This window comes from Pyrus communis, chromosome 17 (assembly GCF_041283825.1).
Source record: "Pyrus communis isolate YQ-2024b chromosome 17, ASM4128382v1, whole genome shotgun sequence".
Taxonomy (NCBI): domain Eukaryota; kingdom Viridiplantae; phylum Streptophyta; class Magnoliopsida; order Rosales; family Rosaceae; genus Pyrus; species Pyrus communis.
Window position 1 is genome coordinate 19077276 of NC_142581.1, and position 72089 is coordinate 19149364.

The following is a 72089-nucleotide window of genomic DNA, read 5'->3' on the forward strand; positions in this document are numbered from 1 at the left end:
TACGTATGCCGATACCACTTGTTTGATGTGTGCGCTGTTGGGTTTGCAGTCCAACATCTTCGCACGGGAGAGAGGTTTGTGATGTATTTAGCCTATTAAACGTAAAGCCCAACTGCTGTTCATGTAATTTGAAGTCCTAGGAAATAATTCAGCTATTCAAGATCTTTTAGATCGAAAGTCGTGCTGCGATGGGTGATGAAATGCTGCAAGGTAGGTTAGTGATTACCTGGTAGGACGATATCGTCCACGTATAACAATATGATGATAATATGAGAGCGATGCCTATAAATAAAAAAGGAACTGTCTGCATAACTTTGAATAAATCCATAACTTATGATAAAGAAATTGAACCGATGGAACCATGCACGAGGTGCTTGCTTGATTCAGAACACCCATTTGCAGGCCACTTTATTTTAGTGTGCAGATGGAGGAACTAAGGGCTGGTTTGTTATTGCTGTGCTTTGAAAAAAAAGCTGTTGTGAGAATAAGCAGCTGTGCTGTGAGAATAAGCGGCTGTGAAATAAAACAGCAAAGTGTTTGGTAAACTTTTTTGTAAAAGTGCTTTTGGAAAAAAAAAAAAAAAACAGTATGATAGTATTTGGTAAACTTTTATGCAAAACAGCTGTGACTGTGTGAAATGACCAAAAAAGGTATAATACTAGATGTGCTATTAATTCATTTTTAGAAGAAAAATATTTATAAACTTTATTTTAAATATTAATTAGTATGACAAACTACTTCAGTTGAAATATTTTAGACGGAATAGCTAGGATTCATTATTACAATATTGTTAATGTACTTGAAAGTAGTCTAATTAGATGCATTCATCAAACTTGTTGCTATTCTATTTCTTAATGCCTCTATCTCATGTGATCCTTCAACTTGATAATTTTGATATTCATCATCATCATCATCATCATCACTACTATCCCTCTCTTCACAAAAGTCCCTGGGGTCATCAAAATGACGATCACGTTCAGAATACCTCCGTATGTAGTTTTGAAGAGCCATGATAACAATGACAATCTTCACTTGCTTATTGAATGGGTTATTAGGCATATCCCTTAAAATTGCCCATCTTTTCTTCCATACTCCAAAAGTTCGTTCAATGATGCTCGTAAGAGAAGAATGTCTGTGGTTGAATACCTCTTTATGACTTGTTGGTTCGACACCCCTACGAAAGTCTGGATAATGATATCTTTCACCTTTATATGGTCCCAAATAACCTCTCCTTTGTGGATACCCTGCATTTACCAAGTAATATTTTCTTGACAATTGAAAATTTTGTTTTGTATTGTAATAATTATACAAAGCAAGTATGTAAAATGTTATAATAAAAGTATGAAGATTACCATTTGGAGGATTAGAAAATATTAAATTTGGATTCCGTAGCATGGATAGAAAAACCCTTGTATCATATGCAGTGCCTTCCCATCCGGCACAAGCAAATGTGAATTGTATGTCAAAATTACATGCAACGATAACATTTTGAGTCGGTATTCCTTTCCTACCAATGTATGGAACTTGATCCAGAGGTGGTATTGAAGCCTCACCATGCACTCCATCTATGGCACCAATACAATCCTAAAAATAATAACATAGAAGAAAACCGTCAACCTACACTTATAGTTTGCAAATAAGTTAGAAGACGAGTCAAACTTTACCTTAAAATAAGGCATGTATCTTGTATCTCTCCTTATTTCTTGGGGAATGCCACGAAACTCTAAATCCATCGGTTTGATAATATCTATTGCCATCTTACATACGATACCCAACATAGCACCAAAATATCTACTAACAATCTCACCAGAATGTTGAAATCTCTCTTGAGCTAATATATTTTTCACACCATGTCCCAACATATGCAAGAACATTCCTAATATTTCAATTGCGTTCATTTTCCTTGAACCTTTCAATCCATAATTAGTTTGCAAGTCATTGGATAATTTATAAAAGACATCTGTGTTCATCCTAAACATTTTATAGCATCGCACATCATTTCCTTGTAGTACTTCCATCAACCAAATATTACCTGTATGGGAAGAATTCATACATGGAGTTTTGTGGACATATTTTAAATAATATATTTCAACAGCTCTCGCTACAGCGCGTATAATTAGACCATCCTCCAACTCCTCAACATCATCATCAGAGGTGTTCATATTGAATATACCTGTAACCTAACACATAATTCAAAATTCCACAAGTCATAATCCAACAATCACTAAGAAGTCATAATCCGACATTCAAGAACAAGTCAATCCAATGTTTAACAAGAAATCATAATCCAACATTCAATAAACACAAAATACGAGCAACATTCAACACATAGTCTTAATGCAAAGTACAAACCACACAAAGTCCTAATTCATAGTTATAGCTTCTTATTGTTCTTTGTTGAACATATATTTCAACCAAGTCAATTGGACTTCAGGATCTTGCATCATGGTAAACACCTATCGCTTCTTTGCAGAACAAAATAAACATGTAGTAAACAACCATAACTCGCTAGGTGGCTCACAACCAGGCAATTGTGCAACAGTCGCTAACACTTCCAGAATACTACTACATATATGTAGCGACCTCATCAATGAGTTTGCAAAACTCCTAGTTTCATAAGCTACAACAAGACGGTCAATTTGACCACAAAGTTTTGTAGCACCTCCAATTTTTTTCCCTTTCTTATTAACCTTCTTCTTTTGCAATTCTCCTTGGTTAGCTGCTCTGTTTTTTCCCTTCTTCTTGCTTGCCTTAGATCCTACATAATCTCAATTTCTTCCTCATCATATGAATCAATTTGTCCTACAAATTTCTCTCTTGACTCTGGTGGTAGTACTTCAGATGAAGGTGCCCATGCATGTTCACCGGTAGCAACTGTACTCGAGATCATCCTGTCTAACTTATCCTCCATCTCAGAACTAATGCCCTTTTTTTTTTCGCAATTTTCCATATTCTTTGTTTGTCTTCAAGTAAGAAAGAATATGGTTAATACATATTGCATGATGTCATAATACATATTAAAAGATAAATACACAAACCTGAATTTTATTATTCTACCACTCCTCAAAGGCATCAACGATACCCTTACTTGAATTCCACCCTAGGCCGGTTTCTTTACCAACTAGCTCTTTCCACAACTTCCACTCATTTTTAAGTGCATCCGACTTATTTTTTAGTTGATTTCTTTCATAATCATGCCATGTCTCTGCCTTGAAGTTAGCTCTAATATTTGCATATCCATCTTTGTCAAAGTGAGTGCCCGGACAATGTCCGGCCTCAACCTCCTTAATGCAAACATCACAAAATATAGATATATTGTGGGCATTCCATGTAGCTACAGGATTTGACGAAGATGCCCCCTTCTTTGCCATCGATACCAACTATTGATTTGTATATATACATACACACACACACACACACACACACACACACACATATATATTAAAACAAGAACAAACGATATTGTAATATAACCAAGAAATAACCAATAAATGATCCACATACAACTACAAAAGATTACATCACAATTTGGGTTCAAAAAGCCTGGCCTAGCCAGTCTCAAGATGGAATTCTACTGTCCACAATAGATCAGTTTCCAACCAAAGGTCGTTATTAGTTTAAAACAAGTAGACCTATATAGCATAAAGAGCAAGATTTTGTAGCATAATTCGTGAGAAATAGCAGGTCTGTATGAGAATGGGCAAGGACATTTTCTCCTTACTCAAAAAAAAAAAAACTGGATCAAGCTAAAGGAAATACAACACATTTTCTCCTACTAAACAAACAAAGAGATGATGATGATGATAAATGCTATGGTACATGATGAAATCGAAAATTACTAGTTAATGCTATTGAGAAATGACTTCATTTTATTGAATAATGATAAGTTACAACTACTATTTATATTTATAATTTAAAGAAGTCAAAATACAACTAAGGAAAGGTTCCATAGTATGAGAACGGTTCCATTTTCGAAAATGCATAGTTATTCTACAATCATTGCAAAACCCTGCAAGCAAATGGTACACCACATATGGTTCTGTTTAGGCATACATGTATTGCATTGCATTGTTTGAAAAGAAACCGAATGAAAACCACAAACGAAAACACAACCATGACTCAAAGATTTAAATAAAAATTAATCCCTAAATTCTATTTGTATGTGACATACTAATTTAAGATAAAACCGTTATCTAAGCTTATGTTTACTTCTAAAGTACATATTAGTTTTCCTTGCGTCTGCTGTCGAAGACATTTGGCTAGCTAAACAGTACACATCTCATTAACATGACTTTACACTGGAAACTATGGTGTGCATCCATTTTCCAGCTGGTACATTTATGTTTGTACCATAACTATATGCGTCTACATCGGTGTATCTGTAGTAGCTACAACAATGACATATACTTACTGGGTGCTGGAGTTGAGGAAAAAGATGCAATCTAAGCTTGGCCATCACCATTTAAGATAGAGCTCAACTGCGGGAGTAACGCTAGTTTTGTTTACGGTAAACCAACAACACACACATACCATAATAGACACATTTAGCAAAAGTGTAATGCTCACTATAATGGTGATCTATTAGACAACTACCAAACCAAGTTTGCAGGAGAATTCAGAAACTCTCCATAACCAAGTTTCATGTAATGGTGGAATGAAGTATTCAGAAGAAAAAAAGAAAAAAAAAAGACACATAGCATAAATGAAGAATTCAGAAAAAATAATAATATAAAACACGATAGCATACTGAGAGAGAGATAAGATACGAGCACTGACCTGAGGGGTGAGCTGAATCGCAAGAGACGCATGACAAATCAGAAGCATAGTTCACAAATCAGAAGCAGAGCAAAGCTTTATAAGAAATTATCCCTTACCTAAACTTAAATCAGAAGCAGACCTTCTAAAAAAATGAATAGAGAAGTAATCAAACTTCTCTCTCAATTTTTCTTGTTTCCTCCACAAACCTAATTTTTTTTTCCCTAATTAATTTTTTCCCAATCAATTTTTTTCCACAAACCATATCACCTTCCCCAATTAATTTTTTCCCCACCCTCCATCCCCAATTGTTTTTCTCGACATCCATACCCTCATCCCTTTGCTCTTCCCACCCTTCTTTCCCTCTCAATCTTTCATCCCCAAATTGAAAATCCAAACAAATAAATAACAAATTTTTACAAGAGAAGCTTACCAAAAGAACCTGGAGAAACCTGGAGAACGAGAGAGATCGCTGGTTTTTGGAACGAGAGAACGAGAGAACGAGAGAGTGGTTTTCCTGGTTCGGTCGGGTATGTGAGAGCGCTGAAGGCGAGAGCTGAAGGGGAGAAGGAAATGAGGGCAATTTTGGGTTATTGAAAAATTCATTAAACGCACCACTGTTCACTCGTGTTTTAAAAAATAAGCTGTTTTTGGAAGCTGCTATTTGTAGCTTCATGTTTTGGGCTTCTTTTCACCCCAAACTTTGAAATAAAGCTGTTTTTGAAAGTTTACCAAAAACCAGAAACCCTCCCAACTTTTTTTCATACCAGTTTTTTTTTTTTTAATCACCTCAATCCCAAACTGCACCTAAGACCCATGTTTGATTTTGTAATAATGCATTTATCTCTTCGGCCCTGGCATCGTGCCATTCCTATTTACAAACAGCCTGAGAAAAACATGTAGGCTCATCAATAGACAAAGAAATTTAAAAGGCATGAGGTAAGGGATACCTAGTAGTTCTACTGTCAAGTGCCATCACAAGTGAGAGTTACAATGAGGTAGGTAGATGAATAAGAAGGTGATCGACCAAATAACAGGGAATGGGGAGTATGGTGTATTGATGAGATAAACGGATGTGAGCGCTGCCTTTACCCATAGAAAGTGTAGGGTATGTGCTGCGATAAGCAAAACATGCACCATGTTAGCAATAAGACAATGTTTGTGCTAAACTAACCCATTTTATTGTGGCGTATGAGGGCACACAAACTTTGCTGAATATCAAGAAGATGACAAAAGTCAGACATTGAGTTGTTGACATACTAGTGCCACCATCACTTTGGAAAAATTTAATGTGTGAGTTGAATGTATTTTTAACCACAGCCACAAAAGTTTGACAATGATGGAAAACTTCGGATATCTTTTTCATTGGATAAATTCATGTGTAACGAGAATAATCATCTGTAAAAAACACATAACAACGAAATCTAGAAATGGAATCAACAGTAGACATCCAAACATCAGAACGTATTAAATAAATTGGAACAGATGCACGTTCTTTATTTAATGCAAATGGAATGAGTTGATTTACTCAAGGCACAACTTTTACAAAAATTAGAAGATGGAAACTTTTTTTTTTATTTTTTTTTGTTTTGTTTTTGTTTGAGAAAATAGAAGATGAAAACTTAGAACCTAGAGTAAAACCTAAATGACAGTTAACCAAGTTGCTAGTGCCAAATAGTGAAAAGGGCAGTAAGTGCTTTAGGAGACAGAAGTGACAATGGATATAAACCATCTCTACATGGGCCTTGAAAAAAAAAGAGTGAGATAGAGCGTAAATCATAGATACGATAAAATTGTGCAAAGAAACATAAAACAACGTTATTATCAGTAGTAAATTGAGCGACAAATAAAAGATTCTTGCAAAGAGAGAACAAGAAAAACATTTTTAAGAAGAAAAAAGTGAGAGTTGAGTGATATAAGAATAATACCAGTTGACATTATACTAAGATGGTCACCATATCCAATTGAACTGAGTTATTACCATTGTAATGTTGTGGGTGTTGGAGAGTGCTTGGATCACCAATCATATATGGGTTGCACCGTCCAGGTACCATGTTAGGTCACAGTACTTGACAACTTAAGAACCTGCAAAAGGAGGAAACGATTCTGGCCCACCATACCTATGAAGGCAGTTTTGGCCCAAGTGCTGTTGAATAGAACAAGTTGGGCATAATTGAGAATCGGGCCTGAGCCCAATAGCTCATTAGAGGGTGCGTTCCAGTTTGGAGAGGGTCATTCCAATTGCCGCTGCCACGGTTTGGGCCATTCCATTGAGGGGGCAGATTCCAATTTTGATGATTTTCACCCCACTGATTTCGACTATGGGTCGCTAGTTTCTGTCATTGTTGGAGTGATGCCTTAGGTTGCCGTCTTGGGGGCGATTCCCCTGCTAGTCACCGCAATTAGAATTGTTGGAGGGGTTGCCGCGACCCTGGGATGGAAGTGGCTGATGAGTGGCGAGGAGGGTCGTCTAGGAAGATGTAGGAAAATTCGAGGAATGCGGGTTTTGGAGATCAAAAGCCACAATCTTGGAATTCAGTTCAGTGAAGGACGATAATAAGGATGAATTGATAACAGCGATGAGCAACATCTGGTATTCAGGAACAAGTCCACAATGCACTATGAGGACTAAGTCATTGTTGGAAATAGATTGGCCGATGTGAGCTAGTTTGTCTGCCAAGTTTTTGGTGTGTTGAAGAAATTCTGGTACAGAGTGAGTGTTTTATAAAGGTCAAGCAACTGGAAACGCAAATTAACAGCGTTGGTAACAAATTTCTAAGAGATGTGCTGTTCCAAGCACTCCCAAAATGCCTTGCCAGAATCATAACACACGATCAAGGAAAGGACAGGTTCTGTAAGTGGGAGGTGATATAGCTCGCAACAAGTTGATCATATGATTTTTTAGCCAAAATCATCCCTGAGATTTGCATAACACATCACTTTGGTCCCTGAGATTGAAAATCAATAGAAATGGTCCATGAGATTGTCCTCTATCCATTATTTTGGTCATTCCGTTAAGTGTTTCAGAGCTCTTGGCCAAAAGTTTAGGCAATTTTCAAAGCTTCGTAACTCAATCATTTCTTAACCAAATTCGACCCATAATATTTGGAAGCCCAATGGTTGCTGGAGATGGCCGGAAAATACCCTAAAAGGTGATTGGTTCGCTGAAAAACTGGAAAACTAGCCGAAAACTGGGTAAATTTTAAACGTTCATAACTTCTTCAATACTCAGCGAAATAGAGTGATTAAAAAAACGAAAATCATACTTCTCGATGAGACAAAGAGCATGGTACCACGAGATAAAGAGTGTGGTACCTTTCTTGATGGCTAAATCGCCGTGGTTTGGTTGGAAAATGACTCAAAAGTGGTTGTCTTGGTCTCGAGTTACTCACGTTTGAGCCATTTTCCGGCCAACCCACGACGAATTTGCCGTCTAGAAAGGTACTATTCTCTTCGTCTCGTTGAGAAGTAGATTTTCATTTTTGAATCACTCGATTTTGTTGAGTATCGAAGAAGTTAAGAACGTTTAAAATTTACTCAGTTTTCGGCGAGTTGTCCAGTTTTCCCGCTGACCAATCACCTTTCAAGCTATTTCTGGCCATCGCTGACAACCATTAGGCTTCTAAATGGGTATAATCTTGTTCTACACTTTCCTATCTTCATTTTGATATATTATGGGTTGAATTTGGTTAAGAAACGATTGAGTTATGAAGTTTTGAAAATTGCCCAAACTTTCGGCCAAGAGCTCCGGGACACTTAACAGACTTTTTAACGGAAGGACCAAAATAATGGATGGTGGACAATCTCAGAGACCATTTCTATTGATTTTCAATCTCAGGGACCAAAATGATGTGTTATGCAAATCTCATGGACCATTTTGACTAAAAAGCCTTGATCTTATTGATACCGCTTGGTGTGTGCAAGGTTAGGGACCATAGAGGAGAGAGCAATGGGGGTGGAGCCAAAGGAGACATCAGAGTCAGAAGTAGAACTGGGAGGAGCAGTGTTGGTAGTTGCAATAGTAGGAGACGGTGGAGGTGGTGAGCCATAAATGAATTTCCACAACTCTTGATTGATGAGGAAATGCTTGATTTGACGAAGCCAATTCAGTTAGTTAGCCCCTGTAAGTTCTAAAAAATGTGCAAGGTTGTGGCCAGAAAGGGTAGAAAAATACGTGGTAGGGAATAAGGATCAGTTAAGAAGTGTTGAAGCCCGAGAAAGATGATACCATGTAGAAACTAAAGAACCAGTGAAGGGAAATGTGTAGACTAGAGAGAGATTGTTTGAATGTGTTATACATCATTAATCAACACGTTACAATTTATACAAATAATATCAACAAGAGTCCTACATATATAAAGATTACATTGAGGAATATCCAATCGGTATACTAACCTATAACAACCTTTGCATTTTACATAGCCTTGGGTTTTTGGTTAACACCACTAGACTGTAGAACTAAATCATTTCGTTGTTACTAGACAAAAGAATAAGAATGATACTCATTCCTTACAAATTTGTTTCTCTTTACATGCCCTAACATGCTTATAATAAAAAATGCTAGTACCAACTAGTGTGTTAGAGAACTCCCTCAACAAGGCTAAAAAAAATTAGTTAAAAATTTTGAAAACTAGAAAGACTTTTCTTTAAGGGAGCTTTATATACAAAGACAAACTTTTACTATATTTCAAGAAACTCCACTAGTTTTTAAACATGTCAAGAAGAGACAAAAACATAAAAACAACTAAAGCCCAACCCAAAAATATAGAAACAATGTTTTAAAATACTAGCCATACCCTTAAGGCTTTAGGGCTGTTAATAAAACTCAGCCCTCACAACTTCGACAAAATTAACATGCCATAAGCTTAATCCATCCTCGATTATTTTTACAGAATCAGTTTTGAAACTATATGCAGAATCAGTTTGTATTCTTTATTACTAGAATCACTTCAACCCATCCTTGACCATTTTTGCAGAATCAATTCAACTTGTCCTCGACCATTTTTGCAGAATCAGTTCAACCCGTCGTCGACTATTTTTGCAGAATCAATTTAATCAGTCCTCGACTGTTTTTGCAGAATTAGTTCAACCTGTCCTTGACCATTTTTGTAGAACCAGTTCAACTTGTCCTCCCGCAATTCAACTATCCTTGACTATTTTTACAGAATCAGTTCAACCTGTCCTTAACCATTGTTGCAGAATCAGTTCAACCCGTCCTCAGCCATTTTTGTAGAATTAGTTCAACCTGTCCTCAATCGTTTTTGCATAATCAGGTCAATGCAGTTCAACCCATCCTTGACCATTTTTGCTAAATTAGTTCAACCCGTCCTTGACTATTTTTGCAAAATGAGTTCAACATTTTTGCATAATCAGTTCATCCTGCCATCGACCGTTTTTGCAAAATCAGTTTAACCCGTCATCGATTATTTTTGCTGAAGCAGTTCAACGTTTCTGCAGAATCAATCCAACATGTCCTCAACCGTTTTTATAGAATCAATTCAACCCATCGTCGATTATTTTTTTAGAATCAGTACCCATCTTCGACCATTTTTGCAGCAGTTCAACCCGTCCTCGATCATTTTTGCAGAATCAATCAAACCGGTCTTCAATAAATGACAATGTTTACAAAATTTCACTGAATCATCTTTTGGTTTATTAAGTCGTAGGTGTGTTCGATAGATTTCATTTGCAAAATCCAGTTCTTATATTATTTTTTTCATTTTACAAATTCAAATTTTTGATAGAATTTTTTTTCGTTAATAGAGGTTGAAATAAAGCAGTAGAATTTTGGGGGAGAGAAGCAAGGCAAAGGTCTTCTAATTCATAATTTGTTTGATTTGAAACTTATCTTAATTTGGTCAATGGAAGGTTAGTTGTGATAAATCGTGTTTGATTTGAATATCATATACTATAAAGCAGCAAGAACATCTTTAAATCCAATTTCAAGGCACATTTAACTTGAAAAGGGAAAAAAGAAGGAAATTATACCCGTCTAACAAATAATTAAAACTAGATGGGAACTTTAATTGTCCAACTAGGAATGGGAATGGGATGGTAAACTGGGTAGAGGTCGTAGATCCATAAGTTTATTCATTCATTTGAATAATTAAATTGAATAATTAAATGGAGGGTTTTTATCACAAATGGTCCATGAAATTGACCCTCACCATCAAGATGGTCACTAAAATTAAAAATCAATCAATGCAGTCCCTAAAAATAGGTGTCGCAAATCAATGTGATCATTTCGTCACAATTCTGTTAAGTGCTGATGTGGCACATAAATAGACCCCACAAGATTTATGGATTTTTATCCCAAATGGTCCCTGAAATTTATCCACACCATCAAGATGGTCCCTGAAATTGGCCCACACAATCAATATGGTCCCTGAAATTGAAAATTAATTAATGTAGTCCTTGAAAATAGGTGTCACAAATCAATATGATTCTTTCGCCACAATTCTGTAAAAAATTTTGTTATGTGCTGACGTGGGTTTAATAATTAATTTAAAAAGTTGTCTAAGTACCATTTTGCACAATGGAATTTTTTTTTTTCTCTTATAGTAGTGCCTACTCCAAAGAGAGATCCCTTCCATAAATCCTCAAAGGCACAAAGCTTAAAAGGGGGTGTGGAAATAGTTTTGAACCAACAATGGACACACCTCAGTTATAACCTCATTATCTCAAGGTAGACCTCGTCGTTCTTTGCATCACCAGACCACTAAGGAAACGCCAAACAAGCTCTCCAAGATTAAGGTTGTGAGGATATTGATTGCCTAAATGTTAATGGTGATGTCCTAGTAGTCGTTGCCAATGGGCCAAGCATTCACCAAAGGTGATCTCGATCTAGGTTCAATTCGGTGAAGAGTGTCAAAGTGTGTAAAGAAGGGTGTATTGAGATTTTTTTTTAGAGAAAAGAGAGTGAAAGAGGTAGAGAAATGTAAACTAGGATTGGATGTGATTGTGGGACTAGGTTTTTGGGTTTGACAATTTTTTTATTAACTATTAAATTGTTAAGCCTATTTGTAATTTTTTTTAATTTAATTAGACTTGTGTGACCCATTTATGTGTCACATCAGCATATAACATAATTTTTGACAGAATTGTGACGGAACGAATACAATGATTTGAGACACTTACTTGCGGGACTACATTGATCAATTTTCTATTTCAGGGACCATTTTGATGTCACGGGTCAATTTCAGGGACCATTTTGATGTCATGGGTCAATTTCAAGGACCATTTGTGAGAAAAAAGGACTTATGGGGCCCATTTATTTGCCACATTAGAACTTAACAGAAGTTTTAACATAATTGTCACGAAAGCACCACATTGAGTTGTGACACCTATTTCTAGGGACTACATTGATTAATTTTCAATTTCAGGGACATCTTGATGATGAGGGTCAATTTCAGGGACCATTTGTGTTAAAAACTCTTAAATGGAACCAATATTTCTTGAAGAGAGGAAGATAGAGAAATGAGCAATGGTTAAAGAGATGTAAATGTGAAAAAGACTTTTCCACTATAAAGGGTAATTTTGTAACTTACACTCTAGAGAAAAAAAAACAAGGCAATGGTATCATTTTTCACATGTATTAACTTTTGTCTCTCCTTGAAATGTTTAAAAAGTGTTGTCTCAATATACAATTAAGTATTAAAAGTATACTCTATGTGTAATTTTTCCTTTCTTTGGTAATATCAACTGATAGTTATATGATGCTTCCCTTCTTCCCATACTTTTGTTAGGAAAAAAAAAAAACAATTATTCTAGTGATACTTTATTTTCTCTAGCCGCAAACATTTTTTGAACAAACGATATTATCTACACTAAAACCAAACCCAACCCTGGGTTATTTGCTAAATTTCCCCACTTATTTGTCATGTACATAATATTATTTTGCAACTAATTGTTTTTATGTATTTTTTTGCATAGGGTGACAAAGCAATGGAAATTTACAAGACAAGAGTAACACCAAAAAATCAACTTTTTAAGTTGCAGCATGCTTGGGACGTCCCTAAGGATTGTTCAAGGTGGGCAACCGATGTGGACCAACAATGGGGAAGATTATTTCAACGTGAAGTCGCACTGATAAATGATAGAGATGAAGGTGTCAATGAAGGGGTCAATGAAGGTGTCGATGAAATGACCCCAACTCCTTCTTTTGCAAGGCCTCTAGGAAGAGATAAGCAAAAGGAAGCAAAGAGAAAAGGGAAGTCCCAAGATCCGATGAGTGGACACATTGCTACTAGATTTGCAAGATTGAGTGAAACCCATAGCGCTCGCCAAGAAGAAGCATCCCGAATGCGCTTGCAAATGAAGGAAGAAGGGGATAGGGAGCAAGATAGGTTCGAAATTAATTTCATGATGGAGGACATCAACAAATACACTCCAAAGAGGAATAAGTTCTTACGTGGTAAGCAAAAGGAAATTTTGCGAAAGCATGCCACAAGGAGTATATTTCAAGATGATGAATCATCTCAACCCTATATCCCAAGTCCATCACCAAGTCCATCACGAAGTCAAGATGGTGGATATCATTATTAAGTTTATGTAGTTTATGAATTATCGATTGTATTAAGTTTATGTGATTTATGTGGTTTATGAATTAATATTTGTATTAAGTTTATGTACTTTATTAATTGTCGTGTGCATTAAATTTATGGCTTATTAATTACTGTACTTATTATTGCACACTTTGATGTACAATAGATGCCTTTAATAATTCAAATGACATTCAACATCTCTGACAATGTACTAGACAAAATAAGACACTTCAATAATTTTGCACAAGAAGCCACTTCAATAATTTTGCACATTCAGATGCCTTCAATAATTTTGCACAAGAAGACACTTCAATTTATTACTAGAAAATATCAACATAGTACACCTGAAATTATTACATAACACAAGAACACATTAATACACCAACATTATCAACGTTCACCTTCTCAGCGCCATATATGCTCAACCAAATCCTTGTGGAGTGTGTCATGACCTTGAGGAGCTTGAATTCTATTTAAACATCTCATATACTTATTTAATGTGACCCTATCCTATCGGGTCTCATTTGTGGTTGTAGCGAGATATTCAACATCTTTTGCCATAGCTCTCGCATGTGTTGGTTGGTCATCATCCACATCTTCGTTTGAATCTTCTTCAATTTTGATATACTCATCTTCTAGAGCCGTTGCCAAGGATTAGCAAATTGCTAATCCCTTTTTGTTTCTGTTCGTGTCTTTTAGTTTTGGTTTCTGATTTTTGTTTTGTTTTGTTTTGTTGATTTTAGGTACTAGTTTATGACTCGAAGTTCTCAACCTGTTTGTACACATATCTTGGAGTTTGACGACGATTTTGAGCGAACCTTGAGAAGAAAGAGGAAGGGGCCAAAACCTAATCTACCTAGTTCTTGCTCTAAATCTGAGTTTGAAGAAGAAGAAGAAGAAGAAGAAGAAGAAGAAGAAGAGGAAGAACAACTTATGGATGTGGATAATCGAACAATCAAGGAACTTTCAGCCTCGGGATTGGACAATGTCGTACCCCTATTCATTCAATATCCTAGGGCATCTCAAGGCAAGACCGAGGAGTTCGAATTGAAGTCTAGTTTGCTGCATCATATTCCCAAATACCATGGGCTGTCCATGGAAGATCCAAACAAGCACTTAAAGGAATTCGAGGTGGTATGTTCAAGTATGACCCCAATCACCGTAGATGGGAACATTTTGAAGATGAAAGCTTTTGCATTCTCTCTTTTGGAAAAGGCTAAAGATTGCTTGTACGAATTGGCACCTGGAACCGTCACCTTTTGGGAAAGCATGAAGAGAGCATTCTTAGAGAAATTTTTCCCAACTTCGAGAGTTATTCTTTTGAGGAAGAAGATTAGTGGAATTCAACAAAACCAAAGAGAATCATTTCCAGCATATTATGAGCGTTTCAAGACTCTAGTTGCATCATGCCCTTAACATCAAATGAAAGAAGAGCTTCTAATTCAATATTTCTACAAAGGACTTCTTCCAATTGAGAGACAAATGCTAGATGCTTCGGCAGGAGGTGCTTTGGTTGACAAAACACCAATTGATGCCAAGACCTTAATTGCAAATCGAGTCTTGAATGCGCCACAATACGAGGGAGTTGGACAAAGAGACACCCCACAGCAACAACAACAAGTGAATGAGGTAAGTGCAATTTCTAAAATTCAATCTCAATTGGCTAATCTCACTGTTCTTGTGTTACAGGTTGTTGATGGATTCAAAGTACAAAGAGAAAGTGTTTGTGGTGTGTGCACTATGCAAGGACACTCTAATGATCAATGTCCTCAATTGATAGAGAATGGGGGATGGGAAAGTGCCAATGTCGTGGGCTTTCAAGGCCAAAATCAACCAAGGAATGATCCATACGCCAACACTTACACTTCGGAATGGAGAGATCACCCAAACATGAAGTGGAGGGAACCTTAACAAACTCAACAACAAGGAGGAGTTCGACAACCACCCCATGGGATATTTCAAATGCCATTCACACTAATGCAACCTCAACCATCTCCAGTCCAACCAAATTCAGGTATGTCTTTGGATAATGATAGGGTTATTCAATTACTCACCTCTTTGATGCAAGGAGTACAAAATCAAACCAAAGAGATGTAAATTCATGCTAAAGAGGTGGAAGAATTGAAGAGGCAAATTGGGCAAGTAATGGAGTTCATGGGACAGTTTAGAGAACAAGGCAAACTGCCTAGTTCAACCATTGTGAATCCAATGGGAGGATTTGAAACCGCCAATGCCATCACTTTGAGAAATGGCAAGGAAGTTGGAACCGACCCACAACCATCCAAATCAAGCCAAAAGGAGGACGAAAAACTGATGCAAGAGGAGGAGGAAAAAGGCAAGGCCACGACAAGGGTAGAACAACCCTTGCCGTAGCCCCCTAAGCACCTTAAGCCATCCAACACATGTAAAGTAGGTTCAAATTCCATTGTTTCTAACCCTATTCCACCAAATGTGCCTTTTCCTAGCAGGTTTATGCAATCTAGGAACGAAGAGAATGAAAAAGACATTATAGAGACATTTAGGAAAGTGCAAATCAATATCCTGCTCCTTGATGCAATAAAGCAAATTCCGAAGTATGCTAAGTTTTTGAAGAAGCTTTGTACAACAAAGAAACGAATTTAGGAGAAAGAGTCGGTACATGTAAGTGAAAATGTCTCTGCAATGTTGCAAAGGAAGCTGCCACCTAAATGTAAAGGTCCAGGTAGTTTCACTATCCCTTGTGTAATTGGTAATACAAGGTTTGAACATGCTATGCTAGATTTAGGTGCTTCCATTAATGTCATGCCTTACTCTATTTATGCATCTATGAACTTAGGAGAGCTTAAAAATGATGGAGTTATTATTCAATTAGCCGATTGTTCTAATGCATATCCAAAATGAGTTTTGGAAGATGTTTTGGTGCACGTTAATCATTTAATCTTTCTAGCTAATTTCTATGTGCTTGAAATGGAAGATTCGGCTCATTCTCCACCATTGCCGATTCTACTTGGAAGACCATTCATGAAAACAGCTTAAACCAAGATTGATGTGGCCAAATGAGCGTTAAGAATGGAGTTTGGTGGTGATAGTATTAAATTCAATGTTTATGAATCTGTTAAGCATCCTAATGATGTTTGTCCTTGTTTTTCCATTGATGTGAATAAAAATATAGGGCAGGAACGTTCAACACATATCAAAAAAGATGTATTTTGAACCACCATCAAAGAGGGAATTGGAGTGGAGCACAAGGAACATGCCACTGCCCTCAAAATACCTAATCTGTGCTGCTACTTTGGAGCCTTCGTCGCAGTATATTGGTGAGCCACCTATTCCAATTCCAATTCCCATTTCAACTATTAGGTTGTTACCTTCTTTGGTGCAGGTACCCCATCGAACCCAAGGTGCTGAGAACGATTACCTTGACTTTAGAAAGCTCAACGCCACAATCTGGAAGGATCACTATCCCCTTCCATTCATTGAGCCTTATTATGAGTATTTTGAGGAGCATGTCATGGAGGATGTACCCCTCCATGCCGTAGACACTAATGAAGCTTATTGTCCGGCTGGAAGACGTTAAAGCAAGCGCTTCTTGGGAGGCAACCCATGCATTCAAATAAAGAAAACCTAGGAATCTCTGACTCCACAACCAGATTTGCTTTTACTTTGCCATACATGTCATATTTCTTAGTTGTGTTGTTTGATTGTTTTTGTGTGAGTCTATGTTTGAAACATTGAGGACAATGTTTGATTTAAGTGGGGGGGGGGTGGGGTAAACAAAGTGTTTTTCATGATTTTCGTCGGATTTTATCACCTATCACTTCTAAAGTTGTTACTCACTGTTTTTAAGTGTTTTTATTGTGTTCTGAAGTGTTTTAATGTGCTTTGAAAGGGAAATCTGAAAATTTTGAAGAAAAAATCGAAAAAGTTCTAAAAAAAACCCAAAAAGAGTCGTTTTAGAGTTGTTTTTTATGTTTGTTTGTGCCTTAGGGTACCTTCCAACACAATGATGAGGATTTGGTTTTTAATTGCATAACTGTTAAAGAAAGTTGCAAACATGGATGGAAGTTTGATTTGCTCTTTGGTTTATGCTTAGTTGTAGTTGTCATTTACGAACTCACATGTAATCACAAAGGAAAAAAATTAGTTTTTGTAGCATGCTTGAAGGAAGGAACTCAAACTAACGCTACAATCCTGAGAGACTTAAGCCTAAACTTTGTTTGGAGAGTTATTAATCTGTGATTTCTTGTTTTGTAGAGTCGTTGCATCATCTCATTATTTCTTTGCTTGGTTGCTACTTAAAATGTGTTTTCATCATTATAGATCCAAATACTAGAACTCATGCCCATTTCATTCAAAGCATGATATTGAGTGCATAACATACAATAAGATGAAATTGTTTAGTTAAACCAGAGCCAAAAAGCCTTACCCTTTGCATATATATTGTAGGTTTTAACCCCTTTGAGCCTTATTTAGCCTATTTTCTTTGTTAGCCTAGAATAGGACTATCCATACCCTTGTTCTTAAAGAATAGTGGAGCATGACTTAGAGGGAATTCCTTTCAATCAACATTAGGCAGAAAAACAAGTGTGGGGGAAGGTTTTCGTTGGAAATCTGAAATCTTAATAAAAATAAAAATAAAAATAAAACGTGAAAAAGAAAGAAAAAGAAAGGAAAAGAGTTGAGAAATAAGTGAGAATGAACTCACAAGTATTGGTTGTTGAAGAAAGGGTCCAATAGTTTGAATCTGGCCCTAAGTGTTGTGTGAATCTCCCATGGGTGTTTAAAGTTGATTTCTGCATTCAAAAGTGAATTCTAAGTGTTTATTTCATTACTTTGCAAACTATCGCTTTAAGAACTTTTGTTTATCCCTAACCCTTCTTTGTTAGCCAATACCTTAGCCCAGTTACAACCCTTAGACTTCTATCTTGATTGTTATGTGTTTCAATATGTGGAGTTTGAAATTGGTATGAGCATATGGAATCCTTGGTTCTCACTTCTAAGTAGTGGCATTCCATTCATGAGATCATATACATGTTCATATTAATAATTCCAAAAAGTGCTTTATTTGTTATAACATATGTGAGTGTTAGTCTACATGTTTACATCAATCTTCTCACATATACTTAGTGTAGGGAGTGTAGTCAGAAAATCTGTGTGAAAATAGAGAGTATATTTGGTGAGGAATTGAGGGAATTCTCTAAGATATGTTACTACATTCAAAATGTTGTTTTAATTGATTAAATGCGAGCTAGTGAGTGGTGACTGCGGTTAAGTGTTTACTCAAGAGTAAAGAGAGCTAAAATCTATGGGAGTAGTGATTTTTAACATGTCATGTTGCATTGAAAATCCCTGAGGCAAATGTTGGAAGGACTAGATTGTGTTTTGTTTGTTTTGTTTTGCTCGAGGACTAGCAAAAGTTAAGTGTAGGGGAATTTGATAGGAGCATATTTATGCGACTTTGTTAGCCTATTTCCTTGCATTTACTTAGTGAGTTTCTATTTATTATAGTGATTTAAGCTATTTTCGTGTGTTTGTAGGTTCAATTGGCTAAAGTGGCAAGAAAGTGCATTTTGGAGTAGTTTTTGGCGTGGAATGGTTAGCACATGCTTGGAGCAAGATGGATGGACGAATTTGAAGTTCAAGAAGGGCTAGGAATGTGCTAAAGAGTTGAAGAAATTAATTCAAGACTTGGAAGACAACGAATCGGGTACAAAGAAGGAAACATTATCCAAGTTACCTATTTTGTCTTAGCTTTCATAATCTTTTCCTACTTAAGTTCCAGCTGCTAGGGGATCCTTAATTAATTTAGGACACCTAAATATATGTTTCTAGAAGGCCTAATCCTATTCCTAAAGGGGTGCCGCACCTTTCCTTCTAGAATACCCAATTCCTTGCCGCAATCCCCTTTCCTTTTCTCTCTAGGATCTTGCCGCATATCCCTTTCCCTTTTTCCTCTTGGATTCTGACATTTATTTACCCTTTTTCCTTACGGATTTGGAGAGCAAATCTTTCCTAAAAGAATTAATTAATGCCATGCTTTCCTTTCCTAAAATATATACAATCTGCCGCAAAAAAAAGGATATACCATTCATCCCTCTACCACCAGAATTCGCACCACCCCATCCACAACACACCATAACCCAATTTCATACACAAAGACCCTTGTGCCATAACTTTGCAAGGAAGGAGAGGATAACTTAGAGTCCTACCTACCATTCAAGACTTTTTGGATTGTTGGAGCGTTTCTAGGTGTATTCAATCTTTTGTTTTCAATGTTTAAATTTAATTGTTCTTGTTTGATTGCGAACATGAGGAGCTAAACTCATTTTGGCTAGAGGAGAATTCAAAGCCATGAATATATATATGTGATATGAATTGATTTCATCCAATTATTGTTTCGTAAAACATGAATGTGATTTGCTTTGATAACTTATTCTTGTACGTTGATTAAGGAGGCCTACTTAGTTTGCATGCATGAATTTGATGCTAGAATATAAGGGATTTTCACCTAATCGTTATGAACTTATATTTGCAAGTAGTGGAGGTCACTAGTCACGATCGTGTTAAATAATTCTTGGCAAGAGTATCATGCTTTTCATAGTTACGAATGCCGTGTCAATGCTTATGATTTCCATAAAACTTAATGATCTTTGATATATATCTTTATCATGCTGTTCATATAGGGAACTTGAGAAGAATAATTTGATTGCGTCGCTGAGTCCAATTCAATGAGATTAAGGAAATATGATGGTTAATTTGTGCAGTTCACGATTAACTTGGAGCATTGTCATTCATGGTTTATTGGAATAATAATTGGAGATCGATTTGTATGCATATGTGTCATGTGCAGCTCACTTAACCACACATTTTTCTTATTTGTTTCACAAGTCTTAATTAAGAAATATGAACCTACCCTATAAATTAAGATAAAAAAATCATTTAAGTTGCTCGTAATTACCACCAAATATTATAGGTTGAGTTCACAGTTTTAATTATCTTGGAAACAAATATTTATTTTTGAAAAAATTTGTCCAGACATTTTCCCAAACACATTTCCATTTTGTTTTCATGCTACATCCAATTGAACTTAAGAAAAAAAAATAATTATGGGCAAGGGCTTAAACAATCATATAGTACTCATGCATATAATAGGCCTTTCATTGGGATTAAATTTGAGTTTTAGACAATGGGCTCGACAAGTGGGCTTCCATAAGTGTGGCCAGGTCAAATCTAGGAGGGGTGGCAGCGCTAAGCTTTTAAAAACCAACGCTCTTTGACACCCAAAGTGTCTCCTTAAAGATTTTTCCGAAACGCCACATCAAGTAAGAGGTGACCATTAGTGAACCCCAATCAATGTTTAATGAACATCCTAAATCTGGATCATTTTCCTATGTGCTCATAATAAGCCCAACAACAATATTCAATTATTTCATAATTAAATAATGAAGAATAAACAATCATATATAAATTAATCAGAAGATAATCATTTAGATAATCAATTTAAAATAATTAATAATGAGATAATCTCTTAGATAATCAATCGGTAGAGAATACCTAGGAGCTAGACAACTCTCTAAGGAACTCGGCAAAATAACCCCATAACTTCGGGAGAAGGGGTGCCCCCTTTCTTACATTAATTCAAGAGATTATAGGAGATAATCACGTAGTAATTCTAATTCTAATTTGATAACCAGGATTATATGAAAATCAAATCACCTAATTAGAATTAATCTCATGAAATAATATTCAACAAAAGAATATTTTTCTCCATTTAAATACTAAAGTCTCAAAAATGAGCAATTAAAAAGGAAAACTAATTAAAAGGGCTTGAAAACTTTGAGTTTTAACGATAGGGACAAAATAAAGCGTAAAATGAATAGTACCAAGATTGACTTTTTAATGTAAAAATGTGGTTTTTCGTTAAAGTGAACAGTACCGGGAGCTTTTCGTTAAAGTTTCCCAATTAAAATGATATAATATCCAGTTTAAAATACTCAATTGAGACGAGTAATTTAAACTGACGCAATATCTCAAAATATTAGAGATTATCTTCCTCCAAGAAATCTGAAAATCCCAGATTTTTAATTTTGTAAGGTCAATTTCCCAAGACCGTATCTCACTTGATATGCATCCGTTTGATGCGTATTTTATAGCACTGGAAAGCCCATATTACGAGCTACAGCTTCTATTTCAGGAACAAATTCCAAAAACTGACTCTAATAGCACGAAAAAGAGATCCCAAATCTGAACATAAAATCACGTTTTTATTTTCTCCAATTTTTCTGCAGAAATCCCAGATTTCACAGATTCGCTAAAGCATGTTTGCGAAGCCATATCTTCTTCAATACTCGTCCAAATGACGTGTATTTTATATTTTTTTGAAGCTTATGTGGCTGACTACAAACCCCAAGCAAAAAATACAGAATAATCAGCTCCATGTACCCTAAATTCAGCCTACAAAACAACTGAAAACACTGAAATTTTCAAGAAATCACAAAACAAGGTTTGTGATTTCTCTCAAACCGTGGCACATATTTGCATGAAGTTTTGAGGGAATGATTCTCACACATAAAATAACATATTTCTCAAAAGAAATCCTCAAAAAAAACGCAATGAATCAAGACGTGATTTTTTTGGATTTATGCAACCATGGTGGATATAGTGGTTCTTCCAATTTACATCGAATTGTAAGGCGAGGAACGAGCCCTATGGCTTTGATACCACTGTTGGGATTTTATACTAATAATATAAAGAATTCAATATAGGATATGCCTTGCGTAATTAACGAATTTTGGATCGCCATCTCGTTCTTGCAAACCGTTGCATGAACCACGAAGGAAAACGTCATCCAAGGGAGGATTCGGTTGCATCTAACCTCGTTAGATTACCTACGTACCTTGTGCCAATGCACATGGATCAAACCACCATAGTGCTTAGTAGCCTCTAATCCTAGGGCCAAGGTGATACCCTAGAGGCTAAACTAAGAGAGAAGAAAGATTACTGAGAGTGGAGAGCATTATATTTCCCCTCTAGAGCTAAGAGAATTGTTTTTGTTGGTGTATTTTCTCCTTTCCCAAAGCCCTCTTTATATAGTGGCTAGGAGGGAAGAGAGAAAGGGAAATGGTCGATGTGGGACAAGTACCACATATCTATAACACAACCTATATTGGGTGTATAAATCCTATAGATAGTTTACAAGCATCTCTAGTGATTGCATTGAGACATTCAACAATATTTGTTGCCATGATGTTGTTCCATCAAAGTAGGCACGCGTCCACTTTTCATATCCAACTGAATGGAGATAATTACCCACCTCAGAATCAACTTTATATATTTCAGCCATAAGACGAATAAATTCAGGAAAATGATACGCCTTAGCAGTTGTAAAATACAATTTGTGTGCTTTTTGATTCTTAAAATAGTGCCTAAGGTTTTGACTTATATGGAATATGCATGCACCATGATGGGCATTGGGAAAAAAAGTTGAGGGAGCCTTTCGAATGCTTTCATGTCTATCAGAAACGAACACTAAGTCATCAAGTTCCCTAATTGCTCCTCGTAATTTTGTCAAAAACCAATTCCATGGTGCATCATTCTCTGAATCTCCAACTCTGAATGCTAGAGGGTATATTTGTTTATTGTCGCCCATGCATGTGGCAACAAACATAGTTCCAAGATATTTACCCTTTAAAAATGTCCCATAATCCGCAATTACAGGCCTAATAGCACTTTGAAATCCTCTTATGCAAGGTCCAAGTGACATGAAACTGTACAAAAAACGATTATTCTCATCAGTTTCAATATATGTTATCGTACCTGAATTTTTGGCTTCTAACACAGCAAAACAAGATGGAAATAACGCATAAGATTCTTTCGGTGATCCCCCAACCAAATCCAATGCATGTTCCCTAGATCTTCAAGCCTTCACATAACTTATACTCACACCCATGTCCTTCCATATATCATATATGATGTCATGTGGTATATGTACTCGTGATACACCCTTATACTTTATGCATTGACCAATAAGAGAGCTACTTGCTTGTCGATGATGGCGATTAATAATGTCCAATGAGCATGAGTGCATAACAACGCATTTTCTAACCTTGAAATATGAAGATTGTTGTAATTTAGAAGCACGTAATTTCCACTTGCATTCGTCACCAATACAACCAACTTCAAACCTTTCTTTGTTTGATCTCTTCACTTTGGACTCATAATTGTTCTTCATAGCATCAATACCCAGCCTTTTTTTTAAATCCTCCTTAGTCTCGTACAATTGACCAACAACTAAATCTTCATCTGAATTGAACAGGTCCACCATGTCTGATTCATGTGCAATATATTTACCCTTGTGACTATCTGATCGGTTAGAGCTGGGTTCGTCAAATTGCATATTATCTTGGAACACATTATCAAACTCCATATGTGGATTATTCTCAAATTCTTGATTTACTAAGTCGTTATCTAAATCATGTTGCACATTATCTTCAAAATCACCTTGAGTAACAAAGTTGAGATCCGTTTGCAATGGGTCTTGTTCGAAGTTAGCCGGAGCTTGTTGATTGATCCCACTTTCAAAAGAAAATACCTTTTGCTTTGATGTAACACATAATGGAATCTTTCAAGACCTCAAAAGGTTTTTAAAAATAAATGCCTTGACATCATCATCATCAACTATATTTGCAGGCCATGTAGTTTCCATTGTGTTATATATGACTTTCATAATTACCTCATATCTATTTGGGTCCACATTCACAATACCATGTACTTTCTTATGAAGTTTTGCAATTTTGGTACGTTGAATCAACCCACCTCCACCATAGTTAACTAAAATTGTCAAATTAGACATTTTCCTAAAAAATAAGCAAAATAATAAAAAAAATTAAAAAAAATGACATAAACAGATAGTTGAAATAAACAAAACAGTACGCAAAACAATAAGAAAAAGTAAAACTATATGCAAGCAAACATGTAATTGAATAAACAGATAGTTCCAATCACAAAGTACTAATAAAGTAGTGTTGCACAAATTGTTTTGTATAAAAGGTTCCTAATATGTGATGAACTACTCCAGACAATACTAAAATCAAACTATCATATTAAGCAAATAAAATGCAAGAAAAATATGCTTTAACCATGTAAATAATATCTAGAATACGATACTACTGCTTTAACCATGTAAAAAAAGGCAGTAGGTCCTTTTTGTAGGTTCTTAATAATACGATTTTGTTAACTATTGTACCAAAATTATGCTTTAAACATGTTTGCTAGATTATGTTTGCATTCAGAAGGAAGAAACTACAAGATCTAAGAGACAACGCAGACAAGGAAAAATGAAAGAAAATTAACCATCTACACTCACCGTCGTTTAGGGTTGCACAAGTCTCCACCATTTCCTACTAGCAGTCGATGCCTTCACTCTCTTATGCACAAGTCTCCACCATTTCCTATGTCTAGGGTTTTGCCGTCAGGTTTTCTAATTCCTCATCCAATAGGGTTTTGGTTTTGTAAGTTCTTTTGGTTTTTAAAATTGAGTAGTATTTGTGTCTATTTAAGTGAGATTTTGGATATATTTGAAAGTTTTTATAAAAATCGACATATTTGAAATTAAGGGCTAATTTTTTGCTATTTATGATAAATTCTCTGAAGATGAATACCACTAGACTGTAGTACTAAGTGGCATAGCTGGAAACATTTTTAAAATCGAATTTCTCGTATCAACATTAAACTTTTTAGGGTAAATATCAGTTTACTACCCTCATGTTTCGTGGTTTTCAACATTTAGTACATCAAGTTTTTTTCGTCCCAGAGTCATACCTAAAGTGTAAATTTTGGGACAGTCTCATACATCCGTTTGTCAAACTGTTAAGTCTCTCGTTAAGTGATGACATGGCGCCCATGTGGACAATGACTAGGGTGCCACGTGTCATTAAAGGGTCCACGTGGATTTTTTTTTTTTTTTTTTTTGTTCTTGTTCTTCTTCTTCTTCTTACTCTTTTCTTCTCTTCAGATGAGGGGTTCACCTTTACCCCTCCCGATCCCCTCCCTTCTTCTCTCTTCATTCTTTTCCCTGCACCCATCCTCCCCATACACCCACCCATTCCCTTCATCTGCACTCACCCTCCCGCACACTTCTTCTAAGAAGGTGATGTCAATAGTAGATTCAACAACTGGATGAGCTCAAAATTGATGAGAAAGAATAATAGAAGCAGATAGAGGGAGAAATTGGAAATAGGGTTTGAGACAAAACCCATTTGCTCTTTTCAATTTTTGGATCAAATCATGTCAATTCTTGGAGTTCCTGAGATGGATTTTTGAAAACTTTGAGAAAAACCTACCTGGGTAGTGTAAAGATTGAAGCTTTTTTGCTTGAAACTGATTCTTCTGCAAAAAAAAAATTGGGGTTTTATTTTTGTGGGGTTTGGTATTTGGGTTTCTGGGTTTTGCTTCTCTGACACAGACAACTCATATCCCCAAAACCTATCCCAAATGCCCATGCCAAATTCCGACCCAACACTTGTCCTTTTCCTTTCCGCAACAGCCAAATCATTCTCTTCCTTCACCAGCTCCGAGAGATTTCCCACCGATTCAGGAACATTTCTGGAAAAATAATTGTAACCCAGATCAAGAACCTTCAGCTTCGAGAAGCTCAGGGGGATTTCGTAGAAGAAGTCGCATACGACGCCGTGAAGAGCGGAAAGGCAGAGATCGTCGGGGAAGAGGGAGCGCCAGGGGATGTCGGGGTTGACGGAGCTCATAACTGTGTAGACGGTGTCTTGCTCGGCGAGGGTGAAAAGGGGTTGGGGTTGTGAAATGACGGCTGTGGACATGAGGGTTGTGAGGAGGAGGAGGAGGGTTGTGAGTGCAGATGAGAGAAGGGAAGGAGAATGAAGGGAATGGGTGGGTGTGCAGGGAGGTTGGGTGCAGGGAAGAGAAGGGAGGGAGAAGGAGGGAGGGGGTCGAGAGGGGTGAAGGTGAATGCCCAATTTTTTTTTTTTTTTTTTAAATTTTAAATTAATTTTTTTTTAATTTTTTTAATATTCACGTGGACCCTTTAATGACACATGGCGCCCAATTATTGTCCACATGGGCGCCACGTCACTCCTCAGGAGACTTAATAGTTTGACTAACGGATGTATGAGACTGTTCCAAAATTTACACTTTAGGTATGACTCTGGGACAAAAAAAAATTGATGTACTAAATGTTGAAAACCACAAAACATGAAGGTAGTAAACTGATATTTACCCAACTTTTTAATATGCTTATAATAAAGTGCTGCCAAACATTGCGTCAATGAACTCTTCCAAAAAAAGGCTATAAAACATTAATCTAGTGGTACTTCTTACATGTTTACTTATAGAGAATAGAAATCAAAATCATGCCAATTCTTCATTTCCATGCGTTTACCAAAACATGAGTTTTGGAATAATTTCATTTTCTAACTTCCATGTTTTTAGTAACAGACATGACATTTAAAAAGTATGAATTTTACCTTGATATGATGTACTTGAAAAATTAAGTATCAAATTAACTTAGAGAGTTTTGGTAAACATTTCATAGTTGCATATCACTTATATTTCCTTTCTCTATTTTGCTGTTAGACTCAATCTAATGGAAAAAATTTCTTCATATTTGTAAGGAGTTTCAAATTTGAAATCCCCCTAACAAACTTTTGCCATGGAAAGTAAAAAAATTAAAATCTGCTTCCAACTTGTTATTAGACCATCTCCAACCCTTGGGTTAAATTTTTTAACCTAGAAAACTTAGGTTTTAACCTAGAAACTGTTTTTTTTTTTATCTAACCCTTCTAGGTTAAATTTTTAGCCCTAGATTATTAGACAAACCTTGAAGTAAGTCTTGGGCCACAAATTTTTAGTACTAAAATTTACCTTCTATTCCCCCTCCATTTCCTTCCAACCCTTGGGCCAATTTGCGGTTATGGGTTAGAAGCTAAAATTGGGCCAAATACCAGTTAGAAAATTGAGCTGGGTTAGTGGAGGGACTCCCAAATACGCGTGGAAGAGACAGAGTTGGACGACTATCATCCAAAATCAGTTGCGCCAATTGCTGAACGCGCTGGGCTGTTTTCAAGCCATCGTCATGTCTGCAAATAGTAGCCCCATTCATGTGGGTCTGTTTGCTGCTTGTCGGCTAAACAATCTGAGCCTAATGGCTCTTTTATTTGATCAACAACTTACATTTAAATGAGCCATTGGTTATCCAACGGTCCAAATTTAATCTAATTAATGTTTTGTTTTATATTTTTAAATTTATTGAATCCAATGGCTGAGATAGTGCTATGATAAAATCTAACGATAAAAAACAGATCTAATGGCCTAAATTTAAATTCAATAGCTAAAATAATTTATTTAAATTAAAATTCATCCAAAAACTATATACTTTGTTTTATGGGGTCGGTTTAGTGAATTTTTAAATTTCTCGGAATCAAAATATTTTTAAATTAAAATGTTCACAAAATTAATTTTGTGACAGCCCGTCCCGGATTTTTCGTACCGTAGGGGTGAAATGACGATTTTGCCCCTAATATTTTTGTTTCGTTGTGTGGTCGTTTTTGGGAAGTTGGTTGGCTGCTTTTGGACCAGACCCACACACCCACACTCATTCCTCTGCTTTCCCTGTCCCGTATCTCTCTCTCTCTCTCTCTCTCTCTCTCTTTCCCTTCTTCTTCATATGCACGGACAAGGACTCAATCACTCGAAAATGTGGTAGATCGAGGAAACAAACTACATATTTGTGCTCGTGAGGTTCTTAGGAGTTCAACCATACCCATTTCAGGTAAGAGAACCCTTGTTTTCATGTCGAACCCGAGAGGTTTAAATCGGGGTACTGTTCATGCACACGTTAATTCTTGTGTTTTTGGGAATTTCAAGTTTGTAAGAAGCTTGGTGAGGTTCTTAGGAGGCTCGGGGTGGTTCGTTTGAAGGTTTTGGATGTCGGGATCGTGAGTTGCAGGTTTGGCCGGATTTGGTGGAGTTTTCCTAGCGAGATTCCATTGGTTTTAGTGCTTGAAAGTGTATGGATTTGTTCTTCTAGTTGTAAGCTTCATTTTGGTACCAATTTCGTGAAATTTGGATGAAAAACGAGTGAGATACAAAGTTTGGAAGTTTTCCCGGTTTTCCGACGACGGCGACGGCGCCGGAGTTTGGCCGGAGAAGACGATGGAATATTCCGTCAGTTTGGACGAAATATTCCTAACGGCGATAACTGACGCCGTCAGTGTGCCAGGCACGTGCCTGCGCGTGGGCGGCGCGTGTGGCCGTGCCTTGGCCGACGTGTGAGGGCGCGTACGATGTCAGAAAATTATTTTAAAAATATGGGGATGTTCATGAGGTTGAGTAGATCACGTTGGTGTATTCATACACCCCAATTGAGCATTGTATGAGAAGTTATTTCGTAATGTTGGTTATGTGCTTTAAAATTAACGTTTTTATAGTTGTTTCGCATATAGGTGAGACCTATCCCGAGGACGAGCGCAGTCACTCGAGGCAAGGGGGTTACGACCCTTCTACATACCAGTGAGTGGGCTTTTGGTTTTCCGTATATACCTATATACTTATGTTTTTCCTAGAAATTGAAATGAAACGTTTATATGTTTTAAATGCCATGAACTGCAATTGCATATTTAGCTATGCATTAGTAGTTGCATATATATATATATATATATATATATATATATATATATATATATATATATATGTGTTTGGTGCTGCGAACGCACAGGTAAATGTCAGGTAAGTTATGGTTTATGTTTGTGTTTAGTAGTGAATTGAGATGCATAGAGAGCTCATAACCTGCACCCCCGGTGTTAGTGCTCCCGCCCAGAGTAGGGCACAGTCCTTCACGTGATGTTCACCTCCCGCACCACACGCTCATCTTGGATCCAAGTTAGGTGCACAGTCCTGTCGTACAGACCACTTTAGGTGGTTCCGACTCATAGATAACCCGCGATTATTCGCCCAGTCTTCACGTGATCGTAGCACTTGAACGTACTTATTTACACCCAGTCTTGTCGTACAGACCACTTTAGGTGGTTCCGACTCGTGTGCAGGTGTAGTTAGTGAGTTGGAGATTTGAGCTCTAGATTCAGCCGTACAGGTCACGTTAGGTGACTCCGGCTGACAAATTACATGGCTTTGATTAACATTACCTAGGTACTTGCATTCTATTTAAAGGCATACGACATGGCATATTTTCTGAGCATGTTTTCTATATTATGTGTATATTCTATTTTTCTGGGAAGTATACAGGTTCAGCGAAGGGCTAGTACTTTTGTTATTGAAATGATTTTGAAAAGCTTTGTTTTTGCCCACTCACGCTTTCTGTTTTGCGCCCCTCCAGGTTCTAGTTTGGATAGCACTTTTGGTGGCTCCCCAGAGGATTTCTCGGCATATCTGACAGATTATCACCAGTGTAGGACCACCTTTGGGTGTGTTTATTTAGTGTTGTTTCTCCCGGACTGCACTAGGTTTTCCGTGCTTTGAACATTGTTTTTCACACTCACGCTTGCACATGTATGTTATTTACGCAGTGTATAGCTTGGTTTTTATTTGTTCATACTTTTATTATTATTTCTTAGCTTCCGCACTGTGCACATGATTACGTCACTTCTACGTGACGCCCAACATGCCCTCATCTCAGTTGGGGTGTGTCAAATTTAGTATGATCTACATAATTTTTTTCTTTAAAAAAAGTATTTAAAAAAATTAGCCTAAATTCACTCTTTAATAATCTGTGGCTAAAAATTTAACCTAGAATAGTTTGAGCAGAAAAACTGTTTTTGGGTTAAAATCTAAATTTTATGGGCTAAAAATTTTAGGTTTTAACCCAAGGGTTAGAGATGGTCTTAAAGAATGAATTTAGGCTCATTTTTTTCAATGTAACTTTAAAAAAAAATTATGCAAACTATTGTAATTTAATTTTATAAAGAATTTAACCTACAAATATTTAGATTCTGATAAATATTGAAAAATCACTAAACCAACATCATGAAACTCATTAAACACTACAGAACAATATGAAACATATGATAGAGATATATAAAACTTTGAGATAAATATTTTTTTTATTATTATTTTAGCTGTTAGATTTAAATTTAGACTATTAGATTTTTTTATTTTTATTTTTTTTAACTGTTGGATTTGATTATATTAGATCTCAGCCATTGAATTTAATGAATTTATAAATATAAAACAAAAAAAAAATGGTGTGGACTGTTAGATCAACCAATGTCCATTTAATTTAGACTGTAGATGACAAAAAGAGACGTTGGGCTCAACCACAAGGTTAATAAGGGTGAAATTGTAAATAGATGAGTTTGTTAAAAAGGTTGTTATAACAACCCTTGTGATTAGCTAATGATTAGTTAGTCAATGATGTAATTAGTTGGTAGCACAAGTGTGTGTGTGTGTGTTATCAGTATTTATACCCCAAGGATGTAATCTTATCTGTTAAGAAATGAAATATAACATTTCTATCAAAGGCCGACAACACCCACATGGGTGGGAACCTTGCCTTCTTTAAACCTTCGCACGTTGAGACGTAAGACACGTTAAGCGCGGAGCAGCCCTCCCTTTGCTAGTGCGTCCACGCACAGACGTGGGCCAGCCCAGTAACCCAAACTCAAATCTTGAACATAATTTATCCTAATTTTGAGTTTTAACCCATAATTTCATTTTGGTCCAAGAGTTTGAGTGTTTTGGGGTTATAGAAGCTAAATTTTGAGACTTACTCTAAGTTGGAGCGGTTCTTACAAAATGAAAAAGGAAAAAAATCATATGGGTTTGAGCACCCCCCACGTCGCCACGTGTAATGAGTCAGAAGGATCCGTTAAAAGTTACAAAAGTTTCCTTGTAGTTGACGTTACTACTGTGCAGTGTACAAAACCGGAATGCCGATGGAAGAGCGCACCAGGTTTCCCTTTTTCTTAATTAACGGCGCGCACCGCGTAACCACCGTAACGCCGTTAAAAAGTAAAAAAAATATCAAAACACAAAAAAACAACCGGCCGCCAGGCACTCACTCTCTATCTTGTCTCATTGACTCCTCCATCTATCTTCTCCGACGCGTTTTAGGGTTTGTTTTCCTTGTTCGGTTTTGTATCTGAATTTTCAGAAATTTCCCAATTCATTTCGGTTTTGGAATTCTTATCTCTTTAGGAAAGTTCTCTGCTTTTCGATTTCCTTCCGTTATTAGGGTTTCGGCTATGTCTTTACTGTAAAAACCCTTCCTCTTGCCCTCTTTTCGTAGATTCTAGGGTTTGGGTTCAAGATCCTGCGATCTTTCCAGTGGAATTCTAGGGTTTTCTGATTTTGTGCGAAAGGATTTTTTTTTTTTTTTTTTTTTTTTTTTTCAATTTCGTTTTGGGGATGCTGAGATGGTGAATTCCGAGGGATTGAGTGCTCCGCTATCGCCTCCTCAGGTGGCGGCGAGGCAGTACGGAGTGACAAAGCCAATATCGACTGCCGGGCCGACGGAAGTCGATATTCAGAGGACATTAGAGTTGGAGAAGGTTTGTGCTATCGAATTTTGATTTGGAAATATTGATTATTTTTTGGTTCTTAATGTTCTGGTTGTGAAAGTTTTTGTTTCGGGGTGTTTGAAGTTTTTGGTTGAAGCTGGCCTTTATGAAACCAAAGAAGGAGTTGCCAAGAGAGAGGAGGTTCTTCGGCGTATCGAGCAGGTGATTATTCTTTGTTTTTAAATTTCCATAAGAGAGAGTTTTTGGTTGTGTGTGCGCTAATGAACACTTAATGCAGTTTTAGCATTGTAGACTTGTTGAGTCGCTAAAATCCAAAGATAGAGTGATCAGGAAGTTATGGTTTAGGACAGTAATTATTTACTATTAATTTGATAACTGTTTTGATGCCTACCCATCTTCCAAAACTTTCAGTCAGAATCTATCATGCAGAATATAAATCTCTCTTGGTTGATTGCCTTCTTTTGTTTGTGCTAATTGTAGGTGTTATTGATTTTGCTATTAACAAACTTGTGTTTTCTTATTTATTCCATGTTGCCTAATTTTGGGGTTTAATTGCTGGGTAATGCTAGGGAGACCAACTATTTAGACCAAATTTTGTAAATATATGACTTGGTTGTTGATGATTGGATTGTTACTTAAGTGTTGATTAATGTACTTATTTCCTTTTGGTGACACATCACATGGTTTACAAATTTGGTCTAAAAAATTGTTCTTCCTATCATTACTCTTAATTGCCACTTGTAATTACAATTATGCGCTGGTAGGGTGTTTATATCTCATGGGTTTGGATGTGTAATTATATTTTGTGTCATACTGGAACATTGAATAGGTTTTCTGAGGTTTAGAATAAGAACATCTAGAAGACTGAAAAGGGTGAAAATATTCTACACTTCACTAATGGCAATGATCCTGTATTAGTGTATGATGTCAAAGACTCAGAGTAAAAAGTTGCAGACATATGGTTATAGAGGTAAAGTTAGAGTACGTGTCTTGTATAAATTATAGTATCCCCTTAAAACTATATGACTAATAAAGTAGCAAAAGCTAACTTGTGATGCATGACCAGGATGATAGCCTGTACAAGCAACTATTTTTGATACAGAAAACATTTTGATGCTGTCCGTTGGAATAAAATTCATGGTTTTGGGTTTAATGTGTTTCTGATTAAAAGCCATGCTTTTGATATATCAGCCTTATGAGATCTGTGATTAATGTATATGTTAATCGGCATTGATATTTTGTTTTTGTTCATTTTATAATAATCTATTTAGTTTCAGTGATTTGTCATTTTCAACTTTCCCATCCCATCTTCTGATTGTTAGATTGTCAAAGATTGGGTGAAGCAACTTACTCGCTTGAGAGGATACACAGATCAAATGGTTGAGGACGCTAATGCTCGTATTTTTACATTTGGGTCCTATAGGCTCAGGGTAAGTGTGGTCACTCTTGATTTTGTTTTCAGATTTCGATTTGTGGTCTGAATTGGTTTGTGAGAGAGGGAAACAAGACTTTGAAATACAAAATGTCTTTAGTTGTTGCTCCATCAACTTTTTACTAATTTGTTATTTTTCTTAGCCAATGATATTGGTTTTGCTTGTTTGGATTTTACTTGTATACTGTTACTTTTTATGTAGGTGCATGGTCCTGGGGCTGACATAGACACGTTATGTGTTGGGCCATCCTATGTCAATCGAGAGGTAAGTATTGATGTGAAGCAGTTTTTCCTTGGAGTTCTGAGTCTTGTCATTGTTCACTCTATAACTGTATGTTTATTTAGTACTGTTATGTCATATTCAGGAAGACTTCTTCTTTGTATTGCACAACATTCTTGCTGAGATGGAAGAGGTGACCGAGCTGCAACCAGTTCCAGATGCTCATGTCCCTGTAATGAAATTTAAGTTTGACGGAATATCGATCGACCTCCTTTATGCTAGTATTTCTCTCTTGGTTGTACCAGAAGTAAGTGCTGAACACTTGTTGATGAACTTACTTGAAAAAACCCAAGTATTATGGAAATGGAAGTGCAACACTTTATTTTTTCTGAAGTTGACGTGCTATTTTGTGTATGACATGGTTTAGGGGTTCTCTCTCCTCTCTCTATGTTGTCTTTCTGTTATTTTTTTGATGTGCTATACACGTTGGCCACAGGCTTTGACTGCGTAGCTGTCAAGGATAGATTAATTTGTTTTCGTGCTCACCATCTATATGTTCGCTGTTTCTATTTAAGAGGACTCTGCTGTTTATAGAACAATATAATAAAACATTCTTTACGTGTAATTCAAGAGAAATATAAGTGTTCAGTTAGCTATCTGAACAAATAAGCTTAGCGTATAAAATTCCCTTACGGTGATCATAGGAAAACAGGTTTTGTACATTACCAGGTTTTGCTTAGCTAATTTTCAATTTATCGAGATGTATTACATTTTAGAATGTTTTTAATTTATCATGTTAATTGCATTTTTTTGTAACCTTGGCATTTGTCCTCTTCATCATTTTGCGTAATCGATCTAGGGGTCTTTTTTATTAAACAGGACCTGGACATATCTGATGTATCTTTGTTGTACAATATCGATGAGCCTACTGTTCGAAGTCTTAATGGCTGCAGGGTCGCTGATCAAATTTTAAAGCTTGTTCCAAATGTTGAGGTGAAATGCTTCCTATGATTGGGTTTAATTTGTCTGCCGATTGCCATTTTTTATTTTATGAAAACATATATGTACTGATTTATATTGAACCTCTCATGTGGTATTTTTTGGTTGTAGCATTTTTGCACAACACTCAGATGCTTGAAATTTTGGGCGAAAAGACGCGGTGTTTATTCCAATGTGAGTACCTCCTCACTTTAGAAGTTATTCTGTTTTTTATTTTTGATTTTTCGACATTTAAGCCAACTGCGTGCTGTATGAAAACATTTATTTTCAGGTTACTGGATTTCTTGGCGGAGTAAACTGGGCTCTTCTTGTTGCCCGGGTTTGCCAACTTTATCCCAATGCAGTTCCCAGCATGCTGGTTTCTCGGTTCTTTAGGGTATATACGCAGTGGCGGTGGCCAAATCCTGTCATGTTGTGTCCCATTGAAGAGGATGAACTTGGCTTTTCTGTTTGGGACCCTCGCAGAAATCCTCGTGACCGGACTCATCATATGCCAATTATAACTCCTGCGTACCCTTGTATGAATTCTAGCTATAATGTTTCACAAAGTACTCTGCGTGTTATGGTCGAGCAGTTCCGTTACGGAAACAAGACCTGTGAGGTTTGTACTTGTTCTGTTCTCTTGCCCGCCTGTTTCATTTAGTTTTGTGGTATGTGTTATTTAGCTTGCTTTGCCTGGCTGACTATTTTATCCTTTCTTCTTTTCATTTTTTAAATCCAGGAAGTGGAATTGAATAGAGCTCAATGGTGTGCATTGTTTGAGCCGTACATGTTCTTTGAAAGCTACAAAAACTATCTCCAGGTTGACATAATTGCTGCTGATGTTGATGACTTGCGTGCTTGGAAAGGCTGGGTGGAATCTCGACTGAGGCAACTAACTCTAATGGTAATAACCATATCTTCATTTTTTTTCTTCTCTTAAAAATAGAAATGTTAGTATATTGTTACCTCATGTTTTGGTGTGTTTTTTATATTTGCAGATTGAAAGGGATACTTTAGGGATGTTACAGTGCCATCCTTGTCCACATGAGTATGTTGATACGAATAAAGAATGTGCACATTGTGCATTTTTTATGGGTTTGCAGAGGAAACAGGGTGAAAAGGTTCAGGGTCAGCAGTTTGATATACGAGGGACTGTTGATGGGTTCAGGCATTCCATTAATATGTACATGTTTTGGAAACCAGGGATGGAAATTCATGTATCTCATGTTCGTAGAAGGCAACTTCCTCCTTATGTGTATCTTGATGGTTGTAAACGACCTCGACAATCCAGAGTTATGGCCCAGCAGCAGGCTGATGATGGTGAAGTTTGTGGGAGTGGTTCTAGTGAGAGACACCTGAAGAGGAAGGATCTTGATGGGGTGGAGGTGAATCAAGATACTCCACCGCAGAAACGGCAATCTACTAGCCCTCTGCCCCATGGTTCAGTTTCTCCTGTAATTATCAATTACAAGGCAAGCAGTGCATCTCCAGAGCCTTCGGATAAAGGTTTTAGCATGGAAGTAGTAGAGTCAAATAAAAGAACACTGTCTGGTGAAATGGAGCCTGGATATGCCTCCAATTCCAGTACTATTACAAATGTTTCAAGCAAGGGCAGTTGTGATGATGCTGGATTTGGATCAGTGGCTGGTAGCTGTGAGGGGAACACTAGGAGCGTCGAGGGAAGCAGTGTTGGGAGTAACAACCCAGGATATTTGCTGGGTGATGTGTGTGAGGCAGACTCCGAAGCTCTTTCGGATAGTGGATGCGTAAACGGAAACATACGGTAAAATGAATCCCATGAAGCATTAGAGGTTTTGGATATAAGTTCCTTTACTTTGACTAAGTTTTCTGGTGAATCATTTTAATTATCTGGTTGCTTTCTTCTACAACGTATTATTATGCTAGTTGGATGTCGTCTTAATTTTGTTCGGTTTAACTCAGAGATTCTATGACCAAATGCACCAATGTCATAAAAGTGGCAACATCTGAGGTATCTTCAAACACTAGTGCAAGTCCTGCCAGGATCTGCGTTGGTCCTCATTTATGTTGTGCATGTTTAAACATTGGACATTTGGGAATACCCTGCACCATAACTAGCTTGTTTTCATTTTGCTTAAGATCCTCTTATCTCGGAGCTTTAGTTTGCGCTGACCAATCTATCTAATTTCTTTTCATCTTTTTTTATTTTGTTTTTTTGTTTTGCGTTTAGTAAAAAGGTGAATGCTGCATTTGGGATGGTTGGTACTCAATTCCAACGAGGGATAACTCAGAACAAATAACAGGGTTGGGGCATGTGTATTGAACTTCTACATATAATTTTCTTGATTATTTTGAAGTATTGTTTATCTTTATGCTTCGCCTTTTGCTGTGGTGATAACAGGTTGAGCCTAACATCGATGGCCTGAGCATGTTGGATCTTTGTGGATTTTTCTGAAATTAAGGGGCTTCAATTAATGAGAGAGGACGGAAGCCAGCAGCTCGGGTAAGTGTTCTTTTTATTGCTGGCTTTCATTTCATTCTTTTCCAGGCCTGCTCGTCTATACAACCTTGCGGACAAAGCCAAGAGATTCGAACGGGAAGTTTGTCTTTTTGTACAATTTACTTCTTTAGCATTTGTGAATTATGCTCATCTGCTCAACTTTTGAGCTTTGAAGAGTCTTAAGAGAATTTATTCAGGTGCTCGCTGAACTTCTGCAGATAGGCATTAGTTTTTTACTTTTAGTCGTCTGGGCGGGTGTGGCCAAGGGTTTTTACACTTCGTAGGTACTCTGGATCTAGGAAAAAAAAAACCAAAAAAATTGAAAAAGGAAAAAAAGTTCGTAGTGTTCTTTTCGCAACCGTGGTGGGGATTGCTTTGGCTATGTAAGGTGTTCAATGTGCAATGGTCGTTGAGGTTTGTCTGATCTTCAATATTTGTACATTCGATACTATGTAATGAATATTGAAAATGTCTCCGTCTCCATGGCTCGTTATATTGTGTTTATTCGTACGACTGTTTTATTAATCCTTCCAAAATGAGAAAACAGTACAGTTTACGCCGTTGTAATGCGTTGAAGTAAAGACGCCGTACATATTTCACTGAGAAAATTGTGAACTCATTCATAGCAGTCTTACGACCTGATCAATTAAAGCTACGATTTAACCATCGTAGATTCATAACCAACGAGGAGGTCGACTAGATTTGTGGAATTTGAGTTTTTTAATTGGGATTGTGCAAATGTTTGGTGGAATTTCCCATTTGACATAGAGGTGTTGACAAGAAGGTTGGATTTTGGTTAATTTATCTTCCAACAAATGCCGAACTTGGAAGGCTGTATTGTTTGGTCATTCATCGCAATAAAATGGGTCCAACTCCGTTCAAGTAGTTCATGAGGATCCTTGAAAAAGTTTAAGTTGTCACCAGTAAGTTTGGAGTGATTTTTGAAATGGACTAAAGTTGTAGCTTATCACGAAGTATTGCAATCATATCCATTGATGTCTGATTGCCGGTTTGATCATTTTATTGATTTGATACGTTGAACGTGAGACCCTGTATAGATCAGCGAGTCATATTAATTGGGTCATTTTGACATAAAAATCTCATCAATTCAATGGGGAGTAGACGTTCAAAGAAGGAAAATATATAAATTGATATAATTTCAAAACCTAAGAGTGCAACCACTTAGTATTACGGTCTAGTGATATTTCTTTTCACTTGTAAGTGAGAGGTCTTAAGTTCGATTCCCGTCAAAGGCGAATTTGAACCACATTATTGCTAGTTCATTGTGGCTAAATCCACCTCTTCTCCCTTTAATGTAGATAATATCGATTGTTCAAAAAAAAAAAAAAAAAAAAAAAAACAAACCTAAGGGTGAAATATGAAAAATTAGATCATGTCCCAAACGTCATCAGAAAACATGTAGTAAAGTATATAGACTTCTAATAGAAAAGTTCAAGGGGAAAATCGAAAGCTAGATAAAAATTCAAGGGATAAATCAACAGTTTACTAAAAAAATAATAAAAATTTAAATACGCCCCAAATTACTTTTAACGTGTATAACCCAAGTTCTATCTTTCTTCTTCACGTCTTAAAACCATACTCACCCTTCTAGAACAAAACTCTAACTAATGAAACTACAAACACGTTAATTGAAAAAAATATTATTCTTACGAATGGAACATGGTTTTATTTTATTTTATTGTTTTAGTGATTTCAATGACACAGACATGCCTATAGCTACGTTATGAACGATATCCATTAAAAAAAGTATGACTGATGATGAGAATCACACACCTAATAAACCTTAGTCATATCTGATCAAAGGATCCCTAGATCAGATATCATGTCTGCTATATTTTTTCTGCATTATAATTTATTTAATTTTAGAAGCAGCGTAATTGCCTAATCTCTTCCTCTAATTCAATGATTTAACAACTCAATACATTCCCTTGATTCGACCATATGAAAAGAAGAGGATTCATCATCATCCAATGTCACTGCTGCTACTATATATCAAGCTCTACATTCCTATGGCTGCCATATTTGTTTCGATTTTTTTGTTTTTTTAGCTTCCTCATCTTCCTCATCCACTACTGCGAAAATCATTTTTCTCATCTACTGACGTTGAATACCCACAACCTTCCACCTATTTCCATGGAGCAAATAGGATCACAAAATTGAAAGGATAGAGAAATATGAAGGGATAAACACATGCAAATAGAATCAAATATTTGTTCTCAACACATCGTTCAAATATCGATGGATGTAGGATGATAGTATTTAGAATCATATGAAGGCATAGAGAATAGAAGAGATTCGGATTCACTGCCTTTGGAAACTATCAGACTAAAAGTGTATTCGAATCACTTTAATAGAGAAATTGGAAAATTTCCAAAATCACACCAGCTTCAGCATCACACCGAAGGTGTCTAGGATGACCTTATTTATTTGCACCTCAGATTTGAAGAGCATGGGATTATGTAGAAAATGTAAGGTGTATGGTGTGAGTGTGGGGTATGAGAGCATTATGAGAAAGTATTTGGTATGTATTAAGATAAACATTAATTAAAAAAGCAAATATGGGGTCTATGTATGTGGGGTGTATTGAATAATATGTGGGTTTTAATATAACAAACCTAGATTTTTCTTTCTATTATTTATAAAATTGGGTTTTTCAGAGTCAGACCCTTGTAACCATTGCTTCTTAAACATAAACATCTAAATAAAACCCATGATTCAAGCTTGTTGACATGTGGGAAAATAAGTAACCCATTATTATAATTATTTACAACTTATGCCACCATACGTTGATTATGTTAATGAATCTTTTATTATCTACAATAATGATGAATTTTGTTGAGTATTAATAGGTATGATTTCAAGTTTTTCTTTCTCCCCGTGAAATCCTTTTTATTATTATTATTATTATTATTATTATTATTTATCTATCTAGCTTTTTTATTTGGCGGTTACCTACATGTATCTATTCTATAACTACGAAATAAATTTTGTGGATAATAGCTGACACACCCCAATCGAGATCAGGGCATGCTAGCCGTCACGTGGAAGTGACGTAATCATGTGCACAGTGCGGAAGCTAATAAAATAATACTAAATTAGTACAAATAAAATAAAATCCAACTTCACAAAAAGTAATAACATACATGTGCAAGCGTAAGTGTGAAACAAAGTTCAGAGCACGAAGACCTAATGCAGTCCGAGAGAAAACGACACTACAAAAGCACACCCGAAGGTGGTCCTACATTGGAATTAATATGTCAGATATGCTAGGGAAATCCTCAGAGAAGCCACCAAAAGTGCTAGCCAACTAGAACCTGGAGGAGCGCAAAACAAAAAGTGTGAGTGGATGAAAACAAAGCTTTTCAAAAACCATTTCATAAACAAGATTCTAACCCCTCGCCGTAAAACCTGTATACTTCCCAGAAAAATAGAATATACATATATATAAATCATGCTCCGAAATATGCCATGTCAAATGTCTCTAAATAGAATGCAAGTGCTCAGGAACATCAAATCAATGCCATGTAATCTGTCGGTCGGAGTCACCTAACGTGACTTGTACGGCTGAATCTAGAGCTCAAATCTCCATCTCACTAACTATACCTGCACACGAGTCGGAACCACCTAAAGTGGTCTGTACGACAAGCCTGAGTGTAATATAAGTACGCTCAAGTGCTACGATCATGTGAAGGCTAGGCGAATAATCGCGGGTCACCTATGAGTCGGAACCACCTAAAGTGGTCTGTACGACAAGACTGTGCACCTAACTTGGATCCAAGATGAGCGTGTGGTGCGAGAGGTGAACATCACGTAAAGGACTGTGCCCAACTCTGGGCGGGAGCACTAACACTGGGGGTGCAAGTTATGAGCTCTCTATGCATCTCAAATCACTACTGAACGTAAACATAAATCATAACTCACCTGGCACTTACATGTGCGTCCGCAGCACCAAACATATATAAACATATGCGACTTATAATGCGTAAATAAATGGCAAACTATAGGCATGGCATACAAACATATAATGTTTCAAATAAATTTCTGGGAAAAACGTAAGTATATAGGTATATACGGAAAACCAAAAGCCCACTCACTGTTATGTAGAAGGGTCGTAACCCCCTTGCCTCGAGTGACCGCGCTCGTCCTCGGGATAGGTCTCACCTATATGCGAAACAACTATAAAAAAGTTAATTTTAAAACACATAACCAACCTTAAGAAATAACTTCTCATACAATGCTCAAATGGGGTGTATGAATACACCAACGTGATCTACTCAACCTCAGGAACATCCCCATATTTTTAGAAAAAATTTCACCTTCGCACGTGCCCCCACGTGCCAGCGAAGGCATGGCCACATACTTCGGCCACTCGCAGGCACGTGCCTGGCACACTGACGGCGTCAGTTAACGCCGTCAGGAATATTCCGTTAACGCCGTTAGGAATATTCCGTCTTCTTCTCCGGCGAGGCTCCGGCTCCGGCGCCGTCGCCGGCGCCGAAAAATCGTGAAAATTTCAAAACTTTGTACCTTCTTCGTTTTTCAACCAAATTTCATAAAATTGGTACCAAAATGAAGCTTACAACGAGAGGAAAAAATCCATACCACTTTCAAGTGCTAAAACACACGGAATCTCGCTGGGAAAACACCACCAACTCCGGCCAACCTTGTAACTCACGATCCCGACGTCCAAATCTTCAAACGAACCACCCAGAGCCTCTTAAGGACCTCACCAAGCTTCCCACAAGCTTGAAATTCCCAAAAACACAAGAATTAACGTGTGCATGAACAGTTACAAAATCGGGTATCCCGAGTTCGACGTAAAAACGAAGGTATCTTTACCTGAAATGGGTATGGTTGAATTTCTACGGACCTCACGAGCATGAATATATACTTTGTTTCCTCGATCTGTGAAGATTTGGAGGGTTTTGGGGTGTGTCCGTACAAATGGGATAGGAAATGGGGGAGAGAGGGAACTCGGGACAAGGGTACAGGGCAAGGAAAAAGTGAGGAGGTGTGGGAGAGTGTGTGTGGTCCACAACCTGCCAACAATAATCCAAAAACAACCACACAACGAAAAATCACACTAGGGGCAAAATAGTCCATTCACCCTTACAGTTCGAAAATTCCAGAACGGGCTGTCACAACCTACACACCTTATTAGAATTTCGTCCCGAAATTCAAAACAACCATACAACAACCCCTAGTGATCAAAGAACAACCGAGGATACAAATCTCTCATCCAATCTTCAATTTCCCAAGTAGCTTCCTCCACATAATGATTGCTCCACAAAACTTTCACCAAGTTCACTGTCTTGTTCCTCAGAACCTTTTCCTTCCAATCTAGAATCGTCACTGGTTCCTCATCATAAGTCAAATCCGGATTAATTTCCAAGGGTTGAGGAGGTATCACATGAGACGGATCAACAACATAATGTCGAAGCATGGACACGTGAAAAACGTTATGTACTCTAGCTAACTCCGGAGGCAACTCCAACCTGTAAGCTACCTCGTCCACTCGCTCAGTGACCATGTACGGTCCAATATACCTGGGACTCAACTTACCTTTCTTTCCAAACCATACAACGCCTCTCCATGGTGAAAGCTTCAGAAATACGCAATCGCCAACCTCATACACTCTGTCAGTAGCATGACGATCTGCTAAACTCTTCTGCCTATCCTGGGCCGCCTTCAGGTTGGACTTAATTACATAAACATTTTAAGTAGTCTCCTCAACAATCTCCGGGCCCACCAAAACTCTTTCTCCGACCTCTGACCAACACAACGGTGTACAATAAGATCTACCATACAATGCCTCAAATGGTGTCATGCCGATACTCGAATGAAAGCTGTTGTTGTAGGTAAATTCCATTAAATCCAACCGCTTGTGCTAAGCATCACCTAACTGTAACAACGAAGCTCGCAACATATTCTCCAAAGTTTGAATGGTTCTCTCTGACTGTTCATCCGTCTGAGGATGATACGCCGTACTATAATATAGTCTCGTACCCAAAGCTTCCTGAAACGCCACCCAAAATTTAGATGTAAATCTTGGATCACAATCCGAGACAATACTCACAGGGACACCATGGTACTTCACGATCTTCGAGATGAACAACTCAGCTAATCGGCCCAAAGAATACTTCTCCTTCACTGGAATGAAATGTGCTGACTTAGTAAGCCGATCAACAATCACCCAAATGCCATCAAAACCATTATGTGGACGCGGAAGCTTGTACACAAAATCCATAGTAATGTTTTCCCATTTCCACTCTGGAACGGGAAGCGGCTGCAACAACCCAAACGGCTTCTTCCTCTCCGCCTTAACTTGTTGACGAACGGCACACCTACTCACATACTCAACTAACTCCCTCTTCATACTTGGCCAATAATAAAATGATCGAATAGTATGATACATTTTAGTAGCTCCTCGATGCATAGCATAAGCCGAGATATGTGCTTCATCAAGAATTGCTTTCTTTAAATCCAAATTGTTAGGCACAAACATCATACCCTCCTGCATCAGCATGCCATCGGAATCACAAACTCTGAGGTCTCTCTCCTCCCTCGATCTCGAGCTTGGATCAATTCTTGAGTTTCCCTATCAACTACCTGAGCTTCAAGGACCCGATCGACTAAAATTGGTCTAACTTGAAAATTAGCAAGTAAAGCTACCTCTCGATCTTCTGCCTCCAACCTCACTCCCGTAGATCGTAAGTCTGCCAGAAAAGGAATGCGACTAGCGTACAATGCATTGATACGGCCCTGAGACTTCCTGCTAAGTGCATCAGCCACAACGTTTGCACGACCAGGGTGATAATCAATCGTGCAGTCATAATCATTGAGCAACTCCATCCACCTTCGTTGACGAAGATTAAGATCCTTCTGCGTAAAAAGATACTGAAGACTCTTATGATCTGTAAAGATCTTACATTTCTCTCCATAAAGGTAGTGTCTCCACAATTTCAACGCAAAGATAATGGCGGCTAACTCCAAGTCATGTGTAGGGTAATTCAACTCATGAGGTTTCAGTTGTCGTGAAGCATAAGCAATTACCCTACCATACCGCATCAACACACATCCCAGACCATTCAAAGAAGTATCACTATAAACCTCGAAATCACCACTATCGTCCGGGAACGCCAAAACAGGTGCATGAGTGAGACAATACTTCAACTGCTGAAAACTCTGCTCACACTTATCATCCCACTCAAATTTAACGTCTTTTCTCGTTAATCTCGTCAGTGGTAGGGCAATCACAGAAAAATCCTTAACAAACCGTTGATAATACCCTGCTAAACCAAGGAAACTCCTCACCTCAGTGACGGTTCGCGGTTGCTCCCATTTCTCCACAGCCGCCACCTTTTGAGGATCCACGAAAATACCCTGAGCTAAAATGACGTGCCCCAAAAATGCAACTTAGTCTAACCAAAACTGGCACTTGCTAAACTTAGCATACAATTGGTGCTCCCTCAACCTTTTCAACACCAAGGTAAGATGTCGAACATGTTCTGCTTTAGATCTAGAATACACCAGAATGTCGTCGATGAAAACAATAACAAACCTATCCAAATATGGCTGGAACACTTGGTTCATCAAATCCATAAAAGCAGCTGGTGCATTCGTCAGTCCAAATGGCATAACCAGGAACTCGTAATGACCATAACGAGTCCTGAACGCCGTCTTAGGAACATCATCCCTACTAATCTTCAACTGATAATATCCAGACCTCAAGTCAATCTTGGAGAATACACAAGCACCTCGAAGCTGATCAAATAAATCATCAATACGTGGTAATAGATAACGGTTTTTAATCGTCACCTGATTCAATTGCCTATAATCAATATATAGCCTCAAAGTTCTGTCTTTCTTTCTCACAAACACTGGAGCTCCCCAAGGTGAAGTACTAGGCTGAATAAAAACCCTTACCCATTAATTCCTGCAACTGAACTTTCAATTCCCTCAACTCAGCGGGAGTTATACGATAAGGAGTCAAGGAAATAGGATTGGTACCTGGAAGCAACTCAATGGTGAACTCCATGTCTCGGTTTGGCGGTAAACCAGGTAAATCCTCAAGAAAAACATCGGGAAAATGTCTGACTACCCTCACATCTTCTACTCTACTAGGAGTAGCCTCATACAACACCACATGAGCTAAGTACCCCTGGCAACCTTTAAATAACAACCTTTTCGCTCGCACGGCCGAAATAACGCCATGTCTCACCCCACTCCGCTCGCCCACAAAAGTAACCACAGGTAGTCCAGGACGATGGAACGTAACTATTTTCCCGTAACAATCAATATTGGCACGATTGAAATGCAACCAATCGGTGCCCAGAATCACATCAAAGTCAACAATATCCAACGGGATAATATCAGCTGGCATAACAACATCCTTCACTATCATTGGACATCCTGGGTATACACGATCTACAATACATCTCTCCCCTCTAGGCATAGCGAACTCTAAATCATACCCTAGAGTTGTGGGGCGAGGTTGCGTCACTTGAGCAAATGTATGAGAAATCACATAATGTGTAGCACCACAATCAATTAATACTCTAGCAAAATAACCAAGGATATTTAACGTACCTATGCTCAAATCTGGATTGTTTTGAGCGTCCTGCAGAGAAATATTATGAATACACCCCTAGGTCTGCTGTCGTCCACCTCGACCTCTGCTCATCTGGCCACCACGACTCTGAGTGCCACGCCCCTGACTGGGCTGACCAGACTGCCTCGAAGACCCCGCACTACTCGTAGCAATCTCCCCCTGCTGAATTTGTCATCCCTGAAACCACTGAGATCCGCCCGCTGGAACTGGAGTATACGACATATAGCCACCAGAATACTGGGAATAACCACACTGAGAATATGAGTCATGGGGATATTGATACTGTCCCGGGGCATAAGGAACAGCATCGCCCTGATAGTAATAGGCATCACCTCAACCTGTTTGCCTATAACTACCAGGACCAGGAATCTGCTGGATTGGTACATGTGGTGGCAAGAAAGTCTGTTGAGGCTTCTGCTGACTCTGGGGACAATTTGCAGCCCGATGTCCCATCTGCCCACAAGTAAAGCAACCACTACTGCCTCGCCTACACTCACCAAAATGTCGATTATTGCACCTGCGGCAAACTAGGGCCCTACCTCTACCAGCATCACTCTGTCTCTGGCCTCTAGTGCCACCAACAAACCTACCTCCACAACCCTGACCAGTGGCGCTAAAACCACCGCTAGAAGAGCTAGAACTAGTGCCACCCCTCTTGAAGTTCTGGGTCCTACGAGGTCCGAGCGATGCCTGACCCTTGCCCTTATCATCCTTCCTCTGATTACCGTCTTTCTCTTCCTCCTCACTCTCGCTCGACATATTTTTTAAATCCTCAATTCTCAGCAGAATCTCATAAAACTCCTAGTAGGTGTCACAAGGGGTAATGGTCGCCATCGAACGCCATTTCTTCTTAGTGCCTAAACGGAAACGATGAAGCATCTCCGCTGGATTGCTAGCAACATCTGGATGATAGCGAGACAAATCAATGAACCTCCGGTAGTACTCATTTGCTGTCAGCTTCCCCTGTCTCAACTTAGTGAATTCTTGCTTCTTGTGGTCAATATACTCAGGAGGCACAAACCTTCTCCTGAACAACTCTCGGAATACATCCCAATCAATCTTCTCAGCTGGAGTCAAACGATGAAGTTCCTGCGCCCACCAGGATGCAAAATCCTTATCCAAAAACCACGATGTCATCTCTACCCACTTCTCGAGAGGAAGATTCCCTGATTATGCAAAACACGAAAAGTCTTCTCAACATGTTCTAGCCACCGCTCCGCACCCTCATAACCCTCGTTGCCTTCGTACTTATCCAACTTCAAATTATACATAGTCTCCAGATGAGTCCTCTGGGGATGGCGGAGCGCCGAATGAATAGCTGTAGCGATAGCTTCCCCCAGCTAAGCTACATCGGGGAAACTAGGATCAGCAGAATGACGTCGTTCCCGACGAGGAGGCATAATTCTGACAGAAGACACCAAAACCATTAGAATACTCACAAAAGTATAGGACTGCCAAACCTAGGCTCTGATACCAAACTGCCACACCTCGATCGAGATCAGGGCATGCTGGCCGTCACGTGGAAGTGACGTAACCATGTGCACAATGCGGAAGCTAATAAAATAATAGTAAAGTAGTACGAATAAAATAAAATCCAACTTCACACAAAGTAATAACATACATGTGCAAGTGTAAGTGTGAAACAAAGTTCAGAGCACGAAGACCTAATGCAGTCCTAGAGAAAATGACACTACAAAAGCACACCCGAAGGTGGTCCTACACTGGAATTAATCTGTCAGATATGCCGGGGAAATCCTCAGGGAAGCCACCAAAAGTGTTAGCCAACTAGAACCTGGAGGGGCGCAAAACAAAAAGTGTGAGTGGGCGAAAACAAAGCTTTTCAAAAACCATTTCATAAACAAGATTTCAATCCCTCGCCGTAAAACCTGTATACTTCCCAAAAAAATAGAATATACATATATATATATATATATATATATATATAAATCATGCTCCGAAATATGCCATGTCAAATGTCTCTAAATAGAATGCAAGTGCTCAGGAACGTCAAATCAATGCCATGTAATCTGTCGGCCGGAGTCACCTAATGTGACCTGTGCGGCTGAATCTAGAGCTTAAATCTCCATCTCATTAACTATACCTGCACACGAGTCGGAACCACCTAAAGTGGTCTGTAGGACAAGCATGGGTGTAATATAAGTATGCTCAAGTGCTAGGATCATGTGAAGGCTGGGCGAATAATCGTGGGTCACCTACGAGTCGGAACCACCTAAAGTGGTCTGTACGACAAGACTGTGCACCTAACTTGGATCCAAGATGAGCGTATGGTACGGGAGGTGAACAGCACGTGAAGGACTATGCCCAACTCTGGGCGGGAGCACTAACACCGGGGGTGCAGGTTATGAGCTCTCTATGCATCTCAAATCACTACTGAACGTAAACATAAATCATAACTCACCTGACACTTACCTGTGCGTCCGCAACACCAAACATATATAAACATATGCGACTCATAATGCGTAAATAAATGGCAAACTATAGGCATGGCATACAAACGTATAATGTTTCAAATAAATTTCTGGAAAAAACGTAAGTATATAGGTATAGACGGAAAACCAAAAGCCCACTCACTGGTATATATAAGGGTCGTAACCCCTTTGCCTCGAGTGACCGCGCTCGTCCTCAGGATAGGTCTCACCTATATGCGAAACAACTATAAAAACGTTAATTTTAAAACACATAATCAACCTTAAGAAATAATTTCTCATACAATGCTCAAATGGGGTGTATGAATACACCAACGTCATCTACTCAACCTCAGGAACATCCCTATATTTTTAGAAATTTTTTTTACCGTCGCACGTGCCTGGCACACTGACGGCGTCAGTTAACGCCGTCAGGAATATTCCGTTAACTTTAACGGATTCCGTTAACGCCGTTAGGAATATTCCGTCCAAACTGACGGAATATTCCGTCGTCTTCTCCGGCGAGGCTCCGGCGCTGTTGCCGTCGCCGGCACCGGAAAATCGTGAAAATTTCAAAACTTTGTAACTTCTTCGTTTTTCAACCAAATTTCACAAAATTGGTGCCAAAATGAAGCTTACAACGAGAGGAACAAATCCATACCACTTTCAAGTGCTAAAACACATGGAATCTCGTAGAGAAAACACCACCAACTCCGGCCAACCTTGTAACTCACGTCCTCGACGTCCAAAACCTTCAAACAAACCACCCCGAGCCTCCTAAGGACCTCACTAAGCTTCCTACAAGCTTGAAATTCCCAAAAACACAAGAATTAACGTGTGCATGAACAGTTACAAAATCGGGTATCCCGAGTTCGACGTGAAAACGAAGGTATCCTTACCTGAAATGGGTATGGTCGAACTTCTACGGACCTCACGAGCATGAATATATACTTTGTTTCCTCGATCTGTGAAGATTTGGAGGGTTTTGGGGTGTGTCCGTACAAATGGGATAGGAAATGGGGGAGATTGGGAACTCGGGACAAGGGTGCAGGGTAGGGAAAAAGTGAGGGGGTGTGGGAGAGTGTGTGTGTGGTCCACAACCTGCCAACAATAATCCAAAAACAACCACACAACGAAAAATCACACTAGGGGCAAAATCGTCATTTCACCCTTACGGTTCGAAAATTCCGGAACGGGCTGTCACAATAGCTATCGAACTCATACTTCTCTTCTTGATAAGATTCTTCTTCATTATTAATTTGTCTGCTTGGCCTATACGTGCTGAATTTTACTAATTGGTTACCATCATATAGCGTATATAAATGAAATTATGTAGGGTCTCTTATATTAGTATCTCCTAAAATATTTGATACACCTCATTCTAGGTCTTCTAATTTTAACATATCGGCCTTTGACTGCTGAAATACCCTTACTTTCAAATATATCTAGATTCTTATTAAATCTAGTATTGTTTTACTATTGCTATTAACTTGTAATTTTCATATAAAGCCTACGCATAATTGTAAATTATCTTTATTTTCTATCATATCGTATCTTATCGATTTTACAGAAATATGAACATCTTTGTAAAAGCCTTTACATGGGAGCATAAATGGCAGTTGACAATAGACTACTCTAGCATTTTCTGACATATCAATTTCCATCATTCCGATTGTAACTGCATCGAGTTGTCTATAACCTTCACTCCTAATCGTGGTCTGGTTGAACTTTTGACTCCTACTACTATCGTTCCAAGATGTATTAAATTATATATAATTTCTATCTATTTCATCGTAAAATTCTCTAGTTATTAAATTAATTCTGCTTACATCCTTTTTGTCTACTGCTCTGATTATCTATTCTTGGTAATGATGACTGTATAATTTACTTTCGCTAAACCATTCCCCTCTTTTATACCAATTTTTAGGATTCAAAAGATATAAGATATTTTTGTTCAAAAAAAAAAAAAGATATAAGGTTTTATTTCTAAAAGCTTCTGCTTCTCTTTCAGTAACTATTTCTTCTTCTATTCTTACAAGTTCTTTCCCTTTGCTAGTATTTTGGAAAGCTCTTTTTAACAAAACTGTTATTACTTTATCTAATATAATTTGGATTAGATTTTACTAGAGCTCTAGATGATCATGCGAAATTCATATTGCTAATTTAGATAATTCTTTTGACACATCCCGATCGAGATCAGAGTATGCTGGCCGTCACGTGAAAGTGACGTAACCATGTGCACAGTGCGGAAGCTAATAAAGTAATAATAAAAGTAGTACGAATAAATAAAAACCAGCTTTACACAAAGTCACGACATACATGTGCAAGCGTAAGTGTGAAAACAAAATTCAGAGCACGAAGACCTAATGCAGTCCGGGAGAAAACGATACAACAAAAGCACACCCGAAGGTGGTCCTACACTGGTAATAATCTGTCAGATATGCCGGGGAAATCCTCTAGGAAGCCACCAAGAGTGCTAGCCAACTAGAACCTGGAGGGGTGCAAAACAAAAAGTGTGAGTGGGCAAAAACAAAGCTTTTCAAAAACCATTTCATAAACAAGATTCTAACCTCTCGCCGTAAAACCTGTATACTTCCCATAAAATATAATATACATATATATAAATCATGTTCGGAAATATGCCATGTCAAATGTCTCTAAATAGAATGCAAGTGCTCAGGAATGTCAAATCAATGCCATATAAGCTGTGAAATTCCGTTCCTGGATTTCACTATTGTAATCTACGTATTTGTATTATTAAGATTTAATATTATTTCTCGACAATTTATTTTAAATTGTTTGAATTTAGATTTTAATTAAACTAATTAAAATTTGTTTGAAGTTTGGAAAGTAATTATTTAAAATCCGTAGACCTTTCGAGGTCACAAGTAATGTTTTCAAATAGATCTCGAAGCAACGAATGTCTAGGCAAAAGCCGTTTGCAAATCCGAGTTTTAACGGTATAGTTACGGACATTTGAAATCGTTTGCTAGACTATAGTCTTTAATTAAATAACTTCCCACTTTGTGAGGGAGAGGCCCAATCATGTAAGGGTTAGGGCGGACCAAGAGATGGGACGAGATGGCAGGGGGGAGGAGGAAGGAAAAAGGGAGTTGCGAAGGAGAGGAGGGGGGGAGGGGGGGAGAACGTTCTTCATGTTCTTCCTGGCTTTGCAAGGAAAGGAAAAGAAATAGGGAGGAGGTGGCTCTTCCATAGCCGTGGAAGAAAATCCTTCGTTCTTCAGGCAAAACTCGGAGAGAGAGAGAGGAGTTAGAGAACGTGATGGTGAAGGAAGGATTCAGAGATTTGAAGGGTAAATTCCTTGTTACTTCATTATCTTGATTTTTCGAATTTAACTTTCTTAAGTTGAATTGCAATTGCCTTGATATATTGGAGTTCTTAATTCTATTTAGGGTTTATATCATTCAATGAACTAGTCTAAACATGAATTAGAGTTGGGTAATTCGGATTGGGTGTGTAGATCAAATTTCTTGATCAAGGGTTTGGTTCAAAAGGTCAATTTCTTGTTAATTTTGAGTCATGTTAGTTTTGGATGTTGTATACATGACTTCTGGACTACCTGGAATTATTTTGGGATTTGTTATATGAATTGGAAGTGGGCTGTTACGTAAGTTGCAGAAAATTGATTTCTTTGCAAAGAAAACTCAAGTTTCGAGTAGCCTTCTTTGGCTCTTAATTTCTAGGCCTTTATGTGCTCCTTTGGAGAAAATTTTTAGTGTGTTGAAAGTACATATGCTCATGATCGTAACCCAATTGTTTTACTCAATTTTGTTGAGTTTTGGTTGATCAAAACCTTCTTTAAATTTGGGTCGCGGGCTGCCAAACAGCAGCAGAAAATTGGGTTTCCAGTTTCAAGACTCCGTTTTTCCTTTTGGCATAACTTCCAATTTAGAGCTCCGTTTTCTACAAACTTTGTATGCTTTTAAAGTACAAAACACAAGCTTCAAAACCCATATAATATCACATGATTTGGTTTAGTTTGGAATGTTCCAAAGGGAGCCTAAACTTGGTCTAATAGTGCTGTTTTCTGCAGATTTTGTGGAGAAGCGGAGTATTTTTTTTTGCCACACCTATTTTCTTTTCCAGATTCCTTTCTAATCTTCTTTACTACTAATTGAGTGATATTATTTGAGTGGTAGATTCCATAATCAGTGTACTTTCCTTAGATAATATTAATTTTGTTCCTTTGAAGAGCCTAATCGGAACACAAAAGTACAATCAAGAGTATAAATACAAGTACCACACATTACTAACCAAACTAAGCTATTAAAATGTGATTCTTTTATAATTGGCCATCGATCTATTTTTATTAAATGTGGTTTGATTCATGGAGGGGTAATATTTGTGGAAAAGTGATTCGAATTGCATATTGAAATGTGAATTATATATATATACGCCATAGACCCATGTTAATTAATGTGAATTCTATTGAAGTGTTATTTTATTTTTGGTCATTGATCTATTTTCAGTAAGTATGATTTGACTTGTACATTGGAGATATGGTTTGTATTGTATGATTGGATTGATGTGATGAAATGCAAGGACTAGTAGTGGACCATTAATCCATTGTTATGGGGTTCGTTGCTTCGAAACATGTTTCAACCCTCGTGTCATTATTCATTCTCGTTTCGTTGAGTCTTTGTACCTTGAGTAACTTGATCCATGTCTTGTTTTATCGATTGGCGTTACACATTCTACTCTGCGATTCCGTTGAGTGATGGTCCGGAATCGTATCCTGATTTGGATTCCGTTGAGTGATGGTCCGGAATCCCTTCTACTCTGCGATTCCGTTGAGTGATGGTCCGGAATCGTATCCTTGTTTGGATTCCGTTGAGTGATGGTCCAGAATCCCTTCTACTTCGCGATTCCGTTGAGTGATGGTCCGGAATCATATCCTGATTTGGATTCTGTTGAGTAATGGTCCGGAATCCCTTCTACTCTGCGATTCCGTTGAGTGATGGTCCGGAATCCCTTCTACTTCGTGATTCCGTTGAGTGATGGTCCGGAATCATATCCTGATTTGGATTCTGTTGAGTGATGGTCCAGAATCCCTTCTACTCTACGATTCCGTTGAGTGGTGGTCCAGAATCCTTGCTCTTGCTCATTCTCATAAGGTTATCTTAGAATCCTAGATTCGAGTGAATGAGAATTAACCACAATGGATCTTGTGAATACAAATTAGAATCACCATGTTATTATTCATAACCCAAGTAGGGAATTATGTAGAGTTCTTTAATTAAATTCGTGAAATGATCTGTTATCTCACTGATTGATTAACGTAATTAAATATTAATATTGTGCTTCATGATTCCTTGATATGTTACAAGCTATGGATTGAGATATACTGTTGGAAGCATAGTGATTGGTATGATGAAGTTAAATGTGATTGACTTGGGTATTGGAAATGGTTGTGACATGTGAATGTAATGCATATTGAATTGCTTGGGAGATGTGAGGTCTAGTAATTGACCGATAACCCATTGTGATGTAGAATTGTGCTCGATATTGCTTCGCTCATTGAGTTTTCGTGAATTAGGTAATTTGAATCATGTCTTGTTCCTTCGAGCCGTTGTTATGCTTCTTGGACTTCTGTTCAATTCGGTTGGTGATCTGGAATTGAGTTCTGTTTGGATTCCGTTGAGTGATGGTCCGGAATCCCTTTTGGTGCCTTGGTCCGTTGGGTGGTCCAAAATCCCCTCTTTCAAAGAAGTAGTCTTCAATCGAATTGTGTTGCTCTAGCCTTGCATTTCGACATGTTGTATGTGTTATTGATGATGTGATGGTTGACATTATTGATTGATGTGATTATGGAATGACGTTGGATATGAGTGTGGTTATCATGAGTATTTTAGTTGATTAATATTTCTAGAGAATAATGTGTACTTTGTTAATTCTTAACTATGTTACACACTATGAAATGCGATTTTATGTGGAAAACATGATGAATTATGTGATGGATGAAGTGGAAATGTTAATTGTCATGTGGGATTGTTATGTTGGATATCATGGTTATTGTTATGATTAGACTTGTTGATAAATGTGGCTAGAGAATGGTATTGTGCTTCGTTGATTCTTTGAAATGATATATGTTGTGAATTGCGGTATCATGATGCGACATAATGATTTATATATAGATGGAAGGGAAATCATGATTTTCAGGTGGGTTGTTATGTAACCCTGAGTCAAGAAATTTCATGCTTGTCAAGTTCTATTGATTGATTGAGAAACGTTATGCCTTTCGACTTAAACGGATTGTGTTATATGTCAATTATTGTGCATGACGAACTACGAATGGTTTGATCCCTTTTTAGGGTACGTAGGCAGTCTAACGGGGAGGTTAGATGCAGCCATAAAGCATACGAAAAATAACTATGTGATTCGATTATTGAGTTGTGCTTGCCCATATCCCGGAGGTGGGGTATGATAGATATGGATTTTTGGTGACGTCACGTGTCAATTCTGGACGTATGTCGGGTTTGGGGCGTGACATAAGCTGTGCCCAACTCTGGGCGGGAGCACTAACACCGGGGGTGCAGGTTATGAGCTCTCTAAGCATCTCAAATCATTACTGAACGTAAACATAAATCATAACTCACCTGTCACTTACCTGTGCGTCCGCAGCACCAAACATATATAAACATATACGACTCATAATACGTAAATAAATGGCAACTATAAGCATGGCATATAAACGTATAATGTTTCAAATCAATTTCTAGGAAAAACATGAGTATATAGGTATATACGGAAAACCAAAAGCCCACTCACTGGTATGTAGAAGGGTCGTAACCCCCTTGCCTCGAGTAACCGCGCTCGTCCTCGGGATAGGTCTCACCTATATGGGAAACAACTATAAAAACGTTAATTTTAAAGTACATTACCAACCTTATGAAATAACTTCTCATACAATGCTCAAATAGGGTGTATAAATACACCAACGTGATCTACTCAACCTCAAGAACATCCCCATAATTTTAGAAAAAATTTCCACCACCGCATGCGCCCCCACGCATCGGCCACGCGCAGGCACGTGCCTGGCACACTGACGGCATCAGTTAACGCCGTCAAGAATATTCCGTTAACTTTAACGGATTCCGTTAACGTCGTTAGGAATATTCCGTCCAAACTGACGGAATATTCCGTCGTCTTCTCCAGCGAGTGACGGCGCTGGAAAATCGTGAAAATTTCAAAACTTCATATCTTCTTCGTTTTTCAACCAAATTTCACAAAATTGGTACCAAAATGAAGCTTACAACGAGAGGAACAAATCCATACCACTTTCAAGTGCTAAAACCCATGAAATCTCGCCGGGAAAACACCACCAACTCCGGGCAACCTTGTAACTCATGATCCTGACGTCCAAAACCTTCAAACGAACCACCCCTAGCCTCCTAAGGACCTCATCAAGCTTCCTACAAGCTTGAAATTCCCAAAAACGCAAGAATTAATGTGTGCATGAACAGTGACAAAATCGGGGTATCCCAAGTTCAACGTGAAAACGAAGGTATCCTTACCTGAAATGGGTGTGGTTGAACTTCTACGGACCTCACGAGCAACAATATATACTTTGTTTCCTCGATCTGTGAAGATTTGGAGGAATTTGGAGTATGTCCGTACAAATAGAATGGGAAATGGGAGAGAGACGGAACTCGGGACAAAGGTGCAGAGCAGGGAAAGGGTGAGGATGTGTGTGGGGAAATGTGTGTGGTCCACAACCAGCCAAACCAAGCTCAAAAACAACCACACAACGAAAATTCACAATAGGGGCAAAATCATCATTTCACCCTTACGGTTCGAAAATTCTGGAACGGGCTGTCACAACCTACCCACCTTATAAGAATTTCGTCCCGAAATTCAAAACAACCATACAACCCCTAGTGATCAAAGAACAAACGAAGATACAAATCTCTCATCCGATCTTCAGTTTCCCAAGTAACTTCCTCCACAAAATGATTCCTCCAAAAAACTTTCACCAAGTTCACTGTCATGTTCCTCAGAATCTTTTCCTTCCAATCTAGAATCATCACTGGTTCCTCATCATAAGTCAAATCCGGATTGATTTCCAAGGGTTGAGAAGGTATCACATGAGGCAGATCAGCAACATAATGTCGAAGCATGGACACGTGAAAAACGTTATGTACTCTAGCCAACTCCGAAGGCAACTCCAGTCTGTAAGCTACCTCGCCAACTCGCTCAGTGACCATGTACGATCCGATATGCCTGGGACTCAACTTACCTTTCTTTCCAAACCGTACAATGCCTCTCCATGGTGAAAGCTTCAAAAATACCCAATTGTCAACCTTATACACTCTGTGAGTAGCATGCCGATCTGCTAAACTCTTCTGCCTATCCTGGGCCGCCTTCAGGTTAAACTTAATTACCTGAACATTTTGAGTAGTCTCCTCAACAATCTCCGGGCCCACCAAAACTCTTTTTCCGACCTCTGACCAACACAATGGTGTGCGACAAGATCTACCATACAATGCCTCAAATGGTGCCATGCCGATACTCGAATGAAAGCTGTTGTAGGCAAATTCCATTAAATCCAACCGCTTGTGCCAAGCATCACCAAACTGTAACACCGAAGCTCGCAACATATCCTCCAAAGTCTGAATGGTTCTCTTTAACTGTCCGTCCGTCTGAGGATGATACGCCGTACTATAAAGTAGTCTCGTACCCAAAGCTTCCTGAAACGCCACCCAAAACTTAGATGTAAATCTTGGATCACGATTCGAGACAATACTCACAGGGACACCATGGTACTTCACGATCTTCGAGATAAACAACTCAGCTAATCGGCCCAAAGAATACTTCTCCCTCACTGGAATGAAATGTGCTGACTTAGTAAGCCGATCAACAATCAACCAAATGCCGTCAAAACCATTATGCGTACGCGGAAGCCTGTACACAAAATCCATAGTAATGTTTTCCCATTTCCACTCTGGAACGGGAAGCGGCTGCAACAACCCAAACGGCTTCTTCCTTTCCGCCTTAACTTGCTGACAAACAGCATACCTACTCACATACTCAGCTATCTCCCTCTTCATACCCGGCCAATAATAAAATGGTCTAATGGTATGATACATTTTAGTAGCTCATCGATGCATAGCTTAAGCCGAGATATGTGCTTCATCAAGAATTGCTTTCTTTAAATCCAAATTATTAGGCACAAACATCCTACCTTCCTGCATCAACATGCCATCCGAATCACAAACTCTGAGGTCTCTCCTTCTCCCACGATCTCGAGCTTGAATCAATTCTTGGGTTTCCCTATCAGCTACCTGAGCTTCAAACACCCGATCAACTAAAATTGGTCTAACTTGAAAATTAGCAAGTAAAGCCACCTCTCGATCTTCTGCCTCCAACCTCACTCCCGTAGATCGTAAGTCTGCCAGAAAAGGAATACGACTAGCGTACAACGCATTGATACGGCCCTGAGACTTCCTGCTAAGTGTATCAACCACAACATTTGCACGACCAGGGTGATAATCAATCGTGCAGTCATAATCACTGAGCAGCTCCATCCACCTCCGCTGACGAAGATTAAGATCTTTCTGCATAAAAAGATACTGAAGACTCTTATGATCTGTAAAGATCTTACATTTCTCTCCATAAAGGTAGTGTCTCCACAACTTCACCTCAAAAATAATGGCGGTTAACCCCAAATCATGTGTAGGGTAATTCAACTCATGAGGTTTCAGTTGTCATGAAGCATAAGCAATTACCCTACCATGCTGCATCAACACACATCCCAGACCATTCAAAGAAGCATCACTATAAACCTCTAAATCACCACTATCGTCCGGGAGCGCCAAAACAGGTGCATGAGCGAGACAATACTTCAACTGCTGAAAACTCTGCTCACACTTATCATCCCACTCAAACTTAACGTCTTTCCTTGTTAACCTCATTAGTGGTAAATCAATCATAGAAAAATCATTAACAAACCGTCGATAATACCCTGCTAAACCAAGGAAACTCACCTCAGTGACGGTTCGCGGTTGCTCCCATTTCTCTACAACTGCCACCTTTTGAGGATCCACCAAAATACCTTGAGCTGAAATGACGTGCCCCAAAAACGCAACTTGGTCTAACCAAAACTGGCACTTGCTAAACTTAGCATACAATTGGTGTTCCCTCAACCTTTTCAACACCAAACTAAGATGTCGAACGTGTTCCGCTTTAGACTTAGAATACACCAGAATGTCGTTGATGAAAACAATAACAAACCTATTCAAATATGGCTGAAACACCTGGTTCATCAAATCCATAAAAGCAGCTGGTGCATTCGTCAATCCAAATGGCATAACCAGAAACTCGTAATGACCATAACGTGTCCTGAACGTCGTCTTAGGATCATCATCCCTACTAATCTTCAGCTAATAATATCCAGACCTCAAGTCAATCTTAGAGAATACACAAGCACCTCGAAGCTGATCAAATAAATCATCAATACGCGGCAATGGATAATGGTTTTTAATCGTTACCCGATTCAATTGCCTATAATCAATACATAGCCTCAAAGTTCCGTCTTTCTTTCTCACAAATAACATTGGAGCTCCCCAAGGTGGAATACTAAGCTGAATAAAACCCTTACCCACTAATTCCTGCAACTGAACTTTCAATTCCCTCAACTCAGTGGGAGCCATACGATAAGGAGTCAAGGAAATAGGATTAGTACCTAGAAGCAACTCAAAGGTAAACTCTGTCTCTATCTGGCGGCAAGCCAGGTAAATCCTCAGGGAAAACATCAGGAAAATGTCTAACTACCCTTACATCCTCCAATCTACTAGGAGCAGCCTCATCCAACACCACATGAGCTAAGTACCCCTAGCAACCTTTAGATAACAACATTTTTGCTCGCAAAGCAGAAATAATGCCATGTCTCACCCCACTCTGCTCGCCAACAAAAGTAACCACAGGTAATCCAGGACGATGTAACGTAACTATTTTCCCGTAACAATCAATATTGGCACGATTGAAATGCAACCAATCGATGCCCAGAATCACATCAAAGTCAACAATATCCAACAGGACAAGATCAGCTGGCATAACATCTTCCACTATCACTAGACATCCTGGGTACACACGATCTACAATACATCTCTCCCATCTAGGCATAGCGAACTCTAAATCATACCTTAGAGGTGTGGGGCGAGGTTGCGTCACTTGAGCAAATGTATGAGAAATCATAGAATGTGTAACACCACAATCAATTAATACTCTAGCAAAATAACCAAGCATATTTAACGTACCCATGATCAAATATGGATTGTTTTGAGCGTCCTGCAGAGAAATATTATGAATACGCCCCTGGGTCTGCTGTCGTCCACCTCGACCTCTGCTCGTCTGACCACCACGACTCTGAGTGCCACGCCCCTGACTGGGCTGACCAGACTGCCTCGAATACCCCACACTACTTGTAGCAATCTCCTCCTGCTGAATATGTCCTCCCTGAAACCACTGAGACCCGCCTGCTGGAACTGGAGGATACGGCATATAACCACCAGAATACTGGGGATAACCACCCTGAGAATATGGGTCTTGGGGATATTGATATTGTCCCGGGGCATAAGGAACAGCATCGCCCTGATAGTAATAGGCACCACCTCGACCTATCTGCCCATAACTACTAGGACCAGGAATCTGCTGAATCGGTACAGGTGGTGGTAAGAAAGTTTGCTGGGGCTTCTGCTGACTCTGGGGACAATTTGCAGCCCGATGTCCCATCTGCCCACAAGTAAAGCAACCACTGCTGCCTCGCCTACACTCACCAAAATGTCGATTATTGCACCTGCGGCAAACCGGGGCCCTACCTCTACTAGCATCACTCTGTCTCTGGCCTCTAGCACCACCAGCAAACCTACATCCACGACCCTGACCAGTGGCGCTAAAACCACCGCTAGAAGAGCTAGAACTAGTGCCACCCCTCTTGAAATTATGTGTCCTATGAGGTCCGAGCGATGCCTCATCTTTGCCCTTATCATCCTTCCTCTGATTACTGTCTTTCTCTTCCTCCTCACTCTCGCTCGGCATATTTTCTGAATCCTCAATTCTCAGCAGAATCTCATAAAACTTTTGGTAGGTGTCACAAGGGGTAGTGGTCGCCATCGAACGCCATTTCTTCTTAGTGCCTAAACGGAAACGACGAAGCATCTCCGCCGGATTGCAAGCAACATCTGGATGATAGCGAGACAAATCAGTGAACCTCCGATAGTACTCATTTGCTGTCAGCTTCCTTTGTCTCAACTCAGTGAGTTCCTGCTTCTTGCGGTCAATATACTCAGGAGGCATAAACCTTCTCTTGAACAACTCTCGAAATACATCCCAATCAATCTTCTCAGCTGGAGTCAAACGACGAAGTTCCTGCTCCCACCAGGATGCAGAATCCTTACCCAAAAACCACGATGTCGTCTCTACCCACTTCTCGACAGGGAGATTCCCCTGATTATGCAAAACACGAAAAGTCTTCTCAATATGTTCTAGCCACCGCTCCGCACCCTCATAACCCTCGTTGCCTTCGAACTTATCCAACTTCAAATTATACATAGTCTCTAGAAGAGTCCTCTAAGGAGGGCGGAGCGCCGAATGAATAGCTGTAGCGATAGCTTCACCCAACTGAGCTACATCGGGGAAACTAGGCTCAGCAGAGCGACGTGGTTCCCGACGAGGCGGCGTAATTCTGACAGAAGACACCAAAACCATTAGAATACTCACAAAAGTACAGGACTGCCAAACCTAGGCTCTGATACCAAACTGACACATCCCGATCGAGATCAGGGCATGCTGGCCGTCACGTGGAAGTGACGTAACCATGTGCACAGTGCGGAAGCTAATAAAGTAATAATAAAAGTAGTACGAATAAATAAAAACCAGCTTTACACAAAGTCACGACATACATGTGCAAGCGTAAGTGTGAAAACAAAGTTCAAAGCACGAAGACCTAGTGCAGTCCGAGAGAAAACGATACAACAAAAGCACACCTGAATGTGGTCCTACACTGGTAATTGTCTATCAGATATGCCGGGGAAATCCTCCGAGAAGCCACCAAGAGTGCTATCCAACTAGAACCTGGAGGGGTGCAAAACAAAAAGTGTGAGTGGGCAAAAACAAAGCTTTTCAAAAACCATTTCATAAACAAGATTCTAACCTCTCGCCGTAAAACCTGTATACTTCCCAGAAAATATAATATACATATATATATATATATATATATACATATATATATATATATATATATATATAAATCATGTTCAGAAATATGCCATGTCAAATGTCTCTAAATAGAATGCAAGTGCTCAGGAATGTCAAATCAATGCCATATAAGCTGTCAACCGAAGTCACCTAACGTGACTTGTACGGCTGAATCTAAAGCTAAAATCTCCATCTCACTAACTATACCTGCACACGAGTCGGAACCACCTAAAGTGGTCTGTACGACAAGCCTGGGTGTAATATAAGTACGCTCAAGTGCTACGATCACGTGAAGGCTGGGCGAATAATCGCGGGTCACCTACGAGTCGGAACCACCTAAAGTGGTCTGTACGACAGGACTGTGCACCTAACTTGGATCCAAGATGAACGTGTTGTGCGGGAGGTGAACATCACGTGAAGGACTGTGCCCAACTCTGGGCGGGAGCACTAACACCGGGGGTGCAGGTTATGAGCTCTCTAAGCATCTCAAATCACTACTGAACGTAAACATAAATCAGAACTCACCTGAAACTTACCTGTGCGTCCGCAGCACCAAACATATATAAACATATGCGACTCATAATACGTAAATAAATGGCAACTATAAGCATGGCATATAAACGTATAATGTTTCAAATCAATTTCTGGGAAAAACATAAGTATATTGGTATATAAGGAAAACCAAAAGCCTACTCACTGGTATGTAGAAGGGTCGTAACCCCCTTGTCTCGAGTGACCGCGTTCGTCCTCGGGATAAGTCTCACCTATATGTGAAACAATTATAAAAACGTTAATTTTAAAGTACATAACCAACCTTATGAAATAACTTCTCATACAATGCTCAAATAGGGTGTATGAATACACCAACGTGATCTAGTCAACCTCAGGAACATCCCCATAATTTTAGAAAAAATTTCCACCTCCGCACGCACCCCCACGTGCCGGCCACGAGCAGGCACGTGCCTAGCACACTGACGGCGTCAGTTAACGCCGTCAGGAATATTCTGTTACCTTTAACGGATTCTGTTAATGCCGTTAGGAATATTCCGTCCAAACTGACGAAATATTCCGTCGTCTTCTCCGGCGAGACTCCGGTGCCGTCGCTGACGCCGGAAAATCGTGAAAATTTCAAAACTTCATGTCTTCTTCTTTTTTCAACCAAATTTCCCAAAATTGGTACCAAAATGAAGCTTACAACGAGAGGAACAAATCCATACCACTTTCAAGTACTAAAACCCACGGAATCTCGCCAGGAAAACACCACCAACTCCGGCCAACCTTGTAACTCACGGTCCCGACGTCCAAAACCTTCAAACGAACCACCCCTAGCCTCCTAAGGACCTCACCAAGCTTTCTACAAGCTTGAAATTCTCAAAAACACAAGAATTAACGTGTGCATGAACAGTGACAAAATCGGGGTATCCCGAGTTCGATGTGAAAATGAAGGTATCCTTACCTGAAATAGGTATGGTTGAACTTCTACAGACCTCACGAGCAAGAATATATACTTTGTTTCCTCGATCTGTGAAGATTTGAAGGAATTTGAAGTATGTCTGTACAAATAGAATGGGAAATGGGAGAGAGAGGGAACTCGGGACAAGGGTGCAGGGCAGGAAAAGAGTGAGGGTGTGTGGGGGGAAATGTGTGTTGTCCACAACCAGCCAAACCAAGCTAAAAAACAACCGCACAACGAAAATTTACACTAGGGGCAAAATCGTCATTTCATCCTTATGGTTCAAAAATTCCTGAACGGGCTGTCACACTTTTGTCCTTTCTCTTATTTTCCTTTTCGAATCGATTAACTGCAAAAGCTCTACTTTAATTTGAAATGTTTTAGTCGAAATCACCAAGTCTTCTGATGATTCTAACTGAAAAAGTTGGTCTATTCTATATTCTTCTAAAGAAGTCTGGAGTATAAATATCCATCTTCTGAGATGTTTGATCTGATTATCATCATAGGTGCAATGAGTATTATATTTTGGTTGTGCACTCATAAATTTGAAGTAAATGCTTGAGTCGTTTAGTTGCAAGTCCAACTCGATGCTTCTCATTTTTTTTTCTCAAATAAGTAATATCTTAGTAATAAGAAAATATCTTACTTGAGTTTTAATGAAAATTTATCTATAATTATTCTTTAAGTGTTCTTATTACTAATATAACCACAGTTCATGAAAATTCCGGCACCTTTCATACATGTTCTATTAGCGCCTAAATAGACCTAGACAAAGCTTATTAGCAACAACAGGCATTTTAAGGCAAAAGACTCGGAGATAACCGATTGATTTTCGTAAGAACAAAAGAGAAATACAAGGTCAAGATTCATAAAGATTAATTAAGCATTCATAGCTCTCAAGTAAAAGTACTTGGTTAAAACAAGAAAATTATATGCAGAGTTTACTAAGGATTTTCTCTTTCGGGAAGTCCCTTGAAAAGCTAAGATTTTACAAACTTACCTTAAAAACACTTCTGAAAGGCACACGTTTTGGTTGGAATTCAGAAGGTTTCAACTTCCATGTATGAAGTTACTTGCAATGAATTCTAATTATCTGCTAATGCAAAATCATCCTTTATTTATAGCGTTGAGGAGTTCACCGACCGCACAGACCAAAGTGATTTCCACGCAAGGTGGGAATCAGAAAATAAAATTTTATCAACAAAGAAAATGATGAGATGCCACAGCCTGGCAAAGCAAAAGGTAAGAACAAAAATATGCCACGAAGACTCACATTTTTAACTTTTTCATTTGTACAGTCAACATTTGGTCAAAAAGCACTGTCCATTGATGGAGAATCTTCCATAATCTTGTCTTCCACTATCTCAATTATCTCTGAAACGTCTGTACTAGCTTTTAGTGGTGGAAGCCATGTGTAGGTATTCTGAATGGTCATCGTGTTGATAAACTGGTCGTACGGAGTCTTTGTGGAAAGTCTGTAGTAATCTGCTTGACACCTGGAAGTTGTTGCTTCGTATGTTAATTCATTTCTAACCGAAGGATCCAGAAAATTAGAGGGTCAAAAATTATCTGAAAACCGTCTTCAACCGAAGATTAGATCAAATGGTTGTGGAATCTGATATGGCCCCACAGAATCGGAGAATGCTAGAGGGCTGGCCAAAAAATATAGCTTTCCTGTCGATTATAACCGACAAGAATATATTTATATTAAAAATTAAATGTATTCATGTCGGTTATAACCGACAGAATTGCTTAAAAAAAAAGTTTTTTAAATACAACGGCTAGTCAACTAGCCGTTGTATTCAAAAAAAATTTTGTCTTTTTTTTTAGTTTTTTGGGCCAATTTTTTTTTTTTAAAAATTCTTAAAAATTCTAATTTTTTTTTTCTTCTTATAAATACTTAAACCATTCATTAAATTTAAATTCTAATTTTTTTGATTTTTTGAACCAGTTATCGTTGTAGTTTTTAAATTTAAGTTGTTAGATTTGAATTTAAGTTATTGTAATTTTTAAATTTAAATAATAAATTATGTTTGGTCCTATGATCCTTTGGCTCTTAGTTGGAGACGGTTTTTTGTGGCAGAGCTAAAACGAGCCCTCTGGTCCTCGGTTGAAGACAGAGGCAAATATGACCCTGTATTGTTCATTAAAATATTAATATCTTGAAGAATCTTAAAGGACTAGAGAGTTCAAACGAGCCGTCTGACGAGCCCTGAGATGGCCTTAAGGCTTTGCAGAACCTCAAATCAGAATACCGTATCTTAAATGGCTGATTACCCCGAACATGCTGAAAGGAGTCTAGTAATTCTTCTGAGGGCGCCTTGATCTCCAACGTTATTATATCCTTCAATGCTGATAATTTAGAAGGTTGTAATACAACCAGTTCGAGTTCTTCTTTCTGTGACTTTGGAAGGATCTGTTTTGTCTTGTTTAAAGACTTGAGTCTCTTTCTTCCCATTCTGGTAAAACTGAGTTGATTCTAACTAAGAGTTCCTCACCTCTTTTGACATGTTGTTTAGTACTCATCACCAGCCTTTCTGGAAATACAGATAGGAGAAAGTCCTGATCTATGTAAGGAATGATTAAGGAATCTAAGGAATCTAAGACCCCAAAATCTAAGAGTAACCCAAAAGTGATTGGCAAGGTTATAACCGAAGAAATTCTAAATGGTCTGAATTATGATAAATTAATAGTTGCTTTCGTGATTTTGTTTGATTATATGAACATTTATTTCTGGTATTGATCCAAGGTGATGGGCTAAGTAATTCAATGCGGAAGACAATATCCACATTTTCTTTCTTCAGATAAATATATTACGTTCTGAATATCTTTTGGTAAATTCTTAATCTTTTCTCTCATCTGGAAGTTTGTGCTAGGAAATCTGTTTATAGGCCTTTTTAAATATACATTTTGAACTTTTTAAAACATTTTTCTGAGAATTCAGAGAAAGAACCTCTTCTTCTAGTACTGCATAATTTATCTTCAAAGTTTTAAAACATTGAGATAAGACACTGCATTCTGAACATTTAATATTATTCTGAGGATTTTGAGTTATAAACTGATTTAAAGCTAAAAAAGCATCATTATACGCATAGAATCCTTTACAAAGAGGATATCTGGAAATCTGCAGAGCAACTTCTGTCCAAGTTTTATAAATTCCTTATTTATTTTCTCTGAAAACTACATAACAACTAAAGTTCTATGGGTCAGAAGAAGTTTTGGGCCTTAAGAAAATATTATTCTGAAGTTAAAGATTTTGAATATGAAGGTCACTGATGACTAAATTAGTTTCTGAAAATACTACGTTAAGACAATTTAAGATATGATAAAATTGTTGAGCTTTTTGTCTATTTTCTGAAAGAAACTGCTTATGAAACTATCATCGGTTATCTAGAACAATTTGCTGAAAATGATTGATAGGCTTATGGCCCATATGTCTAAATTGGTTTGTTGGATTCGGATAAACAGGTAAGCTGAATTTTTTATCAAATTCTAGTTTAGTTTGATTAGGGAAAGTTATTCTGGGATGGATTGCCCTTGGAGTTGCAGACTGAGCTGGATCTCGTTAGAGGAAGCCATATCTGGAATTAAATTAAATATGATTAGTATCTAATAAAGCTCTACTAAACTGATATGGAAAAAAAAATAGGAACTGTTATTGGCATTCCAAAATTCTCATTCTACATTCCTCATAAGTGTATTTTTCTTTCTTAATATAGAAAGTTTGGAGTGTAGGATGAGATTTTTAGAATGCTAATAACAATTCCCAAAAAAATATTATTTCCTTTTATATGTTCAAATTTAACTTTATACCCTCTACCAGTTATACTATTAACAGCGTTTAACCATTTTTTTTTTTTTTTTTTTGCTTAATTAGACTCGTTTAATTTGGGATAGAATCTAACTATTGCTTCGCAATCAGTTCTAATTGTAAAAGGTTTGGATAAATAAATTCTGAATTTACTTACTGCATAAATAACTCTTAGTAAATCTTTGTATTTCATGCCAGCAAAGTCTTTCATAATTTACTGCTGAATCCGAAGCATTTTTTGCTAATAAAATCGCTCCCCAACCTATTTCTGAAGCATCAGTTTGTATTACTAAATAATCATTTTCTAATCGCAAAAATAAGTCTGGAATTCGTTTTATTTTTTCTTTTATTCTTTTAACTAATGTTATATCCTTTTTATTGAATTTGATTTTTGATATAAACTACTAATTTCTTTTGATAAATTTTGAATGAAAGGTCTTGATAAATTTTGAATGAAAGGTCTAGCATAATTTAATTTTCTTAAAAAACTTTGTAGTAATTTTTTATCTTCTAACTTGTCTAGCATTTCTAGTATTCCTTTGCTTACATCGCGTTGTAGATTAATTTTTCCTTTTCCTAATTTTAAACTTAAGAACTCTATATATTCTTGAGCTAATATCGTTTTCTTCTCGCTGATGATTAAACCTTGTTCTAAGAATTTCGAAAATACTTGATGTAAATGATCATAATGTTATTCTAAATCTTTACGCAAAACAAAAATATCATCTATATATAAACTATAAAAAATTCTGAAAAAGGTTTAAGATTAAAAATATTGTCCATTTTTCTTTGGAAAATGGACGGAGTGTTTTTTAATCCAAATAGTAAGACTATCCATTCATAATGTCCTTCACTGAAACTGAACGTTGTCTAAGGGATACTTTCTTTGTCTAATTTTATTTGCCAAAATCTAAATTTACAGTCAAATTTACTATGGGGTAATTTTGATTCAAGTTCAAAATATTCAGCTATTTTTCAAATCAAGTCCAGTTTTATTTAATTTGTTATTGTATATACCCGTTTTGCCCCTTAGAGTAAAAATAAAAATAGATTTAAATTTCTTAAATTTTAGCTTTTAAATACCTTTATCTACCCACTTTCTAATTGAAACATTTTAAAAATTCATATACGACAAATATGATAAGTTTATTAAAAATTAAAAAATTGGAGAGGTAAGAAACCTGTGATATCAATTAATTAATCTATAATATAGGTATATTATAAAGAAGAAAAACATGTGAGGTAGATTATGAACAAAAACCTATGATATAGGTCCTACAAAAGTATTGTCTACCTCTATATATACCTATTATATAGGAAGACCTATGCTTTTACCTAGAAAGCAGATGTACTCTACAAACCATGAGCAAAAACCTATGGTACAAGTTGATAAACGTTTAATTTGAGATAAGTTATAAGAAATAAAAATAAAACAAAAAAAACATGTGATATATATAGGTAGATAAAATACTATTAATCTATAATACTATCAATATATGTACAAGATAGATTGATAAAAATAAATAAATAAATCAAGTAGATAAACACCAACGAAACCAAATGTGGCATCCGGATGACTTTCCCACATCATACCTTGCATATGAGCCACGCTGTTTGGTTCACTTTAAGCATGATTAAAACGGACACGAGAATTAAATGCAAAAAGTGTTGTGCATCATTCAAAACAGCACCCAAGTAGAAGAATCATCATCCTGTTGTTGTAGAGCAACAAATACTATGATAGTATGTTTGAGTTTCTTTCAGAAAAGTCGTAGCGCAACCATCTGCAACTCATGGTGGAGCAACAATGTAGTCGTCCATGTTGCAATAGCTTTAGCATAATGGGGGAGGATACTCCACTTGATGCCCAACGGCAGACGCAATAGACATTCTATTCTCATCCCTCATATATAATCACCCAACCTATAATTCTTACGGAGAAAGTTTTAAATTATTAACGGATTAGTTCAAATCGTATTATTAAGAAATCTGTTCAATTACTAATCGTAAAACTAAGGGTTTATGTGCATTTACATATTTATAATAATTTATAATCTTAGGGGTATATTGGTATGAAAATGTAAATACGCTCATGTGAAATCATAGTCATCAGACCTATTTCACGTAAATGGACTATTTCCAATTGTGGCTCACAAAATCGGATCTATATCAAGTCTCCCCATTTATTAAATATCTTTTAGTCTTCAATTCTATTTATTATGATTTCTTGAGTAGGTATCTTGTATCCATGTATTATCATTTAACCTGTGGTAGTTAATTACCATTCTAGCCTTTTCTCTTAATATTTCTACTCTCTATCTGACCACAAAAGCTACTGATCTATGTGGGCTACTACTTTTTCTCATAACCCCTAATTTTGTAAGCTCCCCAATTTTTTTTTGAAATTCTTCTTAATCTTTATTGTCATAACCTATATTTTTAGTAATTATTCTCAAATCTTGAATTATTATATCTAATTTAGCTACCTTTTTTTTAATTCCTTTCACAATATCTGATAGGATTTTCTCCTAATACTTGAGTTTCTTCTGTTATTCTAATTAATGCATCAAGTTCTGATTTTGTCTTTCTAAATTTACTTTTACCAGTAAAAATATTTTCTTCATCTTCTTCTTCTAAGGATTCATCATTGTTAAGGCTTCCTGGTCTAATTTCTAACTCTTTTTCTAGAATTTCTCCTATTTGACTAAAATCTTCAATTGTAAAATCTTCTTCATTTAGGCATAAGGTATCCTTCTTATGAATATGATCTAGGTTATTACGCTAATATTCTGATTCTATTAAAGGAATTATAACACCTCGCTTAAAGAAAATAACCTGATTGTTCAGTTAGACGAGTCCTCCTCCTAATGATTTTATAAAATTAAACCCCAATATAAATTTATGTTGATGTTTTATATTACTAATCCAAGTACGAGGTAGATGATATTTTTCTGTTGTAAAAGTAGGATATTGTCACATCCCGGCTCGGGACGGATCACTTCCCGAGCCCGCTCCACCACCATAGCACGATATTGTCCGCTTTGGGCCCCGACCACGCCCTCACGGTTTTGTTTTTGGGAACTCACGAGCAACTTCCTAGTGGGTCACCCATCATGGGATTGCTCAAGCCCCCTTCTCGCTTAACTTCGGAGTTCCTACGGAACCCGAAGCCTTGCTCAAGCCCCGAGCCCCCTTCTCGCTTAACTTCGGAGTTCCTACGGAACCCGAAGCCAGTGAGCTCCCAAAAGGCCTCGTGCTAGGTAGGAATGAGAATATACATATAAGGATCACTCCCCTGGACGATGTGGGATGTCACAATATCCTATCTATGAATTTAATAGTGTCGTATCAAATCAAAGTGTTGCCTCTATTTGAATTCCATAAATTTTCTGAACTTTAGTCTGAAATTATTCCGGAATAAGTTCTTTGTCTATATGACTTCTACTTGTACATGTGTATACAAATGCTATAAGATTTGTTTTATCTGAGAAGTAGATAGTGCAAGATATATTAATTCCTGTTGGTCTTTTAACGGTCATGCTTTCTGCAGATAAGACTTGTTCTCTAACACTGATTTCTTGATATTCTTGTAAGGTTAGATCATTTTCATTATTTGCCTCGATGGTTTCTTCAATTAAAATTCTTTTTCCTAAGACTTGAGGCAAATGTTCTTCTTTAGGTATTTTAGTTTCTAAATATTTGATTTGATTTTTTAATTATTTTATTTCTATTTTTTGTTCTTTAAGCTAGAAGTCATATTTTCTTCTCTCATCTTTTAATTGGTATTCTAATTCTTTATCTTTGTGCTTTTATTTCTTTAATTCTAACTCTAAATGCTTTAGTGATACGTTGATAAAATGTCCATCTTCTGTGAATTGTTGTTTAAAGAACTGCTCTTCTTTATAATTCGAACATTTAATGTCTTATAGTATTACAATTTTATGTATTACTTTATTATTCTTGTCTGGAAAATAATTACATTTTCGAACATCTGTCCTTCATGAACCCTGAGTTTCTTATGAAATGATGAATACAAATCATTGTAGTTTAAACTTTTCTAGTTCTTCTAAGAGGTTCATTGTTTCATTTTCCGATGATGATTCATTTTCTGAAAAGTTTATCATAATGTCTAAATCTTCACTAGAATAAATACTATAAAATGATTGTGTTTGTATCATCTGAGATGTTTATAAACATTTGTTCTGTTTCTTCTATAATTTTACTATATTCCTTAGTTTTCTTATTTTGATTTGATTTCGAACATTTATTTGTCAAATGATCTTTTGAGTCACAAATGTAACATTTTTACGTTCTTTTCTTGGTTTGTATTTATTAAATCTCTTAACATGTCTTTTTGGTTGATATTTATTGGGGTACTTGGTAGATTTTCTATATTTATATCTTTCTTGATAACTAGGTTTTTGAAACTCATCTATTCTATTTTTAAAATGTTTCTTTTTTGTCTCTATATAATCGCTAAATCCTGGTGTGTAGATTTCTCCATATTAACCATATTCCCCTTTGATTTTCTTCATTTCTTTCTTTATTAATTCTTCTATGCAGTAGTTCTTTAGTTTATCAAAAACCCATCCTATTCTCAAAGCTAAATTGTTTAGTTGATACGTGTTTGTGACTATTAATCTTTTTGTTTCTTCTGATAATTTCTAAAGTTTTTCTTGTGTAATCTTTCTTAAATTCTTCAAAAAGTTAATTTCTAAGTCTTTGTCCTATTAATCCTATCTGGTCGTATATTATTCACAGGTTGATTTTTCTAGGGATAGTCCTGCTCTACTTATGTTTGGGCCCAAAATAATATTATTGGGCCGAGTGTAGGTTTATGTTCGGCTCAAAGCTTTTTCAAATGTACTATAGGCTGTCTGGTCGTCCTAAGCTGCTCAGTTAGGGCGGTCGAGTCTTATTGCAGGAATGAGTGATTTGGATAATAGCGGATGGGTCGAAGTCCTAGTACGATAAGGGATCCTAATGCAATGAGGATTCTTGGCCGGAAATGAATACGGCTTGAAAAAGGGGTGAGTTCAAAGTCCTAATAGGAGTAGTGATAAGGATTTTACCACCTGCCAAAGTAGGGATAAAATCACACAAAATACTTGCAAGTGAACAATGTTATTGTAGTATAAACGGCTCAAGTAAGGTCGTTTTCCATTGGGATCATTTAAAACAGTTGATGAAAAAAAAAAAAATAATCCTAGTTAATTATTTGAAAGTAAAGATTGAAAAAGGTTGATTTTGAATTTAAAAGTATTAAAAATGAATTTAAAAAAAAAAGTAATTTAGGGAAAGCAACTAATAACCAATTAAAAAGGAAACAAAACAAAATGAAAATATTTTGAGAAACAAATTTGGAAAAGCACTAGGGTTCCGCCGTCATCCTAACAATTCTACGTAGTTCTTCTAATTTCTTATGAATTACACATGCATATTTTGAAGGTGAGGTTTTCCTAAAGTATGCCCTACTTGGAACCCCTAATATAGAACGTATATCTAACATGCAACCCGTCTGTGGCGTCCAAATCGAATGTGAACATGCAAGACTCATTAAGTTTTGTGAAAACCTTTTGAAAAACCATATAACTCTTAAGACGTGTCGTCCATCCTAAGTAGTTACACATGTTAACCACAAGAAACCTTAGTCAATTTTA

The 72089-nt window shown here is 37.6% G+C and overlaps 2 protein-coding genes and 1 pseudogene across 4 annotated transcripts; 1 reads left to right on the plus strand and 2 right to left on the minus strand.

Moving 5' to 3' along the window:
• Positions 1-808: 808 nt before the first annotated feature.
• On the minus strand, positions 809-2162 carry LOC148689570 (uncharacterized). The gene is made up of 3 exons (XM_088688798.1): positions 1665-2162; positions 1353-1584; positions 809-1268 (listed from the first exon to the last, which is right to left on the minus strand). The coding sequence occupies exons 1-3, from the start codon at positions 2160-2162 to the stop codon at positions 811-813; spliced, it is 1188 nt and encodes a 395-aa protein (XP_088544924.1). The 3' UTR covers positions 809-810.
• A 20276-nt stretch (positions 2163-22438) lies between these two features.
• Positions 22439-23511, minus strand: LOC148689571 (uncharacterized; annotated as a pseudogene).
• Positions 23512-31210: 7699 nt separating this feature from the next.
• LOC137707879 (nuclear poly(A) polymerase 4-like) lies at positions 31211-37373 on the plus strand. 3 transcript variants are annotated; one of them, XM_088689202.1, is made up of 12 exons: positions 31211-31810; positions 31904-31981; positions 33103-33210; positions 33415-33477; positions 33578-33739; positions 34312-34425; positions 34543-34605; positions 34703-35032; positions 35153-35317; positions 35412-36196; positions 36623-36696; positions 36794-37373. In XM_088689202.1, the coding sequence occupies exons 1-11, from the start codon at positions 31676-31678 to the stop codon at positions 36690-36692; spliced, it is 2073 nt and encodes a 690-aa protein (XP_088545328.1). In that variant the 5' UTR covers positions 31211-31675; the 3' UTR covers positions 36693-36696; positions 36794-37373. The 3 variants fall into 3 exon arrangements, with proteins under 3 accessions (XP_088545328.1, XP_088545329.1, XP_088545330.1); XM_088689203.1 differs by having other exon boundaries at positions 31301-31810; positions 36623-36702; XM_088689204.1 differs by lacking the exon at positions 36623-36696 and having other exon boundaries at positions 31301-31810; positions 36794-37111.
• Positions 37374-72089: the final 34716 nt, after the last annotated feature.

Coding starts and splice junctions, on each gene's coding strand:
- LOC148689570 (XM_088688798.1), bottom strand. CDS start 2,162: ATGAACACCTCTGATGATGATGTTGAGGAGTTGGAGGATGGTCTAATT. Junction 1,585..1,664: donor GATACATGCCTTATTTTAAG/GTAAAGTTTGAC, acceptor TATTATTTTTAG/GATTGTATTGGTGCCATAGA. Junction 1,269..1,352: donor ATTTTCTAATCCTCCAAATG/GTAATCTTCATA, acceptor TTCAATTGTCAA/GAAAATATTACTTGGTAAAT.
- LOC137707879 (XM_088689202.1), top strand. CDS start 31,676: ATGGTGAATTCCGAGGGATTGAGTGCTCCGCTATCGCCTCCTCAGGTG. Junction 34,606..34,702: donor GACGCGGTGTTTATTCCAAT/GTGAGTACCTCC, acceptor ATTTATTTTCAG/GTTACTGGATTTCTTGGCGG. Junction 35,318..35,411: donor TGAGGCAACTAACTCTAATG/GTAATAACCATA, acceptor TTATATTTGCAG/ATTGAAAGGGATACTTTAGG.